Genomic DNA, 72,089 nt, shown 5'->3' with positions numbered 1-72,089 from the left:
GGGAGACTTTATTTGCCTCATGTGGTAAACACCTAACCTGGTTTCTATGCATCACGTTAATTTAATGTGATGGTAGCCTCATCACATATACATTTCGTCTTCGCGACCTACATTTTTTAAGTAAGATTGTTTTACTCTTTCAACTAATTATAGGGTTTTTGCTCCTTCCAGCTGAGCTTATCTTAATTAGCATAATGGGTAGCATGATTATTCATCATGCAGGCAGGCGCAGGAACCCTGGGTTCATCACTGCATGGACTATCATGAGAGTGAGCACGGCCCTGTGGCTGTAATGAGTAAAGTGGAGCTGAGGGTGGTGCAAGCTGGAGTTAAATACTACTGTATCCTTCAGCTAAATCAGGAAAATCAATTAGATCTTTTATAGGGTCATTTATTATGCTGGTTATTGGACGGCCCAGAAACTGAATGCACATAGAGCCACCTGGGAGGGAGACAAGCACCAACAAATACTTAATAAGTAAGCAAGTCACACACCAGGTTTTTATATTATTTTTTTAATAATAGGAGTAAACAAGGAAATTAATAACCTAAATAGGGCTGTTTTTCAAGAATACACATCATAAATCATAAATCTGTGTGCCCCGCTAGCAGTGTTTATACCCATCTATACTTGTGATGAACAAACACCTGTGCAGAAAAGCAGAGCTGTAAAAGGTCTGAAGCTGCACTGTAACTGATTTTGTAATCTGAACAGTTTTTATTGTTATTAAGTTGGCTCTGCCTTAGTTGTAACTTTAGCCAAAAGATAAAAATAGTTCAAATAGTAAAATATTTTTATAGTAATAACAAATGCAGTAATAATACTGTAAATGAAAATACAGTCATAATACTGTAAAATAAAACACCTTACTTATACTGAAATTGCAACGCTGTACCACTGTAATAGAGTAAAAATACTTTGAAGTACTTTTACAATTTTTTATGGTGTGTTGAAGTGTAACGGTATTAGCAGGCCTCAATAGTTGAAAAAATGAGGCTGAAAGTATACAGTATATTATTAAAAGGTTTGCCAAATACATGTGAAGTACCCTTTTGTTAACTGCCATCATTTCACTGCCATTATTTTCTGTATAGTTTGGTTATTGGTTGGTTATAGTTTATTTTAATCTCTTTTTTGTCTTAACCACATAGTTAGCAACGTTTCCAGGATTTGATTTTCATCCAAATGGAGACAGACATTCTCCTCTCAATCAACAACCATAATATCTCAAGTGACGAATCAGTGTGCCATTGCCCTTCCCAAAAATAGACTTAAGTGTTTGGAGAGTTTGAGATATTTACTTGCAGACTGGGTCAAGTTCCTGTTGTCAGTAGAAGTTTATAATGTCCCTCGACTGTCAGAGAAGGAGTCACTATAGAAACTATAGTTTCAAGAGTGGGTTGACACTCAGACTTGGTTGTTCTTTGCACTGTACTGTAGGTTAAGCAGCTGTGAGATAAATATTTTTCCATGCATATATTCTCCATTAGAACAGTTTAATTAGCAGTTTCTCCTTTATCAGTTTCTGATGAATGGGGTTAATTAGAAAGATGTGCTAATATAGCCAATGGCTGGCTCCAGTACAACCTTGAGTCGCTTTTAGCATCTCCAGAATTGCGTGAATTCAGAGGTGCTGGTGGTTGAGTTAGCCATGAAAATGAAAATTCCTTCACTTAATGCTGCAAATAATTACTGTTGGTCTGCTTCCATGTATCAAATTAAGTCATTACAGAGTCAAAATAAATCACAATTGCTAATTGGCAAAAAATAATCTTTGACCCACATCTTTAATTACACTTGGCGATAATATGATTGCAACAGAGCTTGCTCATGTGACACAGCGGTCCTTTTTTATGTTCCATATCATCTACGATGTAATTACTTTAAATCCACGAGGCAGATGGATGAAAAACGATTCAGTAACAGGTGAACAAGGAATCAAATTTACTTCAAATGTTCACTTCTTTGCAAAATTCTTAATTCATCTTATTAAACTTCCTATATAAATTTTAGATACAGAAATTGACCAACATTTTCTCCGTAAATATTATCAAACCATTTGATTAAAAGTCCTATATCTTCCATTTAGTGTCCAAAACTTTAACTTTTCCTGGGTGAATTAAATTACACAAACTCACAAATTGAATCCTCAAATAAAATATGATCAAATGACATCATCCAGATTCAATGACATTGTTGTGAAAACATTAACAATTTTAATAGCTTCATAATTGACAACTTTTATTGCACATATTCCACTAATAGCTAATGACACTGCCAAAGAACAGCAAGTGGCTCACAGGAGGAAAAATACATGTGCATAAAATACATCCAAATAAACAGATTTTTTTAATATAATAAAGCAGCTTTCCCTTGTAAAGTATACAACAGCTGAAAAAGTCACATATTCAAATCTGGCACAAACACAAAACAGTGTGTTTAAAGCACTTTGAAAGCATTTCCTATGCTACATCACATCGTTTCCCCATTTGAGGAAAATCAACTAGACAAAAAGTTGTTCCTGTACAGTGCAAAATATATACCATCATGTAAATATCCATAGAAATATTGTCTTTCAGTCAACTGGCAAAACAAAGCACAGTTGTACAAATGCATTTCAGTTAAAAGTGGGCTATCCCTAGTACATTCAGTTACAAACTCACACTTCAAAGGACAAATCTGGTCATATTATATATTTATTATTATTGTCAACTCAATTCCTATAAAAAGACCCAAACCAATAATGAATTGAATATCAAACTAAGAATTATTGCCTGTTTCCAAGGCTGAATATATTTCACTATAATTTGGGTTCAGGAACAATCATCTCACTTTAGTCTCATTTCTTGTGCTTCCTCCCTTACAACCCCCAAACCCGTTTTCTACTTATTTGGCTCCATCTTTCTCATTTCATGAACCACAGGGGGTGGCCACCAGTTGTGTAATGCGCTTCTTCACTGTTATGGCTTGAATAAGTACTCCAAATTAAGTGATAAAATACGTGAAACTCCTACTTCCTTAAACTTTGGAGACCTTTTGTCGTCAGGGTTACAGTAATTATGTGGTTAGGGTTGGGGGCGATGGTGGACATGTTTTTTTTTTTTAAATAGTGTTGACTCACGGGGGGAAAAAACTGTCTTCTCCATCCAATGTCTGCTGGCCCATCCATCCACAACCATCTCCTTCCTCTGCTGACTTTAGGAATACAATAACATCCGCTGATTTCCCATCATAATTACAATACCCCTAGAGGGCTTCTGTCTCTCAAATGTCAATATATGACATTTTTGGGTACTTGCACAGTCAAATGATTCTTACAGGCTGCAAAGATCTCTCAAGAGTCTCCCAATTATGAAGCCATGGAGCTTGATTGAGACAGGCACCCGCCTATATCTCTTGGTTCCTCACCAAACCTTCTGACAAATAGTATCTTCAATATCAATTCAAATCTGTGTTATCCACAGCTGAAAAACAGTCCCCCATAAAATTAACTATTTACTCCAATTTGAATTGAGTTTGCTAAAAACTACAGTGCCCAGCTGTTTTCGGACATTGTTTAGCCTTTTTTTTAAATGACACTACATAGGTATGTAACTGTTTTTGGTGGGCGGGTTGGTGGTTAAGATGGGTGCCACAAACACAACTTTTCCATTTCAATTCTGGCAGGCGACACCCCTTTCTGATTCATTTACTGTCTGTATCTCCACCATCACTCTGAGATAAAGGGAACAATGCCAAAAAGAACAATATCCAAGATTCACATCTTGTGTATGAATAAATGAGTTTGGGGCTGAGAGTTAAAGAAGTTGGAAAGTATCAAAAGGGGTCGAGTGCACTGTTGGTTTTGGTCTTTTCAAGGGACTTGCTGACAAAAACAAAAACATAAAATATCACCAGCCCTAGCCTTTTAATATTATGGTGTAAATGTTATTTGCCTTTGGCTCCATTAACTAGTAGCTCTGAGAGAATTAGACAAAGTGCATTAATATTCAGTGACTGACATGACACTGCAAAGTAGTCTAACACGGTCAATACAGAACATGGCAATAATGTGCAGCAGTTGAGTCTCCATCCTTTCACCATACAGATATTTCAGATACATTTTCCAGAACCAGGAACAACTTAGTCTTTTGCTGCCTTTCACATCTTCACTCCGCCGCTATCGACCATCCGCCTCTGGCTCTGTCTCTGCGTTTTGTGGCTGAGGAAAGGTCACTGCAAGTGGATTAGTCAAAATCATTATAAAGTGGTTGGTACAGTACAAAAGGCCGCTTTACACATGTGTCTCAAAATGATGAGGGGGGGCCCTACAGTAGGGTCTCCAGCAGGGTGGTCCTTCAGTTTGAGATTAATCTGAACCCATGACTTATTCAATGAAACTGATTCATTTTATCTGTGTGTGTATGTCTGTCTTCCTGTCACCGATGAATCACACATCCCTTGTTTACCAATACTGTCTGAAGCCAGCGTCTCCGCATCGTCCATCATTCCCCATCTGTCTTGCCCTCGCCCTCTTCTTTCTCTTTTTCAACTCTTTTCTCATTCATCCTCCCCCTTGTCCCTGCCTTTTTAATTCTTCTCTGCCAACCATCTTCCTTATTCTTGTTCTCTCTTTGACCCCCCCCCCCCCCCCCAACCACAATCTTACCCAGCTATCTGCTATCTTTTCCCTTCCTATCAATATCCTGTCCACTCTGTCTCTCATTCTCTTCCTCCTCCCACCTTATTCCAAGAGGCAACCTTTATTTTTGGCCCGTTGCGTGTATCTGTCATGTCCGTGCGTTCGCCATTAGCTGATCCTCTGCAGACAGTAGTCGTTCTCCGTGTCTAAAGAGCTGTTATGGCCAGATGAGGGGTACAGGTCACGGCGGAGCAGCCTGTTGACGACGGTAACCAGGACTTTCTTGTACTGCTGACGTAGGAGAGAGTAGGCGAAGGGGTCGGACGCAGCCTTGCTGTATGTCAGGCACTTACTGATGATTCCCCAGTGGCGGTTTATGTCCACGAAGGGTAGAAGCTCGGCCAACCTGAAGGGGCGGCAGCAAAAACATAACTAAACAAAGTATATTATAGTCATTCTCACAGTGGTGATAAAAGTTGAGTAGAGAATATTCACCTTTGAAAAGCTAGAATAAGAGACTTGAGGCATTGCTTTCTTCAAAACAATTAATTGATTATCAAAATAGTTTTAGCTTATTCATTTTCTGCTGACTGAATGATTAATCGACCAATCATTGCATCATACACACTATTTTAGATTCACCTAAAGTTTTTATGATTGCAGGAGTTGCACCAGTTCAACATGGTTATATTATTTTGATATTATACGGCCCTGCAGTCAAGTCAAGTCAATTTTGGGGAGGCATTTGTCTTTTAAAAAAATGAATCATAAGATTCAACCCCCCTCCCCATCCAAAGAAGTTCCCTACAGTCCCTTATGTTCTCCTAATTAAAGGCAGTGTTATGAAAATAGAAAGGCTGTGTCAGGTTTAAGCATATAACAATTTCCACTGCAGCTAAATGATGTGCTTAAGGGGCCCATTTAAAAGCAGAAAAGATAACACATGAACCTGAATTATCATAATTAGCTGTTTGGGTTTCAACAGTCACTCAGGCTACTTCCAGTGGGTAGGTTTGGTCAGGAGGTTACTCCAATTACTACGACACTTTTCCTTGTTAATGTGCTCTCCCTCTTCCCTCCCATATGTTTCACGCACCACAAATGTCCAGCTGATGGATCATCAGCACCACACCTGGCTGACAACAGTTTTGCGAGCCTCTGTAACTTTTTCTCTTTTTTTCTGTGTCAGCAACCGCAACCTGTCTATTGTCCTCAACTGTATTGTGATTATTTCAGTGGAAGCACCATGCAGAGCCACCTGTTTATGGGTCAATGCAGGTGGCTAATGAGCCATCTCACGGTTCTCAGAAATGTAAGAATTCAAATCAGCAGGTGAAAATGAGCAGTGTTGTGTTAACTGAGGACGAACTGTTATGTGATTGTGCACTTTCGGTGTTGATGTTTCACTAATCGTATCCCATGTTGGGACAGATCTGTCTCTTATGAGTCTTTACACTACACAAAACAAACCCAAATGAGTTATTTACCCATTATATTCACACTAAACACAATTATTCACGAGGTAATTACTCAAACTTATCATTGTAATAGGGCTTGTTCTTTCAAGAGTTGCACAAGACTTTTGCAATAAATTAAATAACTGATGGGTTACTTGACTTACCTTGTAATTACATAAGGAGCAAAGCAGATGATGAATGAGCCGATGAAGATGCTTATCTTCTTTGTGGCTCTCTGCTTTCTCCTCTTTTGCTCGGCTAAACATCTCTGTTTCACGCTGAAAACAGCAAAGGACTTTTAATCTTTTTCCACATTTGTGACAAGACTGTGAATCATTAAGTATAACAGCATACATATTAATGAGAAAACGTGCTTATTAATGAGGGAAAGTATGAGGTGAATTACCTTGGGTGAATATCGACCAACAGGAAAAGAGTCTGCATGGTGATAATGTCAATCCTCTTGCAGTGAAACCTGGCGACTTTCAACACCTTCAAGTAGGTGAAACACAGGATGAGCAGGGACAGGATGAAGCTTGTGGCGTGAAAAACGACGGTGAAGATTGAAAACTTAATCCTGTCACTGCCTCCCTTGCTCGGCTGTAAGGTGCAGGACGCATACACGTCGCTGTAGTCGAGCCAAGAGAAGAGCAGCGCAGTCAGGGAGAAGGTGAAGGAGTGGAGCCAGGAGTAGCAAACCATAATCAGCGCGTCCTTGTAGCGCATTTTAGTGGAGTAACTGAGCGGGAAGACCACCGCTATCCACCGGTCTATGCTGAGAGCTGCCATACTCAACATGGTGTTTGCAGTCAGAAAAGTCTCCAGAAAGCTCACCGTGTGGCATATGCAATCCCCAAAAGGCTGCTGATTCCTGATAATCCCCACCAAGGTGGCCGGCATGTTCAAAACAGTGATGAGTATGTTGCAGAAAGACAAGTTCATGGTGAAAACACCAGGCACCTGCCTGCGTATCTCGGTGCTGTGGACGAAACATAGCAGCACCAATAAGTTTGACAACAGCGAGACGACTGCAACCACGACGATGAACAACGCGAAAATAATTTCAGCAAAGTCCATTTCTCACTCCAGAAAGTCCGCTCTCGGGTTACCTGCGCATGTTGTTGATAATAAACACCTGAAATCAACCATGGTCACCCGTCGCTCATGACTCCAGCCGCTCCCAAAATTAATTTCAATTAAATCCTCCTGTGTCCTCGCCCCGCCGTCCTATCCAACTTTCCCCGAGCGCTGTCCAGCGTGCTGAATCGAGTAGACGCCGCCACCATCTCTCTCCTCAAACTTACCGATTATTTCCCATTAACATCCGTTAAGTGCGAGGGAGCAGCTTTGAAAAGGGAAGCAGGATGTGTGTGTGTATGTGTATGTGTGTGTATGTGTGTGTGGCGCGTCTTTCAGCAGCTAAGACCATCTAAACAGCCCACTCATGAAGATCTGGTAGGGGACTGAACGGGACCAGAGTAGAAAGCTGCATGCCTACTAAAATGATCATTTTTACATATCACGTGAATAAACGGCCATCACAGCAGGAAAACATGAGAACAACTTGTCCTAGTCACAAAAACATCCCACTTCAACAATCAACTGTTTCCTACATATGTTGGGATACCCGTATCTCCGTTGTTCAATTTCCTTGCGCAAACTTGTGCGCAAATACAAATCAATCATCCCGCATTAAGTTATTCATGCGCGTGTTTCTCGTGTCGTCAGCATTGATCACGCCTTTGCTCAAAATCAATGTGGATCTGGAGACAAAGGGCGCAGAGAAATCCAAGGATGTGCTTCTGGATAATTGGAGACGCTTCTGCCGTGACCAAATGGCACCAGGTGCACACGCGGCGCAGAGGCACGGGGGCAAATAGATCATTTTCCTGTGATGAATTATTTATATTCCCGTGGCTACTGTAGATTCATCGTGTACTATCATGATGTATGTATTGAATGCAAGGCAGGACTGTCACTCTGACCTAAAATCACTGATGTGTCTTGTGTTTTTGTAATTGGGAATATGTATTCACACATACTAGTGAAGGAAGCTATTTTCAGTTTTTCCACACTGGGGAGAACACTGACCAGTTCTGCTCTGCCAACCAAATCCACTTCCCAGTCCCTGCATGAGACATGGAGTACAAGAAAAAGTTTTAAAAGGTGCAAATGGAAAGAAAAAGCCCTTCACATTCATGAATCAACTTTGGTAAATGTTGCTGGATTTTTGTGGTCACTCATGCTGGTAAGTGAGAGTTAAACAAATAAAGATATATCAGCCAATTTCATTCATTTTTATATAATCACATAACAATCAGGATGTATTCTGTTTGGTTTGTCAAAGAATTGTGAGCGAAAGATGTGCTGAGCAGATTCTGATAAATAAACTTCACATCGTTCTCTAGTGGAAAAATACAAGTATGTCTCTCTTTCTAGTACTTCTTGTTACTTACCAACAATCACACCAATATTACTCCAATAAGTTAATATGGGCTAATATAGCAGTCTGGCTAGTCTAGCAGGAGTAGATGTAGCTGCATTTATCTTGGCTGCTGATGGTTTGGGAAATATGACGTCCAATAGTTGAGTCAGTATTTTAGAGTAGAGAGACCAGCACTGTGTAGTCATCTATTAATAACACAGATACCAGGCATATTTTGGTTGCTTTTTTTCAGAGTTGGTTGCAAAACTCATTATTAGAGATTCATTTTTAAGATGGCAGCCTTTTTTCATGTATTTAGTATTAATTATAATTTACACATGCTTTGTTTTGGATTGCTGACTTGTAAACAATCCCTTTAGCCATTGTGTATCATTTGTATTTGGTAAAAATGCTGTGGTAAATGTTGGTTATTCATTAGTAAATACTCATGAGTCTGTAGCTTCCTAATAAGCCATCATCCTTTCAGTTTTTAATGTAAATCCATCCAATCCATTAAAAAAAAAAAAGGATTATAGTCCAGATATTGTGCAAACCTTTCCCAAAGAAAACTGGTCTAATGATCCATTGGAGCCTCAGTAACTTGGCAATCCCTAAGTAGTTCACCTTAATGGTTTATAATTGATGTTTAAAGCATTAGTAAATTATTTATGAATCATTAACTATAAAGACATTATCATTTGTAAATGTGCCTCATTAGAAAGTGGTACCAAACATCAAACAAAGGAATTCTACACAACATGTCAACCCAAAACGTGGTCTTATGATTGGCTTCAAACCCACGCATTAGTAAATAAATTATTAACCATATACAAAGCCACTAGTCACTACTTATAAAAGCTTTATTCACAATGCCTTATTTATAAGTAGTACCCATACAGTAAAACTCATTAGCTTTGTTAAGTTTTATTGTCTCTTACAAGGAAGCTGCTGTTGAAGAGAACAACTGTCCCTGAAAATGAATGTTCCCCTAAAGGTCTCAGTATTAAAAAGCAGGATGTAATACCAATGCTGTTTAGTTTTTAATTATGTCTCAATTAAAATACTGAGCATTAAAAGGATACCATTTCCAAATTAGAGTAACACATTGTAACCAGCTCCAGAAGTGCACTTCAGCAATGTTAGCGCTCGTCACTGAGTCATGCCCAGCGCTGGAGAAGCTTGTGTAGACAGTGACTCACTGGGGTCAGACACAGCCTGCAGGGATTTTGTATATCTTTTTTCATTTTCATTCGCCTCATACTCCCACTTGTTATGTGGCTTGTTTTGGGCTTGTGCCTGAATCCCCCCCCCCCCCCCCCCACACCACACCCCTCCCTCCCACCACCAATTAGTGGTGTATTTATTTAAGAGTGATACTGTACCAGAGATTTCACTTCATCCAGAGTCTGCTTTGCTCGTAGCAATTATAGCGGAGTGTTTAAAGTGATTAGGTGAGTCATCGTTAAATACAGTTTAGGGAAACCCTGAAGCGAACTTTCTGTGAAAAGCACCACCATCAGAGCAGCTGATCAAAGTCTTTCTCATATACTGTATTTCAGCAGTAATGAAGCTACTTATCATGAGCACATTATCATGTGTTCAGGTGTGTGTTTGTGAGCAGAAAGTCAGAAAGTCAGCGAGACAAAGCAGCAGTGGATGATGTCAGTCCCCCTACAAACAAGTGATCAAATGCCTGGGAGAAAGCTACAGCTGGGCTCCTGGGGGAATAGTGCAAAGCTATTTATAGGCCTGATGGGGTGTCACCTCCAATATAACTCTCAGCACCGCTGTATTACCTAACCAGGTATCAGAGCGAAGCAGAGGACGCAGCTTTTGAACCGCAAATGAGATTGCTTTTACAGGATTCTTTTATGTGAAATGAGTAAATCAGCACTCACAGTTTTTAGGTATCTTCAGAAATGCTTTAGGGACCCATACGAGTTGAAGAAATCTATTCATACTTTGCAATATATCCATTCATTATTGATCGCAGATGTTTGAGTCACAACGACTGGCAAGCTGAATTTTTATGTCTCATTGGTATTTTCACATTTAGTCATCCAGCCACGAACTGAAGTTTATAAGGCAGGAAAAACAGACATGATGTTCTCCTCTAGCTTTGAGTTTATGCAAAACACATCAAGTTGCAATTGATTATGAGTCAGTATAAAGCACAGAAGTGAGGGATATCCTTTAGAGATAAATATGCTGAAAATGCACACTAAAGATATGACTTAAAGAGGGCCCACAATTCAACGTTCAGACTAACGCTCCAAAACACAGATATATAAACATTTGTCCAATTATATAAAAGAGAGAAAATTCTCAAATCCACTAATGGCATTTGATATATAACATAAACAATTGAGTGATAAACAAAATCGTTGGCAATTATCAATTAATCCACTAGTTATTTCAGCACCAATTAACAAAATGAACAGCAGCTCTCAGCTTGTGCATCAGTCACAGTTTTGGTCAATTTCTCATTTATTAAATATGAATTTATCAGCAATGATGTTTGTATGATTCATGTTTTAAGTCATTCATGGAGCAAAAATGGCAAAAGCAGAAATTTAAAGATGTTTTGTATCCAAGGAAGCATTTTTTTCTGGCATTTTCTGCAGATGGTTAAGTGCTGAAATGAATGAAAATTGTTGCTCAAGATAACTCAGACACCTCAGTTTATGATGTCTGGTACATGTGTGTTATTTTCAAACCTAAATTGAAGTATAAGGTGTGTTCAGTGTTCAAATATAGCAACAGAGTGGATGTCGTGCGGCTGTATAGGAGAGCAAGACACATAATCTTTGTGGGCGCCTCACAACCTCCATGTTGTCACAAAGACTACTCTGAAAGCTTTCAACTTCCCATTCAAACCAGTTATCTTACGTAACAGCATCTGACCTTCACACAAACCCACAACCTGATCACTTTTAGGAAGCAGAAGAAGTGCCATAGATGTTCAGAAAAACTGTGCTCTCAGCATGGTAATAAATCCCCCCGTGGCCCTCCAAGGTACCTGGAAAGTCACTTGGAGCTTGTACTAATGCTGTGTCTTTTATATTGACTGCCTTTACAGATTCCCAAGGGCACAGATTACAGCCTGAGACCAGGAAAGAAGAGGGGAGGATCTCAGGTCATGCATTAGGTAACCCGGCAGTTGGTATGTCTTGTCTCATAGTCACAGCACCAGATACAGTCGTGGGTAACATGATGCTGTTGGACAGCTTTGTGGAATAAAGAGACTCAAGCAGTGCACAAACAGTCACTCTTCTTTACTGTGAGCTCTTCAATAGATTAAACTGGTGGCTTTGTGATCTTTTTCTTTCTTTTTTTTTGGGACGATAATGCAGCTAATATTACCATTAAAAAACAGTGATGCACTAAACGAAATGGTCTTTGTGAAAATAAAAAACAAAACTACATATTTTTGGCATGTTTCATTTGGAATCAAGGGGCTTATGGAGCAACAGAGGAGGGTGGGAAAGTGTTGGTTTTGGTCTTTTTAAGGGAGTTAAGGGAGTTTTAAGGGAGTAATATATGAAACAACAGTAGCTTTATACTTGGTTGTTTCAATTTCCCACAAGTACTTGAGTTCAACCACTAACATTTTCCACAGTTGTTTCTGCTTCCAATTACATTACAGTGTGAGGACAAAATAACTCCCTAGATTTGATTGGAAGCGAGTTTCACTTCTCTGCAAGGTAATTTTCATGCCATATTGTAATTAATTTATCCAACAGTTAAAATAAAGTATGAAATCAATCTAAAACCATTGTTATGATTTGGAAACTTGTGGTAATTTTAGGTATATTACATTTGTAGTTAATGAACTGCAGCAAAATATACAACACCCCCCATATGTCACTAATTCAGCAAACTCTTCTATTTGCTCAGTTGCCTCCAGGTGTGCATTTAATAAATAGCTTAGTCAGTCTGAAGGTTTGCAGTGAGCATGAGATCAATACACTGTGGTTATTTGACCTTTGATCTCTCTATATTCACACTCAGTGTAGATGGTTACTTCAAAACTGTTAAATATTGTTCCTTGACTCTAAAGAAAACAGACATACACTGTCTAAACAGTAGTTTATTTAATGGCAAGTGTGTGTTGAAACTGTCTTATAGAGGTGTTGCATATGTTATATTGATAATTCATTATTGGAGTTACTTAAATATGGCATGATATAATTAGTGGTTTCATTTTTTAGGCAGTAACTGTACTCAGCTGATGTGAAGAGGCACTTATTTGAAATTGAGTTCAGCTCATTTTGAGTCGGTGTAAGGATGGAGATTTGAACAGGGTTAGATACAAGGTCAGGAGTCATTAACCTTTAAAGGCTGCTGTTCTCAGACTCATACTCCAATGACCATCATGTAATGATCAATACTTGATCTTAAGGTTAGCTATATCTTGGGAAACAGCCTCCAATCCATCTAATAAACAAACCACCACAATTTTCGAACTCGAGTTTCCTAGGCGGCTGGAAAGTAGCCAGCGAGGATAAAAAAGACGTGGGCCTGTCGTGAATGACAGCTCAGGATTTTGTTTATAGGGTTAGTAGTGCTGTGACAGATGGGCCTCCTCCACACTTCTCACTGTATGACAACATACCTCTAGCACCACACAGAAACAAAACTGAACTCAAACATCTGCCATGCATGTGTTTGTTTTTGAAGGTGTGACTTGTGGTGACTGCTGATAGCATTTACGCTGTGTGGGTTATATGATGTATATATTTATGAAACAAACATACTATATCAGTAGTACTATGCAGTCATATTGTTTATTAATATATGGCTGGTTTTACACAGTTTCCTGTTTTCATAAATGTTACACATATTCTCATATTTGATGACATAAAAGAAAAACATTTATGTCATCAAAAACGTTTTTTAATAAACTTTTGATTCACATCTCCTTCTTCAGTTTTAATGCAACAAAAGTGATTCATATGTCAAATTGTGTATGTTTATATCCCATAGAAATAGAAATCCATTGTATTTCCATCAGAGAAACTGTATACAGTGCAAACACATTTGAAAACTGTTTATAAGCTCATTATGATAATGTTTACAGTTAATGAGTTATTATGACTTGTATAATGTATTAACTATAGAAGCCTGTACAGTCCCATTATACTTATAACATACTCTTAATTCCATTCAAATGTCTAAACGCTCATTATTGCACACTGATCATCTGCACGTAAACTCATTATGCTGACACACTGTATTTAGCTTATAAGTGAAATGCCATAATGCATTAAGGCCATATGCAGAAATGCTTTAAAGCCCCCATTAACTCCCACTGCATCAATAACTCAGCAAATACATTATGGTCAATTAGTTGTCATATTATTATAATACATACAGCAATCAAACTGGCTGATTTTGATTCAATCACAGTGTCACTCTGTTCAAGTTCAAACTCAAGTGCCCATAAATATACTGTACCTCCTGTGGAACAAAAATAAAACTTGCAACAAAAGCCTTTTTAGCACCTGTGCTTCATTGTATTTTCCCAGATATCTGATATGATATGTTATTGAAAATCGAGGCTCAGTGCTGCAGGTTGGCAAACAAAATGAGCATGAAATAGCTTTTCATGAGTACAATGCAGCTGCCACAGGTAAAGCAAGAAGACTTGTGATGAGTCATGTTCCCATAGCAACGCCCCAGCCAGGGAAGTTATCGCACCATCTCTGGCAGCGCACGCACTGCATGTGGATGCAAATATCATTTACATGAGTGTTTTTATTGTCCTCCAAGGAGATTATGAAGCCTCTGTTATCCGCTACTTTTTGAAGAATTACATATCAAAAAACGATGATATTCTTTTTATGGTTTCCAAGCAACTGCAGGAATATTTGACAGCAATTAGAGGTTTAAATGTTGGTCAGCACATGGGTGCACTGTCTTGCAGCTTGCGGTAAAATTCCTCATGGTCTTTCCTCATTTCTATCATAATCAAATGGTCTCTCCCACCCATGGGTAGCCCCCGTTTTTTATCAACCCTGACCAAACAGAATGGTTTGGTCCGCCACAGGTGTTCAAAGCTCTGTCAAACCCTTTGCTTTGTTCACAATGAGCCCTCTTTTATCTGGAGACCTAAAGGGGTGGACGGAGAGATAGCAGGGGTGAGGAAGAAGCATAAATAGATTGCTTTGACCCAATGAGGACAGACCACATAAAGCCACATTTGAAAGGACTCCTTTAGTGTTTTATTAATGACCCAGTAGGCTATACCCTGCCTGTTTATTGATTTCTTCATCAATCCTGTCATACAGTCAAAGGCTTTCTGTATAAAGCTTTGAAAATAAGAAGAGACTTCCTGGATGCCTTTGCAAAAATGGAGAACAATATTTACAACTGTGCAGGAGTTCAGCATTGTCTCAAACTGCTGACTACAGTATTTGCATTGGCTTAAAAGAGCATTCCTTCGATTTGGACGAAAGATTTGCAGATGCATTGTTATTACAGATAGTTCATGACCATGGACTCAGTGTCCAGTGGAAAACATAGCAGGAAAACTGTATTTCTTGGCAGCGGAGAGAGCAGCGCAAGAGCAGACTGTAACCTGAGTCTGAGTGGAACAGATTGACAGTGAGCCACTAAGCACATTGAGCAGACACACTGCATTCATTATCATTAGGCGACAGGAGCGCTTTGAAGCCAGCCGGGGCTCCAGTGGGCAGACACAGCCGTCCAGCAGGCACGTGATGGAGCATTATAGCTTCTGCAGCAAACTATGAAAAGAGCCTCATAAAATGTGCAGGCACACTGATGAAGAAAACACTGCTTAACAAGGCTTTTACAGGGAGGGCGTAATGAACAGCTCAGCCTGCTGAAATCATGTGCAGAGATCACAAAAGCTTTCTGAGATGTTTGTGCCACTGAAGTAAGTAAGCCAATCAACTGTGTTTCTAAGTTGGAGTGCTAGTTGCAGTAGCTGCCAAGAATATTATTCAAGTTAAAGAGTAGCACAGTAAGAAAATAGCAAAACATTTGAATAATTTCAACCAAAAATGTGTTACTGTTTTTAGAGTTAAAAAATGGCCTCTTCCAAAGAAAAAAAAAATCAGTATCATACTGTGATGTCTTGATGGCAGCAATGTTATCACCACAAAAACCGAGCAAACTCCATCCACTAATGAAGACCATGAGATGAATTTCAAAGTGCACAAGAAAGAAATCAAATATTTGGCTTAGTTTGTAAAATAAGGGGACCTTAAGTTAAAATGATCATTAGTTTCAATGTTTTTGTAAAGATACTTTTTAATCATGTTAAAGTTATGTAAATGTAGGTGATTTGGGTGATTTTTTGCCAATCAAGTGATGATTGATGTAATTGCATTCACTATTCTTGATCCTAAGGGGGGCATATTATGCACATTTAAAGATCTATAGCTGTAGTCTAGGGCTCTTGAATATCTTTGCATGATTTACAGTTCAAAAAGCTCCTTATTTAACTCATACTGACCGTTCACACAGCGCCTCAGGTCAATCTGTCTGAAATGGAGCAAGTTGAAGCCTGTAGGGAGCCTTTATACAAACGTTAACTTGAGGTTTTGGAATTTAAACCATGTTTATCATAGATATCCAGCATCATAATGGTGTATAAATAACAAAAAATCATCATATACTCCTTTTGAAAAAGAACTTACTCAATAACCCTGAAAAAATGTACGTAGAATTTCTTGTCAGCAATTCAAGACTTAAAGAGCTTGATGACTGAAATGAGTTTGGTTTTCTTTTAAATATGGGGGCATGCATAACACCTATAGTATGAGTGGTGTTTCATCTTATGTACTATGTAGTATACAGAAATACAGCTTTGTACATTACCCATCACTGTCCAATAATGAGCCGATCACTGTCATCCATAACAAAGCCCCACACTTTAATTGTTCTCTGCAATTACATAAATACCATTATTCCACTGCAGCATGACACAGATGGATTTCATGGTGTCCATTTTACTAAATGGATAAACATTCATTATTATTCATTGCTGCTGCTGCTGGGTTAAAACCGCACATTTTCAAACAAGCACATTTTTGTATGTGAGGAAATGGCTATGGCTTCCTGGTGAATTTCAAAACCTACAAAAGGGGGCTTGAAAGGTTTCATAAGACGCTGTGAAACTGATTTAGCACATAATAGCATTTAAATCAATGTCAGACCAAGTACAAATTAAGATTTTCTTCAGCTACATTTTCACAAAGTGCAAGATTAGAAGTGATCGTTCACAAAACCTCTCCAATTAACAGCAATTGTCCAATCATACCTTAGCAACTGTAACTAGGCACAGTAGGCCTGTCGAGCCTTGGGTTTCTTGCATGTTGAAGCTGTACTGTATGCATGGGATCGACATTATAAAAGAGACTTCTATAAAACCGTTGACAGGACCCCTCGAATTGCAACTAAGGTCAAATATGACTCTTTGAATTATGAATGTTTAATCCATGAAGGTTTTATATTTCTAAAACTTTCTGCAAGCTTTGAAAATCAATTTTTAAATCTGGGACATCATCCCAATGTTAAGTTGAGGGGAGTGGGAACTAGCAGAGGGGCCAGCTGGAGAAACACTACTTTGCAAATTCAGTGGGCCGCACATTGCAGAAGCTAATTCCAGAAGATGGAATTTATTTCGCTTAATGCGCCAGGTGAGTAATTCTCATTCAATTGAATAGGCGCCATCTTCAATTCAAGTATCCAGCTTTTATAATACATCCATGGATTGTACTAAAAGGAGACCAAAACCAACAATACAAATATTTGTTACAAATGTTTGCTTTTTTTTTTGAAGAATCATTCATGAGAAGCAGATCCACTGTGTATTATTTCCCTGCTGTGTGGGTGCTGGTCCTGAAAGCTACTCCATCAAACTGTTGGCTAACGTTAGCAGCTCTGTTTTCTTGGATAAGGGGAAGTTCACACAGTCCAGAAACCCCAGCCAATCCTAAAACATAGATCCCATTCTCTCATTCCGTCTTGCTGTTCCAAGATTGTAAGATAGCAGTCTGAGTTTCATCTCCAACTTTTACCACAATATCAGGTGTGTCATCAAGTTCATATTTAAGACTCATTTAGAGGGTCATTGTTTTAAAATAATTGGTGAAGTGATAGGTGATTAATTTCACCTGCCTGCAGTGCCAGTGAATATATTAAGAGATCTATAATTTCACCAGCTGTCTCCCTTTGCCCTAGCCCTTTGCCACAGTAAATATCCAAAGTCTAAGAATTGACTCACTCCTCTCTCTACCTATTTTCTTCTCTCTCCTTGCACACACGCATGCATACAGGTCCAAAGATAAATCCCCAAGTGGTAGCAGTTTGTCCTGCCTGTGCATCTCACAGCACTTCAACTCTTACTCATCCTCATCTAACCTTTACTGCGGCCCATCCGCCTGAAGGGCAAGACACCCCCAGAATAGGCCGTGTCCAAAAATGTCTGCTTCAACAATCATTCAAGGCCTTTTTCAGGCTGGGATGCTCTGAAAGGTGTGGACTGCAGTGTAGTGACTCATGCTAAATAAGTTGCATGAGTCACGAGGGGCCAGCGAGACAAGTAGTCTCTATACCAACCCCACTCTGGGTCAGGACAGCCATCTTACACTTACTAAAAAAGCAGAGCCACATAGTTATTTGTTATTTATAAGGATTTAAAGGCTGCACAGTTAAGTGTATAACAGGACTGGACAGTGGAAACATGAAGGATATAGAAGTCACTGGTTTGTATTGCACAGAAGAAGTGTGCTCCCCTTCTCAGAAAACCATCGTCAAGGACCGGTGAGTGAGCTTATTGGCTCAGTTGCCAAAAATACAAGACTGAAATGTACTAGGCAGTTCCCAGGTGTGTGTGTGTGTGTGTGTGTGTGTGTGTGTGTATGTGTGTGTGTGCACTGTATGGTTATGTTATCTTCCCTATACTCCCACAGGCTGTGTCCATAAATAAGAATGTGTCTTCAGTAAACTTGACGATTCGGGCCAATAACTTCTTACTATAGCCTTTTATATGTAATTAATTAAAAGAATTATGAGACGTTTGCCCAATTATCTACACCAAAGGCACCTAATGCAAGTTGGGAAGGCCTAAGTGGAAATGTGCAAAAAGGTTTTTTACTGCTTTATCATATATTAAGGATATTAGGGCCTTCACACACCATTAGCATCCTGCTTGTTTGTTACAAAATAACATTCCCATAAATGTCCAACGTGCACCTCTGAAGTCTCTCCATTGTAGAGATTTGGGAAGTGCAAAGTTAGCATGAGTCATGACCAATAGAAAGAATGGATACAAAATGTACGGGAATAAGACCCTGGTTGAAAAATACCAGAAGTTTCCCTTAACGTCTTGTCAACTGCTGTTTTCCAGGTCAAGAATTAACTTTGAACCTCAACTTTTGAGTCAAGTCCTAGAGGTGCTCAGAATAAAAAAGTTTGAACATTTGTAACATGGCAAAACTGAAATCTGCTGCTAACACCTTATTGAAGAATGTTTAAGTACTAAAAACTGGCGTTGTATGTTGGACAAATACTCAGATACAGATAAATTATATACTGTATTTGATATTAGCTACATTCTTGTACAGCTGCTTGTATTACGTAAGAGAAATTTAAAAACCAACGCATTTGTGGGGTTTGGCTCAAAAACAGTTTTATAGAAAAACAATTGTGAGGCATCAAATGTTTCACACTGTTTTCAGATATTTCAAATGACACCAAACCCTACAAATGAAATCATTATTCCTGCCACGAAATTTAGTGCTTGAGGCTAAGTAAAGAAAAAATATCTCTATTGGCCTCTTGCTTTTATGTGAATGTTAAAACTGTGTGATACAAAGATATGTTGGATGATTTATCTTCTTTGACATGTGAACCAGTGGGCTGCCAGGGTCATTCAGTGAAGCAGCGGCAGCATGACATTATCAGTCAAGAAAACCATCTGTCAGTGCTTCAAACAAAAAGATGACGAATGAAGGTCCACCCCTCGGACCTTACCATGGGGCTTCATCATTAATTCAGATACATTTCATACAAATCAGAATGATTTAACTGATTTAGCAGCTGAGAGCAGCCAATTTATCAATGTGTTGGCATCGCACCAGCTTCACATTTTGCAGCTTGTCATGAAAGGATTGATTCTGCCACACTGGCAGATGTCATTACTTTTTTATGCATGGCCCATGCAGTATTAACAAGTGTTACATAACCCTAATCAGAGAAGTAAAGTGAGGTTTTGAGAAACCTCCACACCACCAAGCAATTTCTCGTTAATCTTTAATTAAGCATAAGGTGCAGCGTTGATTCATCCGTTCTCAACTAGAGCTATTTTCAGCCGCCATCGCCCACTCTTACCCTCTCTGGGGAGGCAGAGAGAGTCTTTAAAAGCAAAGAAGAGGTTACCAAACATTCCTGTCAAAGCTCGATTAGATTGAGGAAAGCCATTTCAAAGCGGATGCCGCTTTTGATTGTGTGACATGTAGGGAGGTTGAAGATGAACCTGTGCTATATGTGGCTTTCTGTACTTTATATCATGAGAGAGACTTAGAAAATCTCATGAAAGATGAAGCAGGTGAATTACTAAATCAAACCTATACTGTTCATCTAAAACAGGAGCTCCTCGTGCATTATCCATCTGTGAATATTTTGATGCTGACACTGCCACAAAGCTAATATTGTGCAATAAAACACCCTGCATCTATAGATATATTTAATATAATTACATTAATACATATTACTCACAGTAACACGATGATATGTAACAATAAGTCTCTCAAAGACAGCAGCAGTAACGAATTAAGGCCAATACAATATAAATATATATGGTACATACTTCAGGCTACACTTATACATCTACCAGTACTGTAGGTTGCAAGTCAAGCAACTTCATAAACTGAAAAGTAAAATAATGGTTTGATGTGTTGAGCAATACACCTATATACTCAGTGAGAGTTCAATATCTCTTTCTGCAATTCACAGATACACCAACCTACATCTACGATAAAACACATTTATCTCGTTTGTTCAATCCATAACCAACAGAAATGTTATTGTTAAGTTATGTGTTCTAACTATTTCTCAATGGCAAAATGTTTATCCCAAGTTTTACATTTCCAAGTTTATTTCATTTATATAGCACTTGAAAAAGCAAACAGACTTTGCACCAAAGTGCTTCTCAAAGGCAGACGCATATACAAACATGAAAGGATCAAAATTAAAATAGAACAAAATTTAAGCACAAATTTAGAAAACCCAAAGAAATCAGATAATAAATAAGACAGATTAAACACAATTTAAAGCCAGAGAATAAAAGTTAGTCTTTAGACCAGTGGTCTCCAACCCTGCTCCTGGAGAGCTACTGCCCTGCATGTTTTAGGTATCTCCTCACTCTAACACACCTGATTCTAATAATCAACTCGTTATCAAGCCCTTTGACGAGCCTCAGCTGCTTGATAACGAGTTAGAGTGAGGAGATACCTAAAACATGCAGGGCAGTAGCTCTCCAGGAGCAGGGTTGGAGACCACTGCTTTAGACGCTAGAAGGTCAGGAAAGTCACTGCGCTGTTGTTAGTGAGCCTTTAACTCCTCAAAAAAACCAACACATTTTCATTTTTACATTCACATGTGTACTGTTTTAACAGATGTGATACATTGTGTTAATTAGTGAGATTTTTAGGTGCTGCTGGCCTTTTGACCTTTGGACAGAGATAGGCTAACTTTACGCTAAGCTAAGCTAATTGCCTCCTGGCTCAAGCTCTGTACTGAACACAGAGACATGAAAGTGGCATCAATATTCTCTAATTCTGGGAAAGAAAATTAACAAATGTATTTCCCAAAATATCAAACTATTCTTTTAAAGGCAGCTGTGTTTTTATGCTCTGATTGTAGGACAATAAATAAAGCCCAGAACCTTTGGGTGTATCAAATCTATACCAAACATGTGCTCCAGTGGCCAGCTTTTACTAAACAAACAGCACAGCAGCAGTCATGTCTGTGTTTGACATTGTTTGTCCTCTCCTGTGTGGCCACATGTATCAGTTGAACTGTTTAACTTTTCCTTATTGGCTGCCTACCTTCAAGCAAACACACACACACTTGGCTAACGCAACACACAGGCTGTATTTGGAGAAGCTGTGCTTGATGAAAGGTAAACACTGGTGTTTTTTTTATTTGTCATGCTCAATTTAAACACAGGATTTTAGCCATTCAGTGTGCTATTGTACAGTTGTGTTTAATCAAGAGTGTGACAGTCATTTCACAACAGACTTCTGGGTAATGCAGTATCAGTGTTTTTTTGTGGATGATATCAGACAGTGTAGGTGTACAGTAGTTGTCAAAACACAGTGGTCCAATAGGCTCAGCTGCTTTTGTGCCATCTGGGTCACCTCGGGCCTGTCGCCCATGGTAACGACACCCCCTCCTCGGTCTGCCTCTATAGTAACCCCCATTTTCACTTCACATCAGAGCTGACGAGCTGCTCTTATGTTGGTCAGATGTATTTTTCTTTTTTCACTTTAGCACGTTTGCGAAGGCGAGTCGATTATCTCGTGGGGACCAGAGGTTCAGAGCACCAACATCCTTCACATGAATCACCACCTGATGGTGTGATGATTACTAAAAGCCAAAAGAGCAGCTTTTTGTGTAATATTGCATCATGTTTGCTGGAAACATAAACCAAAATTGAATGTTCCTGTATCCCATGAGGACTATACAATACAGTTAAGCCCTGTGAGCTGTTAATGGTCACAAACATTGTGATAAATTGCTACAGATTAGGAGGATGATTGTGCTACAAGACACTAATATGAATTGACTCAGCCCACTCAAACACACAGTACACCCACTTTTCATTATTGGTTTTTTTCTCAAAGGAAGTTTTGTGAATTGTGCAGTTTTTCTCCAATATTCAGGCACATTGTTGTCAACTGTTGTCAAGGAAAGACTAAAACTGCAGCAACCAAAATGTGCAAATACATTAACTTTTGATGATTTGTGGCTCTCTTCACAAAGTTCTCACACAATTAACACACTGAAAGAACAAGCATATGGGACGTCCTACAGCCTGGGGGTTTAAGACACTGATCATGTAATTGCAGCATCCTTGGTTTGAGTCTCACTATGGACTGTCATTGAATAGCATGTAACTTTCCTCTGACTCTAGCAAAAATGCTCAGCCATGACAGGTGTTCACTAAGGGGTGCTTCAAGGCTCCGTGCTAGGTCCAATACTCTTTTTCTATTTACATGCTCCCTCTAGGCCACCTTATATACGGACATTTTCATTTTTATGCAGACGATAATCAGATTTATCTCAACTGTGGCCCTGAAAACAATTTTCAGAACAATGTCAACCTGCTAAATTGTCTGCAAAGATATTAGTCATAGGCCAAGATAAAAACAGCCTTGGTTCACTATCTCGTTTAATATCTCAGCATTGCAGAAATATAGGTGTCACTTTAGCCTACATAAACATGTTAATTTAATGGTTCAATCCTGCTTTTTATCATCTCAGAAACAGTTTAAGGATAAGATTTCTTTCTGCCAAAAATCTGGAAACTGTAACTCAAGCTGTCATAACCAGTCATCTGGGCTACTGGAATATCCTGCTCTCCAGCCTCCCAGCTCATCCAAAACTCTGCTGCCAGGACTTGACTTGGACTAAGAAACACAGGATCACATTTCACCGACCCTGGCTTCCCTTCACTGGCTACCTGTGGGTTATAGAATTGATTTTAATATTTTATTGATTACTCACAGAGCACAGAGGAGCCTTGCCCTTAGCTATCTATCAGATCTTTTATTGCTGTATGTCCTGTCCCACTCCCCGAGATCATCAGATACTTTGCCTCTTGTTGGTCCGAGGCCCAGACTGATGCGTAAAGGGGACAGAACCTTTGCAGTCAGGACTGCTAGTAAATTAATAATCTCTTTCTGGATCTTTTTGGAAAATAATGTGTCTCTGGGTGTTGCTTTTCTATTAAAATATCTAAATATTGGCCACAAAAATACTTTTTTAACAATTTAATTTAATTTAGCACCAATTGCCCTGAGAATCTGCAGCCTCCACTGTTGCTGTAAATCTATGAACAGTTTCTACTGAATACTTGGAAAAGCAGAAGCTATGGGAGTGAGACAAAATTAGACGAGTGAAAGCAGCTAAACTCGTGCAGCCAGTGTTAGTGTGTTGTCGATGTCGGCAGCCTGGCTCACAAAGTCTTTCTCAACTTATGGAAAGTTGGAAATAATTATCTATGCTATGAATCAGAAATCATTGCTGAAAGTTTTCACCAATTAGTCTTCTTTCGTGTGGAACATTTTACTCAATAGATTAGAATATAAACCGAGTCTTAATTAAAACATATTTTAAATGTAATCTCCTAAAATGGAAAAGAAAATGTTATTCTCTTTTTAAAAATAGGGTTTGAAAGTTTTCACAGGTGAAAAAGAAAAAGGAAAATCCATGTTTTGATCTGAAAAGCAGTGTGGGAAAGATGAGGTCTGGAAGAGTGGGAATTCATACTCAGTAAGGCATCACATTTTATGCAGAACACAGTATTAGATTAGCATCTCATCAATTTCTCATCATTAATTCAGTTGATAAGCTCCCAAGTGAAAAAATATATTCTGATGCAGTGGATCAATCTGTGAGTAAATGTGATGGCTTTGCAAAAGAAATTCAGGTTAAATAAATTAGATAAATATGTGTATATATGATAGAAAAGAGTTTTATGCTCTCAGGCGAACATAAACTGTGTTCTAATTTTAACGGCATGTAAATCTGAGTGAACTGGGTTGATGCCACAGCACAGCCCATGTGTGTATTGTGTATTTCCAGCTCAGTGTCGAGAAGAAGCGCCATCCACGCTTGGCAGCTCTCCACTGGTGATGGCACGATGCTAAACTTTTTGAATTTAAAATGAAGAGTGTGTCGAATGGTGAAATGTCAAATGGAGAGATTTCTAAACAAACCGTCCTCCCTTTAGCTCTCTTTCTGTCTCTCTGAGGGGCGGAGGACAGTTCATGCTATGAAACACTGAGGAAAGCACCACATGACAGCTCGAGAGCCCAACATCCTTATCTTAGAGTGTCACACAGGTCTGAGTAGCTCAGGTGATGAGGGAGGTTGAGGCATGGAGGGGGGGAGGGGTCGCCCGCAGGTACATTATGACACTCTATGATTAGTAAGTATAAAAAAAGAACAGGAGTGTGATATCTGCTCTGGCCATCTGTTTGTCAGCTTTGAAATACAATATTGATCGAGTGTCTGGATGACAATATCATCTTCGACTTATCAAAACTCAAGTGTGAGAGGATTTAAGGGATGTTCCCCTAATAAAAAATGTTTTCTTTTCTGTAAGTGTAAGAAAAAAGTAAAAGTTCATATGAGGTTTTTCAATTCAGGTATTTCAACAAATTTAGCTTTTTAAAAAAATACTTTATATCACTATTGTGTGTAATCCTTCAGATGAAAAGATATATATGCATATACATACAGGAGATTCTTTATACATCATGATTTAACATAATGAACCAATTTATCCACATTTTGCCCTACAAAGATTATAAAGGACAGCAGGAACACTGCAGCAGCAGCAGTAACATAATTCAACACAAAGCATTTAATGTGTACTGTATATTTACACTTACAGTATTTCTAGTGGTATCTAGCCTTGTAAATAGTTCTGGTTTTGAGATATATGTCTTACATCTGACAGGAATTGTGCTTGTGATGGTCACAGCATTAAAAATGACATATTTCTCCAGAAACAATTATTCTGTTTTTTTGGATGAACCACAGACTTCAACGTCAAAACAGTTTTCTTTGGAAAGTCTACCTACCAAAAGAAATAGCCTCTATAAAATATATCTACTGTGTGTTGTGTGTAATATCAAAACACTTTTATGAATTTTAACTTTTAAAGTCTGACTATATAAAGGGTTTAACTGCTAGGGAGTGACAGAGGAACTTTTTTTTCTATGGTCATATTTTTCATCTTCAAATGAAGCTTATTTATCACTTCCGTGGACTTACAGTGTGTAAAATCTGTTTACCTCTTTATTATGGACATCAAAACCTGAGCAATTAAGTAAAAACTATTTGCATGGGTGGATTCCAATAAAACTAAGTGGGGAAAAAAGTGTGGGATGTTGTTTTCGTCATTTGGGTGAAGCTGCCCATTTAAACCAATGAAGTCACTTTTTGAACAACGATAAAATGGGAGAGTCTTCACAGCAAAGAACAAAATAGATGAACTAAAAAAGAAAAGAAAGTCTTCTGGCCCTCGCCTCTTTCATCACATTAGCACACGACATCACAATAACAAATTACCTAGTGACTCACTGATATCTTGTTAATTTATAATCACTGGTCAGAGTCATCCAGGGTGAGTAAGCTGTTCTCCTACAAAGCAACTTATTCACACAAGCCATTCAGGTTAGACGGGGCTGTGATGAATACTAATGGAGCAACAAATAACATCAGAAGGTAGAGACATGCTCAATCTTAATCTCACAACCCCAGAGGTTCAGAAATATGTATATTGACACAAAACAATGCTCTGAAACAACCCCTCACTCCCGGAAAAACTCACAGATAAAATAAAAACCGGGGAGAAAAGGTTTTCTAAGGCAGCAGCAGTCATACAAAAGAATTCATCGCAGTAACAGCTGTCACTGTCTGAGTCCTACATGGCTCGCTCTGCTCAGAGAGACTTCTGTACGTCCAAAATAATGTCTGAGAGATGCTGCATCACATCGAGCCCCGTGGTGCCACAATGAATAAAGCATGAAGGAAACACAGAGAAAGATGTTGGCTTAGTCGAGAGATGCAGCCACTTCTCCCTGACCTAGATTTTAGGCATGAGGAGTCATTTTGTCTGTCTGCTAATGTCTTTCTCTGTCTTTTCTTTTGCTTTCAGGCATCTCAAATTCTGTCTTCTGGACTGAGGCTCAAAGTCCTCAGAGCTGAGGGACATCATTCAAACGCTGTCACGGCTTTATTAGAGGTCTTCACCTTCAGTTCTTGTGCAGAAATGGTGAACATGTGAAGCAGCAGCAGCAGCAGCGGTACAGCACTGAATAACTGGAGCAACTTTTAACAATCAAACACTGAGTAAGACATTTTGTTTACACAGTTCACATAGTTCACATAGTTTTCCACTGGAGCAGCAACAGGATCCTGCTATCTGGAAACTAATTAAACTGGACACACAAGAGGCTTCAGTACCTACTGTAACCACTCACTCTACATTGTATGTGATGTGCTATTGTGTGTATCTTTGTAAGAAAAATAAGCATCAATTTATGCAGCAGAGATGTTTTTCCTTCTGCTTTCCTATCTTATTATTCACCTTACAATCCCTCTGATTTATCTTGATTGATAACCACTATTCTACTGCATTACTAAAGATTTTTAGATGTTACTTTATATTTTTCCACCTTCCCAAGGTAAAGCTTGGTCTTTGAGTTAAGCATTCTTAATAAACTTTTACAAATCCACCTCCAAGTCTCACAATAACAGCTTTACAGGATATGTATTGTATCTATTACAGTTAAAAGTAGCAACATTCACACGATGCTCTAATGCTTCAGCTACTGAAAAGTGCATGTAAGTAATTTGCAGCTCAAAAGACATTTAGATGTTTAGATATTTGGTTGAAACATGACATTTTGTGGGCGTTATGTATTACATATTACACATAATCATTGTTTCAACAGTATTTTTATGACTATACTTAAATGTGTAACAAGGTATTACTAAATGTTGAAATAGTCATTACAATAATGGCTTTTTCTGACAAAATCTTGCTTTTCAACCACATGAAACCTGGACGCCTACGTCTATTGATATCAAATTACCGAAACTGTGCTTACAGCATTGCTTGTTTAACCCATTATTCCAATCTATTGTGCAAGAAAGCTGTTTTCTTGTTTTTGTACGAGTTGTTTTGTTAGGCGAGATGATGCATTCTTGATTGGTGAGCAACGGACCTCCTATGATTTGTTTACATGAAGGGAGAGTGAAGAGAGACTCGCTCAGTGTGGGTGGAGGTGGGTGAGATGGAGGGTTGTGTGGGGTGGGGGGATAATTTTGCTTCTGAGCATCTCCTCAGCGGCCTCCAGGGCAGCAGTGTGAGGCGGACACAAACAGAGCTGTAATGATAGCTTATTGGATGGCGGTCAGAAAGGGCCGGGGTCAAATGGTCAAAACGAGAGTGTGTGCAGTGGGGGGAGCGAGACGAGTGACCCCCCCCCCTTGCTCCCACAGCCACGTCACACTCCTCAGCAGTTAAACGTAGGGCAGCAGGTCGATTGGTTCGGATGATCTTTGCGGACCTGAAGCAGCAGGAGTATTTTCATGAATTGATCTCTTCCTGGAAGCATAATGACACGAGGGGGAGGGGCAAGAGAGGGAGAGAAATGATTTAAACTGGTCATTAAAACCCACACGTAGCTGTGCACATTATGATGGAGTACTGCCTGTCAAAACACAACCGCACTCACTTTCAGCTCCACTGTAGTTTATGTCCATCACTGCCGTAGCATCAATTATGTGTAAATAGCCTTTCATTGTTGGTAAATTAGCTTTTAGCACTCAAGATTATCCAGGAAACTGTTTCTTCAGTGCTGGCCTTTTCTCCTCGTGTTGAGTAAATACGTGTACGTCTTCATCAATATTTGGTGACACAGTCATTGAGCGTCAGGGGAAATTGGGGCATCCAGTCTGCTAATATGTAACTAACCTTAGCATGTCCCTTTCAACAACGGTATGGATTTTTTTCATCCTCTGAACAGGAAAAAACAAGGGAAGAATGCAGCACACAGAACAGGATTTGCTGCTGTTTTGGTCTTTTGATGTGATGTCTGCAATCAGCTTTTAAAGGGCCAGTTCAACCTAAGTACAATAAGTATTAGTAGTATATTATAATTATTTTTAGGATAGATTGATAGAAATTAAAAACATGTAAAATACCATTATCATGCTAAGTCAACACTATGATAATATGGCCAAATTTAAAAAAAAAAATAAGGCAAAATGTTGATTTAAAACAGAAATTTAAAAGCAGTTGACACATTTTTAATCTCAACTTTTAAGCTAATATGAACAGCAGTAGTCTGATAACAGGACTGTATTGTCTTATCTTTATAGTACCAATATGGGTGTAAAATTTAACATATGTGAACTACAATATCATGACAAATCTCATCTGATGTTTGAGGGTGTGAGATACCACTGAACAGCTAGAAAGGGGACCTTGTGGTAATCACAGCTGTTCTCAAAATGAACAGTGAAAAATTTGAAACCTTATCATCTGTATAATTCTTATTTCACAATGTTGACTTAACATAGTTGTCATTCCTTACATTTCTTAGTTCTTTTTTTAGTAGAAAGGGAGTTTCCATGAGATACTGTCAGAGCTGGTAAAATGTAACATCAGCAGCGACAAAAAGGTTTTGAATTTGCTAAATTCAAAAATTCCTGTAATTTATCTTCAGTCAATCTCACTCAGCATTGTTAAGCAAACCGAAAATTGTATACAGGAGGGAAGAGAGAGGTAAAAGTTCAGAGCAAAATGATGTAAATTAGTTTATACTGTCACCTGACCTTTTCTAGCTTGATGTGACTGCAAATTTCCAAGGTATGAAGTTGTCCCTGTTCTTTATTGCATCACTTGTGTGATTATTGTTGGCCACATAAGCAAACAAACCCCCCAAGAGGCTCTTCTCATCGCCCCGCCACAGTCCTTGAGTGAGCCCTACTGTCTTTGACATTTGAGCCACAGGGTGATGGCAAACTGTTAGAGAGACACAGCAGTGAGCACCAGTCCAGAGGGGACGGCATGCAGCTCACCCCTCAACTCATGCCAACAAATAATTCATACTGCTAACATTTACTTTGTTCAAATGCTGTCCGGTCTTTATCCATCACCCTGTCTCTGAACCTCAAAGTACCTCTCTGAGGTGAATGAACTAACTTAATGAATAGGTATAATACTGCATGAGTACAAAAGCTTTGGCTAAGCTCTGGCTTAGAATGATCTTTAATATACAGTATGTAACAATTGTCTTAACAAAGAACTGGGCTTTACAAAAGTCCACTTCTTAAATAAATAAAAAGAAAGACCAAAGTATTGCTTGAAATTAGATTTCAGCAGATAACAAACCCACAGGCGTCAGTGAGCGCCACCAGGGAAACCTAAAGCTGCAGGAATCTTCACATTTTGGCAGCTGCACACAGAATAAAGAGGACACTGTGAATTTTGAAAACCTCAGTTCCCAGAAATGATGTAATGTTGCATCAACTGTTGAACTTCTCCATCTTTTCACAGCAGGTTTATCCATTGACGCAGAGTGAATACTGATCATTATCGACTAGGTGCTGACTGATGTTGAGTCACTTTTTTTTTTAAATCAACCAAATACTGTACATTCAAGTGAGAAGTCCAAATAAAAGGTTCAAGCTGAATGACTAAATCAAATCGCATCGTTCTTGATTTTTTTAAGAGGTCTGGTTGAGAGTCGGAGTTCTTCAGGTCCGTGAGCGAAGGCGCAGTGTTCGGCCTGCAGCGAGCAGCCCTGAGGGTGGTGGTCATGAAACCAGCAGGGTCGGGTTTTTAGCGCACCAGGGGAAACAGGCTTCCTCTTGGCATCTGCTCTGGTGGACTTCCTGTCCCGCCAGTCTCTTATATACACCCTCCCTCCTTCCACTTAGAGACAAGAAACAACAGGGAGACCTCATTAGTCAGAATCAAAGTGTTCCTATAGCGTCGCCAGCTGGCACGAGTTATTTCAGACATCCAGATTTCCAGAGGTAAAAGTTATGGATTAGATTCATACATCAGTGTTTGACTGTATTTTCCAGACAGCACAATCAAACAAGTAAACAAACTGACGGATGGAGCTTTTCTAAAGCTCGGGTGGGTGTGATTTATTCGTGCAACATATGAGAAACCGTTGTAGATAATATGTTTCTTTGATAGAAAGTCAAAGATAAAAAGCATGCATATGTAAACATTTAAAGGAGATATATTGTGTCTTATATACTAGTATGATGCCAGATGTTTATGTTAAAAAAAAGCTCCAAAATTTAAGGTTAATGTATGTAGAAATGCTGCCAGCAAGTAGCATTTGTTGCTAAGGTGTTTCCATGTGTTGTTTGTGTTGTCCGGTCTCATATTTCAGATCTGATTTAGGCTCAAACATATACGGATGTATTTGAAAAAATTGAAATTTCAAATAATCTTTCCAGCAGCTGGTTGACTCATCAAGCAGCTCCAATTAGCTGACCAATCAAAAATGAATGGCATTATTAAAACTGATGGATAATATAAAGCTAATGCATTATTAAAATATCAAGGAGAATTCTGTGTTTTTGTGAACATTGAGGATTTGATTAAATTAGTCCACATATAGTAGAAATAGTTGCATGTGACACTGAAAGAATCAATATCATGTCTACTAGCTGTGAAGATGTAGAGTCATGTGTAGTTCAGCTACCTCTAAACACTTGATGGTTGTTCTTGAGAAGTGTCTGAAGGCCTCCGCACTCCTTCTTCAGGAGCTGCAGGGTCTCCTGCTCCAATAGCACGGCGACTTCGCCCACAGAAAGGCTGCCTGAAGAGGAGGGAGGAGGGGAGAGTAAGCGACAAAAGGAGCAGAAGGAGGTTGATCGATGTGGCATTCATCAATATATTAAATTAAACATTTAGATAAAATCATTTTTATTCAAGACTTCTTCCGAGAAAGAAGCGTCCGATGCAGCTGAGTGGTAAGTTGCTTGGAGAGATTTTACAGAGAGGAACAACACCTCTATCACTGTCTTTCAGTGTTAGTCAGGGCTGTGAAGTGTGTTCAATTAGAGCTGCTCCGACGAGCTGTCAGAGCGACCAGCATGCATTTCACCGTTGCATCTCCCACCGGCCATTTGAGAGCGTGAGTCATTGTTGTCACTCCCCCACTGGGACGGTAATTTTAGATACCAAAGTAAAAAAGGAGAAAGGGGATAGCTGAAATACAGTCCCTTCTATGAGTTCTCAAACAAAACAAGTCCATGAAAAGAAACTGTAAGCAAATAAATGACATGCCCCTTCATGTTCAAAGCACCCCTCCTTTGGGCTCCTTTTTATAAGAATTTCAGTATTTCTGGCTCGCCCTTTTTCTCCCAGAAGAGAATTCAATCAGGGCTGACATTTGGTTTATACAAATGACAATCTTCCTCCTCTTTTCTCTGACATATTGGAAAAGGGTTTCCAAGATCCTCATGCTGTTTCATAACAATATTTGACCCAAATCTGCAAACATCTTAATGTGACATTCCAGACGATAATGTAAAATGACTAAATAATTCATTTCAAGCAGCTTTTTGTCTTCATTTAGATGTTAAAATATGACTGCTCTGCAGCACCTTCGGCATACTTTAACACCATATCTGTGATGGCACTCCAGGCACTCCCTGCAGGAATTATTGCAAATATATTGTCTCTGCCTTTCATCTGAGGTCAGCTGGCCACAGATTTACTATTATGGAGCCAATATTTGAGTTTGTTATAACTCTAAACCAAATACCACAGCATCCTTTTACAGCCATGATGGTTTTCTTTTTCTCTAAATGTTGTTTTTCTGCCACTGAAATCCTTCAGCAACATATTGTCCACCCAAATACTCCCTAAATTTAGACGGTCAATTGCTGAGTTAATCCGTAAAATATGCAACACACTCCCACATTCACAGACACTCACACAGCCAAACACAGTCCTGCACAGCAGAGTGTGAAACTGGGCAGACTGCCGTCCTAAAGCCCAGACGCCAGGGAGCTCCAGGCCTTAATATAATATCAATACACCGTTTAAAGCTGCCCTTTACTGCCTACAATGTTAATGAGGATTAATGGAAGAAAGTCAGTATTGACGGAGTTGCCAGATTCTGCTTGGACTAAGACCAGGGTGTAGACTGTTATTAATGGCTCAGCTTGACGTACAGTTGAACTTGTTTAAGGTTGGATGTCCCCCTGTGCAAAAGACGGCCAGCAATTGATTGCTTGTTGCAGTGGATTGTTTTTGTAGCTCAAGCCAATTCAGAATCAGGTGGAGAGGAGAATAATTAGCTCTGAAGCTGATGAGTGGACGATAAAGCTTTTTTTTTTTAAAGACAAGAGAGGGGCTGTATTACAGGATTATTCATGTTCCTATTTTATTGTCCAATACAACTTGTAACAAGTACAAACTGGAGCTCAGAACCTCCCGAGGGGTCACAGGATGATTAATGAGATGATTGTAAAGTTTGGTCTTTTCAGGCCTATTCAAATGAAACTAATCTGAGCTCTTTGATTAAACTGCTCAGACGTATGCAACCTATGATCAGAATGCTTTGCTTGGCTATGATGACGAAAATCAGTGCAGTATTCAACTGAATAACAATAATGATAAAAAATAATGAAGTAGATATTCTACTTGAACCAGCTTTTCAAATGTTAATATTTGCAGAAAATATTCGAGGTTGGTTAGATGACACAAACAGTTTGAATATGTCAACATGGAGAAATTGTGATGCACATATTTCACCTTTTTTCTAACATGTTATAGACTCAACAATGAATCTATTAATCAGTAATACAATAATAATAATAATAATAATAATAATAAGAATACTCAGACGGCACTTGGATACTTGACTAACTGCTGCAGCTCTGTATTAGAGAGCAAGGTACAGTGAGCAGTGCTGGTGTGGATAATGATGAAGATGATGAAGGTGATTCTGGGAAGCACAACTAACTGCTGGACCTTCTGGAGGATTGTGAGCCTATTAAATTGAGGAAAGGTGCAATGTGGGCACCAAGCAGTTAATAACATGCTGAATCTCACCTACAGTACTGCCTGTTTCTACAGCACATGGCTGCACACCGAAAACAGTACAAGGAACATTTTATAGAAATACTGTGTGGATTTTAGACCTACTTTACCTCTATCTTTCTCAAAAACACTGATAACTGATTAAAGACAGCGATTTGAGGTTTAGTCTTACAGAAGATGAAGCATGTGTGATGTACAGATGCATCCAGACTTTCTCTTTCAGCATGATTATGTAAGAGCGTGAGCCCAGTCAGCAGTACAGCCAGCATGAATTAATAAACTCGACTCAAACCGACAGAAGCCAGCTTCACTTGTTCACACCTTACTTTTTTCAAAACGTCAGTGAGATAAAGTATATTTTAACTTCAGCGCTCAGGTATCAAACAATGTGGCAGCTCAGTAAAAATACGCCAAACTGCTATAAATATACTCAGCTAGAGACAAGATGAGTTCACACACACCAAAAGAAATCAACCTTTTTGAGATAGGCAGTTGGTGTTTTCTTAAAGCTTCAATTTGTCACTTGAACATCAAATAATTGGGTAAATAGTAGAAAAAACTATTACATTTCAGAAGCTTGTTTGTTCCTGTTCATGAGAAATTTTTTTAAATGCAATTACAGATCAAAAATGAGGACTATGAGCTCAGGAATTTGGATTTACCCCCTAATCAGGAAGCAGAGTATCACTAAATCTAAAAAAAAAAATGAACAGATTAAAACATCAATAATCTTCTCACTCTTTGAAAATGTGTTTAAAATGAAAAGAAAACCCTTTTGATGACTCTGAGGCCTCCTGGATATATTCAGTATATGCTGTCTCACCCTGACTTTACGCTTTGTTCTTACACAGCAGATAACTGGTAGGAATACCTCAATACAAACGCATACTCATGCATAAATCATAGCTGGTAGTGCATTATTCATCCAGTCATCTCTATACTGAGGTACAGTCTCCTTTTATTGCCTCTCCCTCATATTTTCTACTTCTAATTTCAGCGCTGACATCCTGACAGAGGATTTTCTGTTTTAATCACAATAGTACTCGTCTCCTTATCTTATTGATATCGTGTGTGTGTGTGTCTGTGTGGCAGCGGGGGTGCAGAGGAGTCGACAAAGGTGACGCGTGGGCGGTGTGCGAGGGAAACAGTGTGTGTTTGTGCGTGACGCTGGAGCAGTGAGGGGACAGGGTGGTGACGGGAGAGGTGGGGGGTTGAATGCTGTGATGGAAGCAAGGTTGGGAGGGACGGGGATCAGATGAGAGGTTGAGGCTGCAGAAGTTGCCAACGCGCCACAAAGCGTGGCGAAATGTATTTTAAGGTGACGAGAAAATGTGAGAAATGTGATTCATCCGTGTTGTTTTAGAGATGTTCGGGCTACGTTTATACTAGCCTACAAAGTCAGACTACATATTCGTCAAACTGACTTAATGGGATAGTTTGACATTTTGAGGAATACACTTATTTGCTTTCTGGCAGAGAAAAAGATGAGAACATGATCATATCTGGCTCTGTCTGAAAGTAACAAAATCCAACTATGAGAAACTCTAAAGCTCACTAATCAACATGTTACTGTATCATTTGTTCAAGCTGCAGAGAAACTGAAATGTAAAAACAACATCAAAGCCAGGCTAGTTGTGTCCCACTGTTTCCAGTCTTTTTTTAAGCTAAACTAACTTCTGCTCTGCAGCATTATATTTAACTAACACACAGGCGTGAGAGTGGTATCCCTAGAGCGAATAAACCTTTTACCCCAAATATGTCAAACTATGCCATAGAGAGCTGTATGACATATGTATAAAAAGAAATTAATTATGCCACAGGAATAACCTAGAGCCCGATCCATATACTGATACTGATACTGTCAGTCAATATTGGCCTTCCACAGATTTACCAGTATTGGTGTATATGTTGTCCGATATGTGCATTTTTTTAGGTAATATATAAGAAGTATTTTATTCATATTTGTTTTGTTTTTTTCTTAATTCACGTTTAATAAATGATTTTTTTTCGTTCTATGTATTTTTTTAATTATTAAATTTATTCACGGTTAGGTTTACTGTTTCACGGCACTGGTGTCATTTTATACAATAAAGCTTATTGTTAAACTGAAAAACATCATGCCTCCACTATATATCTTTGTCACACGTTTTTGATTGACATTTGAGAGATAACTGGTATATATATATATAAGATTATCAGTTGATATATTGATATCGGAATTTCTTTACGCCATAATATTGGGTCAGCCCCAGAAATCAAGTATCAGTTGTGCCCTATCCCTTACTGTAATTGATATATTAGTTGAGTTAGTTATCTACATAAATAAGTGAGACAGGTGATGGAGAAAAAAGAAATAGCTAAGCCTTTGTATGTATTCTTATTTGTATGTATATATACATTTCTATATTAATATTGATAAGGGAAAGACAGACACCCTGCAATCCAGAGAAACATTTAATTCCTATCTGCTATGGCCTGTAAATAATCAGAATAACGTTTATTTTCTCAAAAAAATCTGTTTTAGTTCAAATGAAAGTTGAAAGAATGTAATTTTAGGTAGACATTACGAGAATTAAAACATTTCTATCTGTTTCCAGTTTGCCAAACGGCCTGAAAGCTTTAAACCATTGTGGCTGCACTGCAACAGATAATATTAAAAAGTAATGAATTCAGAAACCCGTAGTGAGCACGATAATAAGAATGGGTCACTAAAAATCACAGATGATGTGTCCTACCCTGGATTTAATTTGAACCTGTTCGTCACTTCAGAAGCAGCTCATGTCCTGGGAGACTTGTGTGATTTGTTTGTTTATCTCGGGTGTTATGTGGCTGTTACCTCCTTGGTTCCAGACGGTGGAGTCCCTGCTGTCATCCACAGTCATTCCCAGGAGGACATTAGCAACCTGTAGGACGACGCCGTCAACAAAGTCCCGGGGGAGAGAAGCGCAGTTTCGAACCACTTCAACCCTGTCTCGGGGCTGGAACCCGGCTCCCCAGCAGGTACCGGGGGTCCTGTCAGCTTCTGCAGTCCCATGACAACAGTCATTTCTGATGTCTGACCTTTGAACTGTCACCCCTGAGGCGGTCTGGCGGCTCTGAATGTAACAACCTCTTCTGTGCTCTGCCTGGGCCTCGTCAGACACCTGGTAGCTTCTCGACTTTCCTACCAGACACACCTGCAGAGGGAAGAGATGAATGTCAAGATATCTCTCGAAAAAACCAGGAACACTTATGACAACTGTTTGGATATATTTCTGGATATATCTACTGATTATCAGGGAAAGAGACTTTGTTCAGTTTTTTAAAAAGCATTCAGTGACCTGATGACCCATTTCTTTTTTATAAATAACATCGACATATCTCTGTTTATCTTCCAATGCTGTTCCCAAGAGTGGAACCAAAAGAAGAAATGTCTTTTCCAGCAGCTTTTGCTTTTATATATTAACTGATTATGGCTGATCCCCGTACATTAAAGCCCAGTAAATATTTGCTTGTTCTTTATATGTGCACATGTGTATTGAAGCCATTAATGGCTACCAGCCATTGTGTTCCTTTGGGGACAATAAAGACCTGATTTACTTCTATCCGTCTGTTCCTTAACAAGGCTCATGTGGAGAGAAGACAGGGATAAACAGCTGTGCTTGTTTGATGAACAAGAATCCAATTTATGATCATTTTGCAGAATAATATTGCAAGTCTTTCTTATTTTAAAAAGGTGCAATATATGACATTCTGCCCTACTAGATGTCACAGTATAATATCATCATCTCAGTCCAAGTGTATATGTTCTTTACTCAATAAAGTTGGAAAAATAAAAGCTGCCCCTGAACTGACAGCTCACACAACTCACATCAAACTGTAAAACTAAGCAGTGTTGATCAAATATGGATCAAGATTTTGTTTCTGTATCGCCTATTTGTGGCTTCAAATGTTTTCAGAAACATATTTGAATGTAATGTTTATCTGTAATCTGAGAAACTTTGTGACCCCGCCACCATGTTCAACTGACTATCAAAACAAAGACATACAGAGGGAGTCTGACTTCATTGACGACACGTGGTTAAAAGAGACTTCTCAGTATTTTCCTATTTTTATGGATAAAGTAAGTAGCTGGAAATAACTAGCACTCAGTTACATGTTTCAGAGTATAGATTAAAATGAGCTCCACTCAGTCTCTGTAAAAGCGCATTGTGCCACATAATATGACAAATAGTTAAGGTTGAGACAAACTTGAAATCAAGTACATACATTATCGAGCTGACATGTTGCTCTGAATTTTATAAGCCTACCCGTTTGGTGGACGGTATTCTCAGGCAGTCCTCTTCTGTGTTGAAGCCGCTGACTTGGCTGACCTCAGCAATGAAGTCGATGTATTCCTTATACTGAGACTTCTTACACTGCCGTCTCTGGTATTTTCCATAGAAGTCGAAGAAACAGCAGGGTAGGACGAAGTATCGACAGGAGTAAGATGACCTGCAGTGAGAGCAAAAGACTAATTCTTTCCAGGGAAAATAATCATTATAATATGTTCATGCACTTCCTCTGGTTTTAATAACTTGACATTTTAGGTTGGCAGAAGTTTTCTGTTTCAACAGTCTTGTTGTTGCTGCTGTTTTGCCTTTTTTTCCCCTTCTCTTTTTGTCTCATTTTGTTTGTGTGTAGTTTTCCCTGTTGTTTTGTGCTCTGTCAAATGTTGCTTGTTTTAATATTGGTCACTTGTATTGCTCTTTAAATAGTTTGGTGAAGTTTGAGAATTGTTTATGTCAGCAGAGAAGAGGAAGAAACAAACCATTACACCAGTTACTAATCTGAGGTAACATAACAGGAAAAGACAGAGGCTCCACATCGCCATCCGGTGGTCGCTTCAGAAAATACACACTTCTGCACTGACGTCCACAGAGACAAACACACACACATCCATTCACACATCTCACCCCCTCCCCTGCCCATAATGTTATTCTAAATTGGAGAGATCAGCTGGCACTTGAGCTGCTGAGTGAGATTGTGTCTGCTGATGACTCGCCTGGCTGCTATAACGGGGATCCACGGTGTGAGCTCGTCCGAGTGGTTCCCAATCAGCCAGTCCGTACCCGGGAATAAGAAGCTCTCACTGGGAGTAATTGCCTTTTCCTAAAATAGAAAAGACCCGAAAAGCACAAGAGCTCCTTAGAGCAAGAAGGATGCACAGCAGCGTGATTTGATTCTGAATCACTTATTGGAAGTTGTCTGACACACCACAGACGTGCTTAAAAGAAAAAATATACCTCTTTTAATAGTTTTAATATGTCGCAGAACACCTGGCAATGTCATATCGTTTTTTGGGCTTGGTGATCATTAGTTTTTGTTATCAGGACAGCTTCATGATGACTTTTAAATGATCAAGACAACACAATCCTTACTCATCATTTCATATAGTCCTCATTTCAAAAGAGAGGCTACCACCAACATCGCAAATGATGTAGGTTAAGAGTATTAAAGCTTGTGAGGCTCAGACATTAAGGATTAGGACGAAGTTCTGCACCCCAGAAACATCAATCTGCCTCGTCCGCTCCGCCAAAATCAGTCAATAATAGATGAGCTGAGATGGAGGCTGTCAGCAGCTTGTCAAATGAAGGACTGAGGCCCGGAGGAAGACAGGAAAGTGAAGCTTTCTTTGCAATGTGTGTGTGTGTTAACATGAATTCAGCTTAAGCCCCTTGTGTGGTAGTGCTCTGTATGTTTTTGGGGGGTGTTTTCTTTATTCCCTTTAGTATCATAATGCCTGTTTCATGTACTAACAGGGTAATAATGTCAGTGCTTTATTCCTGTTAAATAACTATCAATAACTGACATTATTTTTTAATTTAAGTGTTTAAATGATTGATTTTTAATATGCAAGCAACAGGAAAATAAGCATGTATACTGATTGCTGCAACTTTTATTTAATCTTCAGTGTTTCAAACCTATTTTCAGTTTGTGCTTTAATACAAAAAAGTGTATCTCTCTTATACTAACAGAAGAATACTTATAATGGGAGCTGAAACTACACCTACAGCTTTTCATATGAATTCCTAGTTTCACGTGAAGAGATAATAACAATAATTAAACACCTAAATGTGGCTATAACAGAGACGCCTTCGTCACGCTCACCTCCAGCAGAGTCTGGGGGCCGTACATGTCCCAGATCTTCCTTTTCCGAACGTCGATGCCCTTTCCATGGTGCTGCAACACAAGATGGCGTGACGGGTCAGCAGGCTAATCGCCCTCAGCCACATTCACACTCTGACACACTCTCTCCGTGTGTGTAATTTCAGTTTACATCTGACCCAGTTTGTGATTGGTTAACAAGGTGACACAGTGCCGTAGGTTTAATATATTAAGAGACATGAATCACCTTCATCTGAGCTCCGATCAGCTCCGTGGCATTGATTAAGCTGCATGAGAGGATTTGGCTCATTGAAAGACTTCTGGCTTTAACAGAGTCCGTTTATCTGGGTGTAAATGTGGGCAATTTAGTGGACTATTTCTACTTCATTCTTTAAAAATCTGGTGATTGCAGGTTTATATAACTTTCTCAGTTTTATAAAATATCAAAGTTTAACTTTTTTTTGGCCAGTTGGGGCAGATTTTACACTAGTAATAGAGCTGCAAATCCAAAACAATGAGCTGAAAAACTCTAAAATGCTCACTAGAGCTGCGGGTGATTCATCTTTTTACACTCATTAAGTCACTTGATTCATTGTTCATGTAAAAAATATTGATAAGTGTAGCTTTATGTGACTCTTTTGTCAAACTGTTCCAATCTAAAACTCTGTTAATTGTAACATCTGAAGTGAACACCTCTGGAAGAGAGGGGACAACATTGAACTCACCCCTTCATTGGTCAGAATGTGAACCAGGAGGCCGTTTCCACAGCCCAGGTCCACAAAGGACTGTCTGTCTGTCAGACCTTTCTCTGCTCGCTCCTCGGACCACAGCACCTGCACCACACAGTGACAGAGAGTAAACAGTGTTGTAAATACTGCTGTAGAGCTTTCATTCATTTTAATAAAATTCGGGTCACTGAAACACTGTGACACCTGCTGTTGCTGCTGAAACCCTTTCACCCACCTTTGGTATTCATTAAAGTCATTTTTCACACTGAAATTGATTGACCCAGCTTTGGTTGTATGAACTGATAACATGACAGATAAAAAATGAGCTCCACATGCACCTATAGATATGTGTATATTTGGCAAATGCACAAAAACTATTCTTCAATGCAAACGTCAATCATAACACAACTTTATTTCCTGTTAAGATAAATGTGAACCCACCAGGAGATATGTGGCAATGGCAACATCCTCATAGACAAACTTCTCAGGATCCGTCACCTCAGGCCAAACCTAGAGAGCAGGAAAGAGATTCTTTTTTTAAAAACAACATAAATACACCCAGAATATAAAAGCACAAGCTTCAAAGTGTCCTCTCTCTCCACCTTGACCATCGCCTTGTACTTCTCCTTCAGCTGCTGGTATACGAGGCTGTACTTCTCCACCGGCAGCAGAGACAAAGTGCTCTTGAACTCGCTGGTCTTGCAATCGGTGGACCAGCGCACCAGTTTAGGCAGCAGATCTGTGGACAGCCATGGCAGCTTCGGGTAAGCTACGCCATCAGAGAACCACACATCTGGAGTCAGGATGTGTAGCTCCAAGGACCTGCAGAGAAGAATGGAAGAGTCATCTTGAATGATTTTTAGTACTTGGATGTTTATTTTTAGGTGTAGCCTACAGACTACTATTTAAAGTCACTAAGAAAATGTGTTTTTTTCATCCGTCCATCCATTTGCTATATTAGCTTGTCCTTTAGGGGCTGTGTGGGAGGATCCCAGTGGGTACTGGACAAGACTCATGTATTTGGCAGAGTAGGGAAACACATTAATCGTGTATGATCAGACTAGACATCATATTGTATTTTCGTCACTGCAGTATAATAATATAGTAGAAATCTTGTTTTTTCCTCAATGCCACTTTACAATCTTTTTTTTTTTTTTGTGAGAATACAGATTCTGATTTTCAAGGAAATAACAATGGATCCAACAATGGAAATAAGTCCAGGTCTTTATCATTTTGTCCCTGAAAAAGCCTGATATGCTGTATTTTATAATATTGTTTAAAAAAGACAAGTTCATGATATTCCAAGTGTCTTAAAACAATATATAGGCACCCATTTGAACATTTTCTTGCTGTAATCATCCCTACTGTTCATACTAATAATCAGAAGATCCCTTCATAATGCACTTACAAAGTTAAGTGGTGGAGGCCGAAATCCACCAACCTCTATCCATGCAAAAATGTATTTAAAAGTTGATCTGAGTCAAATCAAGTAAATAAATATTTTAATGTTAGTCTTTTTAGTCCCTCTTTTTGTTACTATACTTCCACAGCAGCTCAACAGGCAAGCACAAAAGAAGATTTTTATGCTAAAAAAAACCTGTAAATGTGGCAGATATCAGCTTGATATGACTAACTCAGACTGCTGAAGCCTCATATAAACTTCAGATAACCTTTTGAATGCATTTTTTTGATCCCCATCACTTACATTGAAAGCACATTTAAAGGGGATGTTTTAATAGCCAGTATGAACAGGAGGAATGATTACAGTGAGGAAAACCTCTTTCAGTGTTCATTCGGACACCTGACTGTTGTTTTAAGACAGACTTGAAAAACTATGAAACTGTCCTTTTAATACAACAAACCAAGAAAGCTGATAATCCTACGTCAAATGTGTGTCTGTTTGAAATGTCTGAAAGCATTTTAACCATAGCATATTAACCTCCAGACACTTAATATTCAGGCTTTGCTGGACAAAATATGGACATGAAGTGACTCACCATTCCTCACAGTCATGATGGAGCAGCTGGATCTGATAAATGTTGCCCTTCTTAAGAGACACCTGGCCTACTCCATCCTCTTCAAACGGAAGAAAGGTCACTTGTTGTCTGCCAAAGTCTGGAGAAGACAAATACATTTAAAAAACAGCTCTTAAAAGACTGCATAACCTTTCATTCATGTCAATTTCTCACCTTTAAGTACAAACTCTTTATGCATGATAGTCCCATAGCAGTTTACTTTGGGAATAAACGTCCTGACACTAGAGGACCAAGGTTTTTCCCTGCTGTGTGTCTGCTCAGGTGAAACCCTGCAGGTGAGGAAGGTCAGCACATCATGTGAGAGTTCAGAAGCAGGATCATCCAGCAGGAACCGCAGAGCCTCTGAGTCCACATCTTCACTCTCTGTCTCTTTCACTCCGCACAGACGCTTGTTCACAACGTGAGGTTTCTTTACCCACACGTCCACAGCTGACCAGAAGCCTTCGGGAAGAGTCGTACATCCTCCCGGACACTTTATATCGAAGACTTTTGGCATCATTCAACTTCAGAGACGAACAGGAGCCATGTGTTTACAGTCTGTCAACTGACTTCCGGGCTTATTTTTTTAGCGTAAATGTCAGAAATCAGGTACTTTATAGGAAACTTGTTTGTAAAAATTAGTTTGAATCATTTAATCCATTCATAACCTAGCAATAACAAATAAGTGTTTAGCTTTGCAGTCAAATATTACTGTATAAAAGAGTAAAAACATGTCGTCTTTATCTGATGACGTAGTTGAAGCTTGACGACGTTGTTGAAGCGTGATGACGTTTCATGTGACGTTCACGCAGAAGAGGGCGCTGTTGCTCTTTGTGTAAATTGGATTAAATTGAGTGAAACTATTACTACTCTTCACTATTACACATTAACCTGATTCTCTGTTACTTCATTCAGTTGTTTTTTTAGGATTTATGAGGATTCACATAAAATTAATTCGTTTTTAGTTAAATTTAAGCAGTTCAGGACCAGTGAATAACCTTAAATGCTACAACCAGAGGTTAAACAAAAGTTATAAAAAGACATTTTCTAGATAGTAATAGGCATCAATCACAACTTTTCCTGCAGCTATGGAATTAATGAAGCCTTGCAAATTGTTGTAAACAGGTGTCCCAACTTTAGATGATTACTTCCAAACCTTCTGTGTAAAAGCACAGAGGAGGAGGGTCACAGTCTGGAGATCTTTTGCTGGATCCACAGTTGGTGACTTCAGTTGCAGCCTGAACTAAAAGGGTGACCACAGCATCCTGCAGAGCCAAGCTGCAGCCTCTGGTGTAGTTGATGAGGGGTTCATCCTGTGGCAAGTTAATGATCCAAAACATACCTACAGTTAATACGGACAAGACAGTAGGATTCAAATCGTGGAACGACCAACACGACACAATAGGTGTTGGTTTTGAATAAACTGTAGGAGTTCTGCAACATGTTTGGGAAGATATTTTACAGCAATATTTGATTTTCATTGTAGAAAGATTGTCATAAATGTGTTCAGCTGTTATATTTGATATTAACAAATAGATAAAATAAAAAGATTAAAATATTTATTTTCATCTTCAATTGTTTATTGGTTATGTGCTTTAATTTCAGAGTACATTGATATGTTAAACTATCTATGTTTCAGTAAAAACTGGAATATTTGATGCGTAGTGAACAACAAAAACCTCTATAAGAAAACAGGTCTTTTGAATCATTATGAGACCAGAGACAACTCATTCATTCGATGATATTGTGCAACAACAACAAAATGATGTTAATGTCACTCTGGGGGATGTAAGTCCTTTCTTTCTGTCCCACAAGTCTAAAAAAGGTCCCCAGATTGCCAGATTGTGGTAAATTATTCACTATAAGTATTTAACATATTCTTTCCAGCTGCATGAAAGAAATCATTTAATTTCACTATTTTCTCAAAATTGAGAACTCCTTCACTGTCTGGTCTTTCAAAAGGAGTCTAGCTGTGATCATAATGAACACAAAAACCTTCTGAACAGCATGAGAGAGCAAAAAGAAGAAAACCAATGAATAATCTAATCCATTGTGACTGTAACTCTTTCGCATTACACAGCAGACCTTTTTCATAGAAGGCATTTTAACATGTCATAGCAAGAAAATCAGGCGTGTAATCAGTAGCAACTAACTAACTATTCATCAGAACTGAGTCATAGCACAGTCATTGTTAACTTTGTTGGTTACACCTGCGCTTTTCCCATTATGACAAATCAAAATGATGTGAACCATTTATATCACACGTGTTTGATTAAATACTGTTGTTATTGTGCTTTTAACAATTAAAACTTGGAAAATGCAACTGTCTACACGGCAGTCCACAAAAGAGGTGGACATCTACATACTTTGTCTTTTTATAACACACTTTTGACATTTTCCTACTTGTGTACTTGATGAAGCTCATATATAAAGGTGTATAGGTGTTTGTGTATGTAACAAATTTCTCCTAAGGGAGACAATTAAGAATCTATGGGCATGTGACCTTTTTCAGGCAAATGATGTAAACTGTTGAGTGAATGCCACATATGCCTCGTCCCCTCACCTCAAGTTGGGCCTGTGTCTCACACAGCTAAAAGCCTCCCACACTGTAAGACGACACTCAGAAAGTTCAGCCTCAGAGTCACAAGGTAGAGCTGAGATGAGATTTAAGGTAGCAGAGGGAGTGTGTAAACATCCTCATTAGCCCCGGAGACTCAACTACTCGTCAAACCCAGGAAATGACAGGTTGTTGTCTAAATGCCTGTCCAGTGGGTGGAGGATGATTTACTCAACTTATGAAATAGTCAGTTTCTCTGGAGCTCTAATTTAGTCATCACTTGTGCTCGTCACTGTTGTTTTGTTTTTGGGTGGAGCATAGTCAAAAAAATAGGACAAAAATTGGCCTCATTAGGAGCTGAAATGTCCCTGTTAATCTCTTAGAACTTTGTCAGAGGTGCATGAAAGTAGTGAAATCATATATGCACGGCCACTCCTGTTTTCAGGGTCCTTTGACTCCTCTGGAATCTATTGTGTGTGTTGAGTAATTCAGGTAGGCAGGGAGGAGCGACTGGGAGAGAGATACTGTACCAGGAAGTGCAAAGTGCATACCCCACTGTGCTGCTGGGTTTGCATTCATATTAGCAGCCACATGAGAGAGAGGCAACAAATATCCTGTTAAACCTGCTCTGCAGCAACAGGTATGAGGAGCAGAGACACAGACGCAGAAAACCATTTGAGTTTCTTTATTTGACTCATAGCTCATGGAAAGTTTCGCCTTAGTCCAAACAAAAATAGAATTAATGAAGGCCTTTTGTCAAATATGACCTATATAAAATTTAACTAAAAAACACATGAGTCATGGTGTAAACGGGAATTGTCGTACTTCAGGTGAACAACACAGGATAATAAAGTTACCAGATTAATGAGCACACTAAAACAAATGCAGCATAACTCAATAACTGCTTCCTTCCTGAACATTATAGAGTTAGAAAGGTGTGGATTCACATTTATTGATTTGGATTGATAGCTTATTAAAGTTTCTAGTGCCCAGTCCATATGGGTTTACAAAGCACTGAATATGGATATTTTTCTGGGGTTATAGTTGGTGCTTTTAAACTGTTTTACATTATACATAGATGTGTCTCTAATATTTAACCAACCATAATGAGGTAGACTAAATATTAAACTAAAGATAACGCTTAGTCTAGTCTAGTAAACTGTTACAGATCCACACACCCAGTTACACCACATTGCTGTTTAATTACTGCTGACTTTAGTCCAACATTACTGTCTTGTGCCAGTAAATTTAGGCTATATCCTTAGCCATACCTGTGCAGGTACACATAGGCTACTACCTAAAGCAGTGGTTCTAAAATTGTCACATCAAGGACCCCTAAAGTGACACAGAGTATACCACAGACCATTTCATACGGTGTTTGCTTTTAGATGCTTTATTACAGAAAGCTTATGAAATCCAGGACCAAAATCCTAATAGAGGGTCATTTGCTTATGGAAGAAATTATAGTGACAATAGATCATTCCCATTTTTGCTGGGGACAGCCTAGGACCTTCTCAGAGACCCTTCAATGGTCCCCGGACCCCACTGTGTAAACTCAGGTGTGAAAAGCCAGGAAGGGGTGTGGTTAGTGGAGGAACTGAAAATGGGAGGAGAAACTAGCCGAAAACACACAGGTATATCACTAAAATACACTTGTTGAGGGCTCGACGAGATGTGTAAATATATTAACTAAAAACCGAGAAATAACCTGCGTTGTTTATATTTAGAAGGAATTTAGGACTCAGAGCAGAGTTGTGATTTGTGGGAAAGCTCTCCGTCGACGTCGCTGGAGGTTTCAGTTCCAACATGGATCATTTGAGCCGGGGTGTGTGTGGTTGAGAAAGAGCTGTCAGCCACCGGAGACTCTTTCTGATTAACGGTAGGTGAGACCGGTTTAATGGGACGTTTCAGTCACTGTGCGCCAAACTTCACTCTCCAAAAAGATCTATTGAGATGTTTATAAGATCTCAGAAAGTTCTTAATAGTATATTGCATATGTTTATATTGTAAGTCATATCTTGAACTTTACCAAAACGCAACTGAAACAGTTTTTGACGCAACTAAAATATATACCATCTAACAGCTTAGTGGTAAATATCCATAGTTTCCATAGTTACCAGATCATGTCTCTGGACTCATTTCTACAGTGTCTACACCTCAAAAACTGCACAGCATCTTGGTTACATAAGGGTCTTATGCATATGTGTATACAGTGGTTTCCAACATGGAGGTCGGGACCCCACCAAGGGTCGCAAGATCAACCAGAGGGGTCATGAGACAATAAACAAGATTCCAGCTCTCTAAATTTGAGAAGTGAATATTATGAATTATTATCGTTAAATTAATATTAATACTATTATTAGTGAATATTATGAATGTGCATGTTTTCTGGTTTATTTGGTTGTATTTTTGGACATTTTATAGACCCAATGGAAAAAATACACACAAAAACACATTAATCAATAATAAAAAAATAAGTTTGTTCCAGCCCTAGTATGATGGAAGACTTGTGTATATTACTGTAGACTTTATCACTCAGTTGGGTCGTAGGATCAGCCAATCAGTGCCCTTGTTATGGTCAAACACTCCCAACCTGCTACACTTACAGTCCAGGCTATCACTCCTAAAGTTGACCTAGAAATTAACTTCACACACACTTCTATTTTTAGTCGTTCCTCTAATCTTTGCAATTTCTTTTTTATTTGTGGATCATTTGACCTCTTAAAACCTTGTAAATTATTTTAAAAACTTGTTTGAATGACCTTATAGACATAAACATCCTGTGATTGGTCATTAATGGACATTGCTTCTGTCTAAGGGGTCATCAGGCAAGGAGGATTATAAGTTTCGGTGTGTGATTGTATCTTTATCTTACACGTGAGGAGAACTGCTCTGTTAGTGATGAATATCCCACGGTTGAGTTGATCTTGATTTGTTCTTGTACTTAGTCAAAGGAAGCAGGGATCACGAGTGCAAACAAAGGCTCTCAAACAGAAATGCTGTTGAGTTGGGTAAACAGTGCTGTTGGTCATTTGAAGGTACAGATAATGGCCTGTATGATAAAAGTCAGGCTAAGTCAGTCACTATACTGTTAAGTGAATAGTTGCACATTTGGTCACACATGACATCAGACTGAGAGGATTTTCTCAGTAGCTGGGCAGGTTAACGATTCATCACTCTGTACATAAACTGAATGATCACAGAGCTCATTGTGTTTACCCTCCCTTAATTTGCAGAGAGCAGATGCCTCTTGCTCCCCAAAGTAAGGTGCAAATTAATTGGGAGTTGTCCCTGCAAATGAATGCAAGCCCAGGCGAGTACCCTCCTGCACTCCCTCTATTTTAAAAGGTTGTTAAATTGAGCGGGCTGATTGTTGAGGACAATATAGCTGCGCTGGTTGTTGAGTGTGGATGTTAATGTTTTCCCAGAGTAGCTGACACAGGAATGTTGCCTCTGCCTCACAGCTGCTGGACTGTTTGTTGATAAGAAGGTGATTTATGGCTGCACAAAGCTTCAAGCCAGAAATGATATCCATCAGAAGAAGAATTTGATGCATTTTAATGTTTTATATATTTAAATATGTAGCAAAGTGGTAATTTAATTAAATCATGCTTGTTGTTACTCTTATGACTCTGGACAGTGTAATCGAGTGTTAACAATGAACTTATCACAGAAATGCAGATTCAATTGAAAGTGAAAATGACGGCACAATCAACTATATCAGATTACGCACACTTATTCTGCTGATTGACAATAATTTAGATACTTTCAGTTGTTACATAAGCACTGTGTGAAAACAAGAGCTGGTTGAACCGGTGCCCCTTAAAGCTGCATGTTGCAATGTAATGTATCCAACTCTTGGATTTCCACATTGCTCCAGGATATCCCACAGTATTGTCATCCCTGAGGTTCAAAGTGAGTGTCATCACCCTCTGCAGCCCTGATACTGGACTTACTTGTTTCTGCTCACGAGGAAAAAAATGTTTTACATGTCTGGCTTTGCTTCCTGTCCCCTCATCCACCTGTTCCTCTCTCTATGATCTGCCTCTTTCTCTATTTTCCTAGTCTGATGTCCAGACTCATTGCCAGTTTGGAGGTGTGAGCATATGCAAAACATTTTTTTAAAGCTGTATCAATCTGTCACTGGTGATACTTCGATAGAATAAACATCATCGGCAGATGGTAATTAGCTACCGGTTTAAGATTCCTCCTTACTGGAAGCCAACAAACAACTTGTTAAAAGTTGGCACCCAGCTTAAAGCTTAACAATCTCCCTCTGGCATCAACACCAAGGGCTCTTTGTTGGGTCTCCATGGTAACCTAACAAGGCCCAAGTGGGAGCAAAGTAACCGTTACACAAGCTCTTTAATGAGTTCAGATAGAGCACTGTTTGGTAATTGTGCCTTGAGTTTTCATTTTGCATCCCAAGACTGGAAAACATGGTTGAGAGCAAAATTTCTGCTTTTATCAGAAAGTTGTAAAAATTAAAAAAAGATTAGAGATCTTAGTAAGAGATTTTTGCATTTTCAGACAAATAGATAAAATTTGTCATATAACCTTATGACCTTTTTTCCCTGAAAGGCAGGTCCGTCATCGGGTCATGGTGATGGACCAGGACACTCAGTGGCTGTACCAACTCCTGGCTGAGGTCCAGTTGGAGAAGTTCTACCTGCGCATCAGAGATGGCCTCAATATCACCCGCATCGAGCACTTCGCCTACGTCAAGGAGGCCGACCTGGAGCAGATAGGAATCAGTAAACCCGGTGAGCCTGATCATCTCTTTTTAACTACACTGAGTAAACATCAAAACATCCTTCTCCTGCAGACTGGAAGGATGTCCCACGTCGCTCAATAATGGATGTTTTGTTTAAATAGCATCTGGTGAAAAGAGTGCTTCTCTGTTTACTCTCAGTAGTGTGTTTATCTTTAATTTGTCAGTAATTAACCTACACGAACAATACACCCATAGGCTGGAATTAGATATATTCATTTTGTTGGTTGTTTACATCATCCAGGTGATGTTATCTTGAGGAAATACAGTGTTGATTCTGCAAGTCTGAAAAACTAAGACATTACCACACATTCAGTCAGGTGGTCTTGAGCTGCATGATTAGTGATCTCTCTAATAGATTTAATTAGTTCACTTTAATTTATTGGAGAGCGATCAGTACAGTGTGTTGATCTTCTGCCTTCTGTTTGTTTTTTGATCCAACAACTGTACATTTTTTGGATGTCTGCACTCTTTCATATTAAAATCTCACAAATTTCTTGCAAGGCATTAAAGAATTTTTCTTTGACACTCTAATTTCAACTTTATTGATGAATCTGTTGATTACTTTTACAGTATTATTACTCACTTAGTCTGGCAAAAAGTGATATTTTACTATCACAGTCCAAGGTAGAGTCTGAAGTGGTTGGTTTGTCCAACCAACAGTCCAAAATGGAGAAATGTTTAATTTACAAAGCTATGAAACAGAAAAGCAGTCTCACATTTGATCAGATTAATTCACTGATTAATTAAATCAATTGATCAGTTACAAAATATTGTTTTCAACTATATTTCTTTTGATCAACTGATTGATGAATTGGGTCATCATTTCATTTCAGTTCTTTTTTATTAAGTTACTTCTGCTGCAGCATCTAGTTTGATGCAGAAATAGCACAAACTATGAAGACATCTTTTGCCCAGGTCTTTTTAATACAATTTGGTGAAATTGCGACAGTAGTCATTTTGTGCAGAATGATACACACATTGTTTTATATATTTTTTTAAGTTAATGTTACTGTATTTCTTACCGTAAATATGTGTAAAAAATAATTTGACGTTTTAAAACAGGGATTTTAAATTCAAACATATATGTCATGTTGTGTATATTAACATCCATCTTTATCTTCAAGCACAAAGAAGATTATGGGACGCTCTGAAACGCTACAAGACAACTGCACGATCCCGCTCATGGATTCCCAAGGTCTGAAACATCTCGTTACATCAATTTTGTTGTAGCCGTCATATCCTATATGTGTGAACCACATGTAATCAGACTTGCAGGAAGTTTTTTATTAATTTATGGATGCATGCAGGTGTTAAGTGGAAGAGTTCCAGATGGGGGTGAGCAGTGGAGCGGAAGCAATCCACCTCAGAGCAAGGATGGCAACGGCCGGGCTCTCCCTAGTCTAATTCAGGATAATGAACTGGCTCTGGGAGAGAAACTTGGCTCTGGTTCCTTTGGGGTGGTGAGGAGGGGAGAATGGCACACGCCCACCGGAAGAGTGGTAAGAGACAGTTTACAATATCTGATCAGAAGTTACTTTTAAGTTTTATAAGTGTTTAAGTACTAAAATTGTGTGGCAGCATTTATTTCACTCAACTTCATCTTCTCTCATTTAAAACCCACAATGGACAGGTTGTGCTTAAAAAGTGTAGCTGTAGTTGTATGTGCAGGATCAATAATGGTAGCACGATGGACCTTAAAGGTGCAGTGTGTTGTATTTAGTGATATCTAGTGGTGAGTTTTCAGATTGCAGCCCACTGAATACCCCTCCACCTCCCTTTCTGTTTTCAGAATGATTTTATTGTCCAGTTATGCTACACACTAACTGGTTTGAGATGAACTTTAACATGGCAAACCTTACATGTGAACATTCAAATGGTAGACAGAGTTTTTAGGGGTTGAATTGGGATTGAAACTGTTCATATGTTCACTCCTCTCAGCTTCCTGTAGCAATTAAATCACTAAGAAACAGCATGTCCAGGCAGACGGACACACTGACAGACTTTCTCCAAGAAGTGACCACCATGCAGTCTTTAGACCACACAAACATCATACGCCTTTATGGTGTCGTGCTCACACAGCCCCTCAAGATGGTAAGATGTTTTATTGCCCTTTGATGTTTGAACATGGATTAATTAAGGATTTATATTTATCGATTTAATCTTCTTCATAGCCTAAATACACATCTTTTTCCTTCCTCTAGGTAACAGAGCTGGCCCCCTTGGGCTCACTATATGACACCCTGCGCTCACGTCAATATGAGTACCCTCTGGTGCGCCTCTGGCTCTTTGCCACTCAGATCATAGCAGGTATGGAGTACCTGGAAACCAGGCGATACATCCACAGGGACCTGGCTGCGAGAAACGTACTACTGGCTTCTAGAGAGATGGTCAAGATCGGGGACTTTGGCCTCATGAGGGGCCTGAGCCAAGAGGCCGATCACTACGTCATGTCGGCACACAGAAGGATCCCGTTTGCATGGTGAGGCCAGTTAGGACAAGGATGAAATTCAAGAGGTAGAGGAAGAAACCAAATAATCCCTTAAAGTCTCTTTTTCCATCTGGTCCATCTACCAGGTGTGCTCCAGAGAGTCTACGTGTCGGGTCTTTCTCCCATTCCTCAGACGTGTGGATGTTTGGTGTCACCCTGTGGGAGATGTTCACCTACTGCGAGGAGCCCTGGTTCGGTCTGTCAGGCAGACAGGTACACGCTTATCAGCTATATGTAATCATTCACGCTGTGTTGTTGGTGTTTGTATCCATGCCAAATTCGTGTTCATGTTTGGAATGTGCGTCCACACCCTATTGCTGTTTACTCTAATGATACGATCCGTGACTCATCGTTTCAGTGTCTCTGACATTTACTCTCTCCTGTTCAGATTCTGTGGCGTGTGGAAAGGGAGGGTGAGCGCTTAGAAAAGCCGCCAGATTGCCCGCAAGAGCTGTACATCGTCATGAGGAAATGCTGGGCCTGCAACCCCAGTGACAGACCCAGCTTTGCCCAACTCACCGCAATGGTGGCAGAGGTCTGAAACATACATAACATTTCTCATTAGCAAAATGAGCAAAAATCTGCAAAAATGCATGTTTTCTAAGTGCATTTCTTTATCCTTTGTGTTCACTTCTCCGTCTGCCTCCACAGGCTAAACCAATGGAGGTGCAAGCAACAAGAGACTTTGCTGAACCCAGAAAACTTGCACTGGTGGCCAACGACCTTGTGACTGTCATCGACCACGGGTGGGTGAGAGAAAGATGGGTGGAAGAAAAAGCATAAAGGAAAAACTTTGACTCACACAATAGGCCTTTGTTGAGATGAAACAGGGATTTAAATCAGCGCATTCTCCAAAGTGCATTCCAGGCTTGGTCTCATGCAGTCCTTGATCATATTTTCCTTTTGTTTGTTTGACAAGTTGAGCAGCTGTGACACTGTCCTCTCAGTGTTTTTTCACACCACAGATATGTGATCAAAGTTATGATTATTTTGTCACTCATTTGCAGTTTGTTTTTATTGCCCATGATATGTTTGTAATCTAGTTATGCAAATCCAAAATTTGCATTAAGCAACAGAAAACATTTCATCACCTAAATCCATAAAAATCAGTATAAAATACATACTGTGTTTCCTTTAAATTATTTAAAGGCCTCCTCCAGCTTTACTTTGTCTGGTATGACCAGTATCTTACTGGTAGTTATTGTTAGTTACTTAAAAGGTAGTTATTACTATGAAACAGACATCAGAGTCAATACGCTGACTTTATGACTCATCTCTCCCTGTTTTATTGTTATGTTTAGCACAGTTGTCCAAGTTCAGCAAATGTTACTTAGTCTCAGTTTCCAAGTGACTGAAGTGTTCTGCATCTCTATGTATAGCCTGGAGCTGTGTGAGTGGAGGGGCCAGAACCAGCGGACGCTGTCAGTCGGCTTGTTTCCTGCGAGCCTCACGGCACCAGCAATCCCTGCTGCTGCTGCTGTTGCCACTTCCAGCAACTCTGGGCCAAACCCCGCTCACATCTCCACACCTGTGAAAGGCAGTCTGCAACACACCGGGCATGGAGACATCCACCCTGATCGCAGTTGGGGAACACCTGAGAACCTGGAAGAGTCAGTGATACTTCTCATTCATGTTTTGTGCAGTAGTTTTTTATTATATACTGTAAGTGTAGGTTAATGATAGAAAGTTTAGGCAGATGCAGACATTGGTATATTTGCTTTAATATTTCAAAAAATGATAAATCTGAAAAGAAGCTTTTGCTCTTTGCTTTTGAAGTAAAACAAAGCCTCATATTGTTGTTTATGAGCACAAAAATTGTCTACTGTCAGACAGCATTGCAACTAATGATTATTTTCATTACCGATTCATCATTTGGTTATAAAATGTCAGATATAATTGTGAAGAATGCGTATTTCTAATTTCTCACAATCCAAGGTGACATATTCAATATGTCTTGTTTTCTGGCAATTGAGAAGCTGCAAACAGAAAATATTTGGCATATTTGCTTAAAAAAAGACTAAAATGATAAATTAATTGTCAAAATACATGCTGACTCATTTATTTGTAGCTCTAAACTTTAGCTGAACTAAAAATATCCTGACACAAAGTTGTTTACTGTGTGACCGGATATGTAAAGAGATAAAAATAAACCTACAATAACTTTCGAGCTAAAACCTGCATGTCAGTAAAATGACTCAAGAATTATAGTTTACCATCCGAGATAAACTGGTTATTATACAGGAGCCAGGCTGCGTCTCACAACAGATTGCTTTCATTTGAGCATACAATGACTTCAATTACAATTACTTATGTGTAAAACATGTTATTTCGTATCCTTGCAGCTACCATCCCTGTTGTTTACACTGTAAACACTTGCAGAAAGCTAATTGCAGTGTAGTGTTGAACTTTGACCTGCTGTAATGTGTTGTTTACTGTGTTGACCTGTGCAGCAGTGGCAGCTGGAAGACAGGCCCCGCCAGGGAGAAGGATGTCTCCAATCTGCAGAAAATGGCAGGTAGGAGCTAAATATAAAAGCAGTTGTAGAACATAGTTCTGTTTTAATGTCTATTCATTTTAATTCTGTTTAAATGTCTTAAAATCTGCTTGTTTGTTGCCCTGTTTTTAAATGTGAGGCACGTTATCCATCCAATTTAACTCCTGTATTTATTCATCCACTCAGTGTATCACTGATTTACTCACAGTTGGCCAGTCTGCCCCCTAGTGGCTTTATTAGTGTATCCCAGCAGTGCACATACACTCTTTAATAAGATTATTCATTTGCCACTATCTGTGCAAAACTACTAAACTGTGCAGTCAAGTTTATAAAGATGTGTTCTCTAATCTAATCTAATCTTTTTCTAACATTTAATCGTACTTTTTGCATCCCCCTTTGTCTTCAGGTATGTCTCGAAGCCTGGAGTCGGTCTTGAGTGGACAGCGGCCCCAGTCTCAGACAGTTGGGGTGGTCAGAGTGGATCAGCAGGGCAGACTCATGCCGCCAGGGATGGTATCTCGCAGTGTGGTGATGCAGCAGGATCCACGTCGCTTCAGTGAGGCTAGCATCAACCCTCCTCCCAGACCGCCTCCCCCCAACTTTAAACGATTGAAACCTCAGAGGAAGCCCACGAACTGCTCAGTCCCAGTTCCAGTCCCAGTCCCATTCCCAGGCTCCTCCCGACCTCCTCAGGTGGTCCTCTCCCCTCCTCAGTTTCAACCTCAACCTCCACACCAGCCTCCACAGGGTGTGGGAGGCTCTAACCTGACTAAAATGGCCCACGTGGCTCGGTCGACCCCACAGCTGGACGACTACACAGACGACAGAGAGAGGGAACGAATCAGAGATCGTGACCGGGAAAAGTCACCTCATCTGCAGCACATGAGAGGCAATCTCATCTCACAGGTATGATGCACATTCTTGACTGCTTCACATGCTTTTCTTTCTGAACAAAACATCGTCCAGTGGATTGAAACACAAGCTTTGATGCTCTGCTCTGCTCAGGTAATGGAGGCGGTACATGGAGTGACTATTGAAGAGGTTCAAATTGCGCTTCAACGTAATGACTGGAACCCACTGCGAGCGGAGCAACAACTTAAGGTCAGACCATAAAACTACAACACAAAGGGCAAAAAACACCATCAATACCTGTATCTGTTGAATGAAGTCATTTTAGATTTGTAAAACTGGACAAAATGTCACTTAAAAGATGCAATAAAGCAGAGGTAAGATATGTATAGTAGCTGTCAACCAGTAGGCAATTCAAAGAGACTTCATTATTTTATTTGAGATAAAACAAGAATATGACAAGGTATTAAAGAAATGCAGGGCAAGGAATATGATTTTAAAGTAAATTAAAATGGAATTAGTGCAGTTGGAGAAAGATTGATTACTTGCAGGTTTGTTTGTGTGTTTTCACCATTTACACAGTAAATGATCATTTATGGTGGGTCCTGCGTTATTATTTTTGTTTATTAGTTTTCATATAATATATAAAAAAGGTGTGTCTAATGAAATGTCCACTAAATAGATGACATATTGAAAACCTGGGGCCAGTTAAAATGAATCTAGTTTAGCGGATGTCTGGGTGTATAATAAAACTGATGTATATAATAGGAACCTGAAAGCCACAGAGCACGTACACAATGAACAATGTTTTAACCACAGGGCCCCCTGACAGATACATCCGCCTGTGCTATAAAGGCAGTTTTTCTTGTGCATTAAGTTTAAGCAACACCCGGTAGTTTTTCACACTCAAATATGAGCACGTTTTTAATTTGAAGGTCTTAATTTACCCAGAAATAAAAGTCAAGTTTGAATTTAGAGTCACGTGTGATTGTTTAATACCAAAGAATACAAGATAAACTGAGACTATTTTCATATAGGCAAAAATAAGAAATGTACAATGTGTCAAGATATTTTTATATAACGCTGAGTTATCAGCTACCATAAAATGTTATAACTCTCCTTTAAAAGGTAATACAACTGTGAATTTTATTATTATAAAATAAACTGTAGTATATGATTCTGCAATAAACATTGAAGCATGTTGTAGTCCAGGGCATACTCCAGTCTATTGTATGATGTAACAGCAGGTGTTTTTCATTTGAGTGCTGCTGGAAAACAACATGCTTTGTTTTGTGGCCAGAGGTGCAACTTAATCGAAATTTCAACCCACAGAAAGAAAATAAGTAGCAGTTTTCTGACCTCAAGTTTTGTTTGCATTGTCTTCCATGGCTGCTTCTGAGCTCTGTCCCTCTTGTTGTGTCTTAGTTGGAGCAGCTGTACTCGCTAAGCCTCTGCTCCAGAGACGACTGCATGAGAGTCCTCTCTAGGTACCAGTGGAACCTGCAGTTGGCCAGCCGCTACCTGCTCCGATGGTCTCGGGACGACAGAACCGGACCTGAGAGGGATCGACCTCAGATCGTCAACGAGAGACGAGTGTGAAAAGGACTGCATGAAACTTGCTTCACATTGACACACTCTGATACTGAAATCTGCCCACTGCGTCCTTCATGTGGAATATAAAAACAGGAAAATGAAGATGGAAGAATGTAAAAACAAAAGTCACATATTTCGAAACGAAGGAATGTGGAAAAAGACTGACTTCTGACTACTGTTTTTATATTTTTTTATGATACATTACTCTGCACATATGTGGGTTTTTTTGCAAATACTTTTTTGTATCTTAATGACTTTGTACATATAAGTAATGATTGTTATATTGAATAAATTGATGATCTGGTCATACGTTGAGTTGTGATAATATTCCAGTGTACTAACTAATCAATTAATATTTATTGTGAATTTTAAATATTATTCTATACAGAGTTACTGCACTAGCATAAAGGGGTAATACACAGTCTTGTTGTGGTAGTTTTAAATGCTTTTATGCAGGAGATTAAAAACTTCATACTAGGGATGCACTCATACTGACCTTTATCATCTGGGCATCAACCATGAGGTGACTCATCCACATTAAATTGAGTTTCTTTGTCAGTATTATTATTATTATTATATAATTCAGTGTTTCCACAGTAATCCCTGGCCTCCTGTTATCTTAAATAAACACCATCCAACTGAGGACAACTGATATTTTAAATGCTCAGTGTTGGCCTGAGTTGAGGTATCAGATGAAGTATCAGGGGAGAAAAAGTTGAATAGGTGAAATCATTACACAACCTCATTTAGATTTCACAACAATGAGCTTGTTCATGACTGAATAAAAGACCCCGAAATTTAATTTAAAACAAACTTAACCGCTCTTCAGAAAGATAAATCTCAGTGTTTTATAGTAATTTGATTGAAAGACTTAAATTCCTTAAACGTCAAAGCCGTTGATGCTGATATGTTGATGTATTCTGATGGCTTATTGGCAAGTTTACTTCACATGAAATTTATCTTGTGGTTGAAACTAAAGACAGACAAGCACTGTGTACATATACTATATATACAGCAGTAACAGGTTCAAATTCAGGTGAATTACGAGCAGTTGTTGAGTCACTGAATTGTTGATTCCTGTATAATAAGGACAAGAGGATTAAATATTATGGAAAGATAATCCAATTCAGTTATTTTCCAGAAACTCTGAGGCATGGATGGACATGTGCGGACATGCTCCCATAAATACTTTGCTTGTATTTCTCACATGCTCCCAGTAGGTGGAGCAGTAAGTGGTTTAGTATCTGATCTGGGAAGAGAACTTTGTCTCCCTTTGTTGCACCTGAACTAGGACATGAATATAATATTTCTTTTAACCTGCAGACAGATAAGAGAGCTGATATTGCATCAATAAAGCGCATATTGCAGGGTAAAGTTATCTAATCATTGAAGTGGAGCAGTGTTTTAGTGGAGCTGGACTTTGACAATGCAATGATCATTTTTTTCCAGTGTGACCAGATGTTCCACTGTTAGACTGGTTTCCGAGGGCAATTACCCAAAATTTCCTGGACACCGACTGAAGCAGAGCAACACACAAGGACACCACTTTAATAATTGCTTAATATTTTATTTATGAACTACAGGGTGTTTTTTGTGTCTGTAAAAAAAAAAAAAAGTAATTTATAGTCACAAGTTATGAGAGTCACAGAAAAGTGGTACAAAATTGTTTTTTGATAGAAATACAGCAAACAAACACTGCAGATAAAATTGTTTGATTAAAAAAAGAAGCTGCAGATTAACTCAGTAAATGTATAATTGCACAAAGTGTTCATTCTTTGGCTATTTTGCATACAGGCTGGTGGTGGCATGTACATACAGGCAACAACACACATTTTAACAGTGTATAATAGAAAGCTGTGGGCCTGAGCTATGAGGATGAGTGGTAACAAGCCACATGGGAGACACACCCATGTGATCTTATGAACAGACATGTGAATACAGAGCAAAAGAGTCATGTTCAAGAGTAATAAGCAACATTTGCAAACATTTACCAGCTTTTTAGTTAATTTATTCTAAAGCACAGTGGTCAAATGACCTGAAAACAAAACTATAGTCAAAACAAGTTCACATTTAGGTATCAATCTGTTACAAGAAATTATGAAAAGTTTCTGTATTTCCTTTAACGCCCCTCACTAAAGGGGCTTTCCAACACTGAGGTCAATTTTAACTCTTATCACCTCAACTTCTGCTTTTTACTTGCTTTCTATCCACATTCTCTCTCTCATATCATCTCTCATTAGTTTGACAGTGGTATTTGGAGAAACGGGAGGGCGAGGTTCAGCATGCATCGTTGATCTCCATGGCAACCGATAAAGCACAGTGGGACCATAAGAGCGTTTACACAGTGGCCTGGTAGATTAAGACAGATGGCTTTGAGAAAGAAGAAGGCAGCTGAGAGGTGAATATTGTCACAGTGTGCATCTACACTTGTGTTCATGACTTCTACGAAATTACACTAAACCTCCCATTCCTCTTACTAAAATAATCACCACTCCCCTACATAACGGTAGCATGTTCTTTTTTTAACTACAGATATTCTGTACAGCGCTTGTGTTCCTTTATAAAAAAAACAAGGCAACAAATACAGCCTTTATGCCCACAGAAGTATTGCACTTAGACAAAATCGATTGTGATTTCCTTATAAAGCGCAAGTAAGAGTGTAGACTAATTATAATATATCAACATGCGACATAAATATAATATGAAATGTCAATGCCAGTGTAGCATAAAGCATATTCAAAACCTGGACACAAACTTCTAAGATGATGTCCATTTTACTTCAATTTGAAAAAGACACTGAGAGCAAGGCTATCTTTCTTTGGTAGGTAGTATATGTCAGCTAGTCTATAAACTGTATAGGGCATCCATGGCAAGACATCTGCAATCAGGATCCTTTGATTAGCTCCATATTGGCTGGAATTTGATGACGAAAGATTAAAAAAAAAAAAGGACCAGAAAAACAAAGTACTTGAACAGACAATGCATAACTAGAGAAAGTCCTTGCTCTCATGCTGTTGTTTTCTCCTGCTTTTCCTCTGTTATGTAAACATAGTGCTGCGCTGGTTTGCCTCCCCGACCTTCTCGAAGAACATGAAATCCTGCAAAGAAGAACAAAGATGGAAATGTTGACCAATATCTCCACTTTTCACAGCAAGATCCGCAAAATCCAAACCGGTGTTATTAAAAAAAGAAGAATCTGGACTTACAATGAGGAAGCAGGCTCCCATGAGCACAGCTTTCATCTTCACGTCCAAGTCCATGGGGAACTGGATGCCGAAGTTGTCCGTGTCTGTGAAGACCTCCTTCAAAAGGCCACTCCACTGTTTGCTGATGCGACCAATGGTTTGGTCAGCTTTTGACTTCAGCTGCAGAGCAAAAAGAGTAACTACACTGTCATAATGTCAACATAATAGAGAGGCGAGCGAGAGGGACTATAGTTATTTTTTCTGGTGAGCCGATTGATTACGTCTAATGAATTTTCAATGTAAACTTTTAGGCCAACATGGACACGCAGTCCTTAAAAAAGAAAAAGGTACCTTGCAAAGTGTTTCTCACCAAAACCCATCGAGTGAATCCTTGAGGCCTAACAAACATTTAACCGACGCCATCTTGGATTTTTGGAGCCAGAAGTGAGCATACTTCGACGAGAGGGTGGAGCTAACCCTAACCAGCTGCTAGGTGCTTAACACAGTACATTTACAGTCTATGGTTAACTGTGATCATGCTAATGCTAATGCTAATTTTGGCCAGTGAAAAACAGGCTTAAAACTAAATGGAAATACTGGACAAACTGAACAGCAGACTACTTAGAGGGTCTTTTAATACATCTGAACGCTGAAGACTTTTTTTAGGGAGCCACAACGTTCCAGTTAACTTTAATGAACTGAAAACACACAGTCCTTTTCTAATCTGGCCACTGGCCATTAGGAAGAATGCAGGTTTAAGTCTCTTCCGCATTGCTTTCACTTTTCAGACTCAGAGTTACACGCTTGTACTGAACTATAACTTTAAGCCAGTTATCATGTTATCAGTTTCTAATAACTTCCTATTTTGTTTTCAGTTCTGGTCAAAAAGTCAAATTTCACACTTTGTAAACTGGATTGTTGGAACTGAAACAGGAACTGAAGAAATGAGTTTCACCAGCAAACACAACAATCCTGTGAGCTCACCTCAAAGTTCACGTCACCGCAGCAGTTGCAGGCGAAGCAGGGACCCTCCAGTTTCATCAGGGTCTCTTTGTTGGCTCCCTGGATGGAGAATTTTGGCAGGCAAGGGTGCCAGTCCTGTTTGACATAACCAACGGTGGTGCCTGGCGGTGCCTGGACCTCCATCTGTGGGTGACACACATACATCATTACACATACTACACATACACATATTAACATGACGTAAAAATAGAAAGGTGTCCTACAGGGGTTTAAAAATCTGGACTCTTCCTATGACACAGCTATAAATAAACATCATTGGGTTACACAGCGTGCCATACAGGACAGCAGGAATGATAAGTGAGCCTCTGACTCCTCCGCTGTAGCACCACATAATAAAGCTAATACATCTCACATGGCTCCTGTCTAGCCAGAAAACAGAGGAGTGCAGTATGTGAGGGTGTAGCCAGCAATGTGATTAGATGGAGACGGAGAGAGAAAGGTCCCATAGGTGGAGGGATGGCAGGGGATTGGAGGAGTCCAGGAGATAGTTTGTATAGACAAAGGACTATTCATAGTCCTAACAAACCCCTGCCTGAGCGGAGTGGCGCGCAAAGACATTGAAACGCTGCTCAGCAACTCAACAGTAACAAAAGGCCTCTGAATATGAGCCACTGAGAGCTGTGAGGCTGCAGATTTTATGCTAATAAGAGACAATATGTTTCTTCTCTTTGGATGAAAGAGGGTTAATGAGTGAAATAATCTGTTTTAATGGTTTTGTTGGAGAGAAAACCTGCACAAAAAACAGACATTTCAAAATCCAGGCAAGGTACTTTTACTGATATCTATCTTTTAGTGACATCTAAATATGCAAATATTTTTTGTTTATTTAGAAAAATCTAGATTAAGAGATATCTATCTGAGCGTCAACATTACTCAGCAGTTTTCATAGAGACTTCTTGTTTTTGTAGAAAGTATTATGTATATTTGTATTATCCACAGTAATCAGGACACTGTTTCAGAAAAGACCAAAGTTCCTCTTGAGTTTTTCTAATTTCTCTGTGAGCACCACAAACAAACTTGACCTCATCACTATTTTATCGACGGAGCGACAGATATCTTACAGAAATATCTCAAAAACAGGCAAAATAAAAACAAAATTATTTGCATTGCTCAATAACATCAGCGGTGACTAAGAAAACATCTCCCTCGTTTGTTAGAACAGTTTGTCAACTCTGTTCCGTAAAAGGATGAATTAGCAGAATATTCTTTGCTTTTAAAAAACACATCAACAATAACATTTCTTGCTCTACAGCATTTGTTCATTTGATTTCATTCGTCAAACTGCATTTTATATGAATCATAGTTCTTTTAACTTTTGGACACGATGCATTTCTTTGTCCTTGTGAAGCTATTTGTAATTCATTTTTTAAAAAGAGTGTCCAATTCACTCCAGGAAAAACAAGTACCTCTTAAACATGATTATTGTTACTGAGTCTTCACCTGTAAAGTAACAGTAATAGTTCTTTACTAGGAGCTCTTCAGAGGATCAATACGGTTGAATATTAACAGGATTATTAACGGCACAATATCGTGACACACTTAAGTCAAATATTATAAGACAGATATCGGAGTGTTTATTCATAACTAGCATGGGTACTCAGGGTGATATGGGACTGAATGAACTATTGACTTTGGCATAAGATTGGTCTTGGTGTGTTGATATGATATGAGGTAATTAAGAACTGCTTCTTGACACTTGGACACAGACCTCTTGCAGGCAGCAGGGACACCAGCAGGAGACGCAGCGGAAAGGCCGTATGAGGCGGATGACCTCTCTGTCCGTGTTGTCCTTGATCTTCATGTCGAAACTGCGCAGGGAGCCGCAACAGTTCCTGGTGCAGCAGTCGTTCTTCTCTTTGGCCTTGTAGATCTTCTGGCCAAGGCTGTTCTTTATCTCGTACTGGTTGTTGGTCTCGAACCCGATGAATGCTGGGTGGGGTTGAAAAGAGAGGGGAAAAGGAAAAGAGGTTCAAAGGGCGATTAGGGACATAAAGATACATATGGAATTTCAAGGGCAGGACTTGAAATCTATCATTATGATTTATTACTGAGAGGTTTAAAACGCAGCAGTGTAACAAAAACTTCTGCTCGTCGTTTGTCAAAAGAAAAACGACTGTGCAAACAAATGACAAACTTTACCTTCTAGGAGTTCAACTTTTTGGTGGATCAGAATTTGGTCAATCTAAAACACAAATAGAAAGAGGCATACATTTGTTATCCTTTTAAAACACAGTAAGTACTATGAAGTAATTGCAAAATGTATCTATCTTCAAGCTGTAAGTAAGAGATTATTTTTCTTTAAACAAGTGAAAAACTGTAATCATAAGGGGACAAGTTCACGTGTTTGCAATGCAAAGTAACCTGATTAATGAATTTTCATAAAATTGTTCCCTGATCCCGATGAAACCAGCTGCAGTGAAGGAGGGTCGACCACAGTCACGTCTGTGGGCGTGAAGCTTTGTTACCAGTAGACTTCACTCTGTTTACAGGTATCTACATGAAATGTTCATTGCTAGAGAGCCAAGCCTTTGTTTAAACTCTTTTGTTGAAAGTTGCTCTTTTCATATGTACACAAGGGAGTTCTTGTTTTTAAAAAGAATATTGCACATGATCTGAACATGTTCAAAAGGCTGAGAGGACTGAAGTCACGTTTCAATGTTTTAAACAGAAAAAAACGGCAAATTAAAAGAAATTAGTCCTTTTTTTCTTCACTGACTATTCACTTTAACCTGACCACTTGTGTACTGTGTACAGGATTTAAAGTGCATCCACAGTGTGTTACTTAATTTGATGAGGAACTAACTGTGAAAGAGCAAATCAGACATCTATTTCGTCGACTGGTTCGCACCTGCTCACAGCGCTTTCTTTGGGCGTTGCACGCGCTCAAGCAAACTCAAGTGTAGTTTTTTATGATTGGATCCATGTGCCAAGAAGTCAAGCATGAACAAGTGGCACATGATCTTAGTTCAAGATTTTCTTAGATAAACATTAAAACAGGTGGAACTGCATTTGTAATGAATCACCCAGAAATCACTCAGGAATTTTAATTATGTTTTTCAGATATGGTATCTCTCCTCTTAGTCTGTCTCTGGCCTACCTGTGTGAGGTACTCAAGCCCTGGTGGGACCCCAACAGCAGCCATGGCTGGGGCCATCGTTGGTGCAGCCCCACCATACTCCTGGCCTGGAGCTTGGGCTGGAGGCGCACCATACTCCTGCCCTGGAACCGGACCAGGCCCCACCGGCCCTGGCTGATACATGACAGGAGGCACGTTTTGATTATAGCCCATGTTGAAGCCTGGTGGAGGGGCTTGACTGGGGTCTCCGTACCCCCCAGGACCTGGATAAGGGGCCATAGGATAGGGTGGCTGGTAACCTGGCAAAAAGACAACGATATGACTTCAAACATTGTCCTCAGCAGGTTTATTATTATATTGACCGAATTTGAATAAACTGATAAGAGTCCACACTCAGTACAATGCATGTACTGTTTCTCATAAAGCTGAAGCTCTACACACAGTGTTAAATGAGATGAAACTAAAAAAGGAAGCAATAGTTGTTCATTTAAACCATGAAACATAAATAATTTTAAAAATACATAATAATAATATAAAATTAGATTTTTTAAAAACAAACTAAGGGAGAAACATAAATAAAAACATGATATTAAAAAAAATTACACACAAAAATGCAATCAAATGTCTCGGCTCTAATGTCTTACCTTCCAATAAAATAATGCAGGAACAAGCTTTTAGTCAGCCCTCACTCCAGCGACGGAGGAAGTCATGACATGTGTGTGTGTGTGGCTGATAGCAGCTGCGGTGTTTGTTCGTGAGTGTTTACTGTGGATCATCCTACTTTTCCCTGCAGAGCCAATAAGCTTCTTATTAGGCGAGTACGTAACGGCGGACTCACCTGACTGTTTCAACCTGTTTCGTCACATCTTCCTGGTTAAATATTAGCTTGAGAAACTGGCTTTGTTAAAAAAGGCTTTAGAATCAAATTACCTGACAATAGTCTTTATATGAATGAATGAATTCAACTATAATAATCAGTAAGGTTTTCAGCTGGTGGTTAAAAGCAGTGGTGCTGGATTTTTTCAGCATGGACACCAAATTATTGTCTCAGTATGCAATTCTGATCTCAAAAAATGGGTCTGCACAAGATTATTCATTCACTCAACACATAGTTATTCAAAAACAGCCTTAAAAGAGCCACAAATACTATCTGGTAAAGATAGATACATGGTGACCGAGTAGTGCATGTAGACGTCCGTTTTTAATTAACTGGAATGCTGACTGTCATGTGTCATTAAATGTTGACACCGCACATTGAGTTGTTCTCAGAAACACTGATTTAGATGTTCTTGCTGCCTAAAGTTACCATGAAGTTCATTTTAACAAAAAAAAATTTCTCTTAGAGGTATTGATGATGTTTTACCCTAGGTCAACAACCCCCCCCCCCCCCCAAATCAGAACACATGTTTTCCCAATGAAAGTGTTCCTGCAGAGGTATCAATAAACAGCTCGTTTACTGTGTGTACTTTGGATCTTTAATGGATGCTTAAATTGCTTATGAGAGGAAACACCTGTGCTTCCCTTGCACTTAAATCTTAGTTATAAAAAAAAAGTGCTCTCATGTTTGTTTTTCTCCAGACAAATTCAGGAAAGAGGCGACACACCAGCTTTGATTTCTGTTCTCCAGATTTTGATCAGAAGACAGAAAATTAATCAGCAACAACTCAACAATTTTTTACTACATTCAAGATCAAGCTGAAAACATTATTTAAAAACTTATTTTCTCTGACTTGTGATTCGCTGAGTTATGCTTGAGTCTGCACATATCTGTGAGATAAATATGGGCTTATGTGGGTGTTTTCTTTTTATTGTAATTTGATCATTATATTAATTGTTGCTATATGTGTATTTTAATGTAATGCTCATAGACGTCACTTTTCATGAACCGCATAAACCAGCATTTCCTGACCTCGCCTGTAAGCGTCATTAATCACAATGTTATCAGTGGTGCTGTTGAGGAATTGGGTGCTGTGTGTGGGCATCAAACTTGGCTAACGACTGACCAAACTGGTTTCTGCTGTCATTGCATCACATGAGTAAAACTGTCTGAAAGGTCACGTGATTGTTTAACTGCAAAACACTCCCATGGAAAAGTTTCCAATTGATGTAATGAAGTCTCTAAACAACTGTGGATCAAAGCCAGAAAGCAAACAATCCGTCAGGCTTCTACCTTTAAAACAAAAAGCCTGAAATCAAAAAGAGGACGTAAGTTTGACCAAAGCTTGTTGTTGCTCCACATCGCACATTCCTCTCTCTACTTTACAGGAAATCATCTCAAAAATTTGAACCAGCACGTATAAAGGAAGGCCACCCTCACTAGCAGAGCAAGACATGCATACACAACATATGCAGGCAGATGAATCACACAAAGGCACCTTTCACCTCCACCAACGGGTAAAATCAGACCCCTCAGTTTACGTGCAATTACATACACCCAAGGAATGTCTTTCACCACCTTGGAGGGAGGATGAAATTACTCAAAGGGCACGAAGAGAATCTGATTCACTGCACCATGACGCTAAGTTTGTGACAGAACTGGAAACATTCAGATTTCACAATAGCAGCACATCATGACATAAAACAAGACACAAATGAGGAAGGCAACGCTGTTATATTACACCCACAAAAACTCACATCACAGTTAGTGTTTTCCTGGTTTCTTACTGCTGCAACTTACCAGGGGCAGACATGGTTTAATGAGGAGTTGGCCACAACTTGGGCAGTGAAAAGGAGGTCAGACTTCCTGGTCCACTCCCCGGGATCTCTATGGGAAACTGGAGGAATGAGAAGCAAAGAGGGAGGGGTGGGGGTGGAAGTCAGGGAAAAAAAGAATGAGTGGGGGGGGCTGCACAGAAACAGAAAGTGACAATAACGAAAGACCAACAGCCTCATTTAATCCCACAATCATGCTGCTGCGACTTGCAATAATCAAAAACCTTGTTGGTCTTAACCTACTTTACAACCATCAGAACCAGGAATCCAAATTTTGTCAGTCATATCACAGAAAAAGAAAATCCTGTGGCATGAAAGTGGAAACTAAAAGATGCATGAAAAAAAAGTGGGTGTAGCATGTAAAAGGAAGAAGAGGAAAGAGGAGGAGGGTGGAGGTCTGCAGGTCATTAAGCGACATTTTTTTTTATTAGAAATGATTTGAAACTACATGAAACTGAATTCCCGGTTTAGGCAAGGTTTGAAACGTAACCAAATCATCCAGAGGTCATTAGCGCTTTTATCTTTCCTTGCACTCATATCTGTCTTGCGCTATCTCTCCGGCACATAAACAGTCCCTGCGTCTGGTTGAAGCCTGATTATAAAAAAGAGAGAGGCTCTCATCATCGGTATTATTTAAACAAGAACAGAAAACAGAGAAATCCAGAGCAATCTCACCTTCTCTGTCAGCTGATTTCTTCTCTTTTGTTTAAGAAAACAGTGAAGGAAAAAAGGCTGATTTCACGAATCCAGAGCCAGTTGGATGCGTCTTTCCTCACTCGTAAACCTGTTTCTCTTTTGCTGCTGTCCCGCCTCCCCTTTAATCTCCTCCCCCTGTTGCAGACTGGCGCTGTTTCCATGAGCATGAGTCAAACCGAAACATGAGGATTATTCATGTCAATAAAACAACAATTTCACCTTTTTTAATCCGGAAACAAAAAGTTACAGGATGTGCATTAAAATCAACAGGCTGCAGATATATTTTTGACCTGTTCAGCCCACACCAGCTGATACAGACATTACAGCGATTTATTATGTTAATTTATAGTTTCTACTCGCTCTTTTTACAAAGGCTACACACGAGGATTTGCATTAAGGAAATTGCAACATGAATTATCAGTGTACTTACCAGCAAGGAGGGGCAGTTTGTCTTGATTGTTATAATAGCGACGACCACCAGATGGCGCCAATACCCCAGAGATGAAAACCACATACAGTCAGTGCTGAATAAAACTATAATATAATATAATATGGGGTCCCTGTAAGACCCCTGAGGTATTCTTTATTATCATATCTCATATCATTTATATAATTCAATCGATTTCCTCATCATTTTCCTAATGACACATCACACCACATCTCCCAGTACCTCCCACTCCACTGACTGGGACCACCACTCACTCACAGTTAAAAGAGACTGATGCTGCACATGTTTTTACTATTACTATGTATATCCCAGGAACATTGCATATGTATATATATATATATATATATATATATATATATATATATATATATATATATATATAAGATTTTCTGCTTTTTTGGGGGTTTTATTCAGAGTCACTTTTGACTCTCCCGCATTAAAAACAATCAACCTCTATGAACTTTAACCATCAGAGTCTGTAATACATATAACCAGCTACACACAATTGCATAGGCCTATAGTCTTTTAGGTTTTATGTCCTACCTCATACATCATATGATATTTAAAAATGAGATTGAACCATAATCTCAGAGGTGTCTAGTTTAACCCACTGAGGGCTGCAGTGGATGCTGATTTGTTTTCCAAACCAGGCAGTGACACACGACTGCACGGCTAATTAGCACACTGGACTCAGGTGTGTCTCTGCCTGGTTGAAATGTTCCCACACCTGCACTTAATTTTCACTAATGTATGGAAAAAAAATGTGCAAGCCTTGACATACAAAAATATGTATTAGCACTTTTAAAGGGGATGAACATGATATTGTAAAAAAAAAAGAAAAAGGAAAAAAAAGACATGTTGATGTTTATTTTAACTTAATATGTGCAATATAATAAATAACTCACTTGTAGCCCCTTTTTGTCTCTGCCTGACACCTAAAGCTGCTGCAGTAAACACATTTTAGTAATGTTGCAGATAAATGGCAGCTAGCAAGGTATGCTATGTTAGCTTTGACGCTTAGCATCTAATATACATGAATTCAACACTAATATTAATTTATTTTTAAAATGTTGTTCAAAATACACAATTACTAAACTGTATGTTAAGGACACATAATAAACACTTAGGAAGAAAAGCTTAGCTTTACCTTGTTTTTCTTGAGTTTAACTTTCATCCAGGCTCACCTTCTGTTTCAATGGAAATTGGACTTTGGCTTTGGAGAGAAACTTTGCCCTTACTTAAGTAAAAGTATAAATACAGCAATATAAAAATACTCAATTACAAGTAAAACATGAAAAAACCTACTTAAGTAAAAGTGATTTAGTCCCTCTGACTGATATATATGACGCCATTAGATTATTAATACTGAAGCATCACAGTGTTAGAGCAGCCTGTTACTGTTGTAGATGCTGGAAGTTAACTTTATACACAGTTAGCTAGTTTAGTCTAGTGGTTCCCAACGTAGGGGTCGGGCTCCTCCAGAGGGTCACCAGGTGAATCTGAGGGATCTCGAGATGATTAATGGGAGAGGACAAGAAGAAAAAACAAAGTTCTGATACAAAAACTGTCTTCAGTTTTTTGACTTTTTCTCTCATCTTTGATTTTTGCTTAAATATTGGATCATTTGAACATTAATTAAAATGAAATCATGTGAGAAGTTTAGAGAGAAAAATCTTTATTTGGTGGAGCTGTTAACAACTCATAGACATCTGAAATGTGACCCTGACTACACACTGCGTTTTGTAAGACGTCAAAACTGGTTTCATCTTCAACAATGTGTTATTTTAAAAGCGTGTTATATTATCCATTGTGTCAAACCTTCATCTAAAAGTAACTTAAGCTGTCAAATGAATGTAGTGGAGTAGAAATACAATATTCCCTCTGAAGTGTAGTGGACTTGAAGAATAAAGAAATACTAAAGAACAAATACGTCAAAATTGTACTAAAGCACAGTACTTGAGTATATGTACTTACTTTCCACCATTGTGAAGAAGCAGCAAACTGTATTTAAGTATCAACGGTAAAGGTATTCATTAGGCCCCTGTCAGTGCTGCATTATGTTTGTGAATAATTGTTACTCATATATTATGCATATTTCTTTCTAATGTTGTACATTACTCTTTGCATGTCTCATCTCTTTTTTAAACTATATATACATATACATACACACACACACACACATATATATGTATATATACATATATACATATATATGTATAATTTTACTTTATTTTTTATTAAGCACAACCATTTATCACTTGGCAGCTCATCAGAATTTACATGTAGATTAAACAAAATATATTGGACCTTGCATATGTGGTAGAAAATGAATACTGGGAAAGTATGAAAAAATAATAACAATTAAATAAAAGGCATAATGATAATATTGGAACAGCTTTAGTTTTCCTCTCAGTCAGAAAAATACATTGTTAAGGGCAGCCATCTCTGTTGAAAAAGGTCTGTCTTCAACTGTACTTGGGCAGTCATAGCCTCCATCCCATATATTTCCCTTAATTTCTGTTTCCGTTGTTCTAATGTGGGCAGCTGTGGTTTCATCCAATTTAGTGTCACCATCTTCCTAGCAGTCATCAGGAGTACATGCAGCAGATACATGTGGTTTCTAGTACATACCTCCTCTGCAACCAGATCTAGTATAAAGTGTCTCGGGTTGAGCGGTAGGTCAATTCCCAAAAATGTATCTATCTCCCCCTTTACCCCCCACAAGAAGGGAACCGATTTAGGATAATCCCAGAATATATGAGAGTGATCACCAAATAGGATAGGATATTAAAGAGCAATTCCAAAAAGAGAACCATTCCTCTACTTTTTAACATTTTTTCCCCAACTGAAGAAGACCACTTCTGCCCTTGGACCACTTTCAGACAAAACATAAAACTGGCACCACCATTCTGAATCCATCTGAATTGATCTAAATATCAATATCCCAAATACAAATGGACAAACATGATTTTTTTTTTTTAAACAACCAAAACAAAGATTTATAACATCAGTAACCTGTCAAGGTGGTAAACCATAGTCAGATCTTGAATGTAAAAAAGTTTTCCTCTGAAATTGAAAAATAAAGTATTAAAATAAAGGAAAGTTAGGTAGTATGATGTAAATAGTTAAGTATTGTACAAGATACTCTATCTAGTCTCTATCTAGACCTAGTGAACATGAAGCTACTGGTTTAAAAAACAGGATCCAAGATTGGGACATAATTAATGATTTCCTTTCTACTCCGTCAACATTAAATATCAGATTGACCTCTAAATCAGTCACCAAATGGAGTATGCAAATAATTAACTGATTAAATGACTGATTGAAGACTGATTAACTGCAGGATTGGATGTTTTGATTAAGAGAGATGATTGCTAATAACAAACCTACCTTCTTCCTTTTTTATAAAGTCATATGTGCTCAAAGTAAACGTTAAATCTTACCTTTCTATGAGTCCTTTGGTGTTGGCATAAAAACTCTGATTCTCTCAATAACAAAAAAGTAATAATGAATGACAATAATGGTGGTCACGTTGCATTATGCTGCCTCTGTGTGAAGCTTTACTAAAACAGCTAAATACAACACACTTTGTTAGTTACACCTGTGCTTTTCCTACTACGTCAAAATGTCTGCCATCTTTTTAAACCCCACTGACAAAGACCGGTCAGGGTGTCTGTGAGCAACAGAAACGCAAATGGCTGAGTTGAGATTCAATTTCTGGACTGATTCAATCTGGTGAATGTCTTGTCGTTTATACATTTTGTCCTGTTAATCTTTTCTAAGTCTGCTAACTTTTCTTGGGGGGAAGGGTCTCTGCTGAGTCTATATTTGGCACATGCTGCAATGCCTGATACTTATAGGGCACTGGACCTGGGCGGGGTGTGAGGGAAGTCAGTCCCCACACACACACAAACACACACACACACACACACACTCACACACGCACACACACACACACGCACACA

The 72,089-nt window shown here is 38.9% G+C and overlaps 4 protein-coding genes across 5 annotated transcripts; 1 reads left to right on the top strand and 3 right to left on the bottom strand.

The window, feature by feature from the left end:
* Window positions 1–4,790: 4,790 nt before the first annotated feature.
* gpr78b (G protein-coupled receptor 78b) lies at window positions 4,791–7,156 on the bottom strand. Its single transcript, XM_062445058.1, has 3 exons — window positions 6,486–7,156; window positions 6,244–6,357; window positions 4,791–5,028 (listed from the first exon to the last, which is right to left on the bottom strand). Exons 1-3 carry the CDS (start codon window positions 7,154–7,156, stop codon window positions 4,791–4,793), a joined length of 1,023 nt encoding a protein of 340 aa, XP_062301042.1.
* A 22,385-nt stretch (window positions 7,157–29,541) lies between these two features.
* On the bottom strand, window positions 29,542–42,976 carry trmt44 (tRNA methyltransferase 44 homolog). Its single transcript, XM_062444824.1, has 11 exons — window positions 42,404–42,976; window positions 42,212–42,329; window positions 40,817–41,036; window positions 40,656–40,724; window positions 40,212–40,319; window positions 39,490–39,561; window positions 38,384–38,490; window positions 37,650–37,833; window positions 36,197–36,536; window positions 31,010–31,126; window positions 29,542–30,219 (listed from the first exon to the last, which is right to left on the bottom strand). Exons 1-11 carry the CDS (start codon window positions 42,747–42,749, stop codon window positions 29,987–29,989), a joined length of 1,914 nt encoding a protein of 637 aa, XP_062300808.1. The 5' UTR covers window positions 42,750–42,976; the 3' UTR covers window positions 29,542–29,986.
* A 3,436-nt stretch (window positions 42,977–46,412) lies between these two features.
* Window positions 46,413–57,270, top strand: tnk1 (tyrosine kinase, non-receptor, 1). Of its 2 annotated transcripts, none has more exons than XM_062445199.1 (14): window positions 46,413–46,665; window positions 49,372–49,549; window positions 50,685–50,755; window positions 50,868–51,059; window positions 51,499–51,651; window positions 51,762–52,039; window positions 52,135–52,261; window positions 52,437–52,583; window positions 52,700–52,794; window positions 53,428–53,658; window positions 54,499–54,563; window positions 54,949–55,448; window positions 55,548–55,643; window positions 56,817–57,270. In XM_062445199.1, exons 2-14 carry the CDS (start codon window positions 49,387–49,389, stop codon window positions 56,988–56,990), a joined length of 2,292 nt encoding a protein of 763 aa, XP_062301183.1. In that variant the 5' UTR covers window positions 46,413–46,665; window positions 49,372–49,386; the 3' UTR covers window positions 56,991–57,270. The 2 variants fall into 2 exon arrangements, with proteins under 2 accessions (XP_062301183.1, XP_062301184.1); XM_062445200.1 differs by having other exon boundaries at window positions 49,368–49,549.
* A 1,272-nt stretch (window positions 57,271–58,542) lies between these two features.
* Window positions 58,543–67,799, bottom strand: LOC134005867 (phospholipid scramblase 2-like). Its single transcript, XM_062444890.1, has 8 exons — window positions 67,656–67,799; window positions 66,946–67,042; window positions 64,290–64,567; window positions 63,332–63,374; window positions 62,901–63,121; window positions 61,154–61,315; window positions 60,191–60,349; window positions 58,543–60,082 (listed from the first exon to the last, which is right to left on the bottom strand). The coding sequence occupies exons 2-8, from the start codon at window positions 66,956–66,958 to the stop codon at window positions 60,023–60,025; spliced, it is 936 nt and encodes a 311-aa protein (XP_062300874.1). The 5' UTR covers window positions 66,959–67,042; window positions 67,656–67,799; the 3' UTR covers window positions 58,543–60,022.
* Window positions 67,800–72,089: the final 4,290 nt, after the last annotated feature.

This window comes from Scomber scombrus, chromosome 23 (assembly GCF_963691925.1).
Source record: "Scomber scombrus chromosome 23, fScoSco1.1, whole genome shotgun sequence".
Taxonomy (NCBI): Eukaryota; Metazoa; Chordata; class Actinopteri; order Scombriformes; family Scombridae; genus Scomber; species Scomber scombrus.
Note: the sequence above shows the minus strand (reverse complement) of the source record. Positions and strands in the feature narration are given on the sequence as shown.

Bases quoted from the DNA above. Each gene is read 5' to 3' on its own strand.
- LOC134005867 (XM_062444890.1), bottom strand. The intron at 63,375-64,289 runs GTAGGCCAGAGA...TTTGTGTTTTAG, and splicing joins GGCTTGAGTACCTCACACAG to ATTGACCAAATTCTGATCCA. The intron at 61,316-62,900 runs GTCTGTGTCCAA...TGTCACCCACAG, and splicing joins GTCCCTGCTGCCTGCAAGAG to ATGGAGGTCCAGGCACCGCC.
- trmt44 (XM_062444824.1), bottom strand. From the start codon at position 42,749: ATGATGCCAAAAGTCTTCGATATAAAGTGTCCGGGAGGATGTACGACT. The intron at 37,834-38,383 runs GCGAGTCATCAG...CTCTCACTGCAG, and splicing joins ATCCCCGTTATAGCAGCCAG to GTCATCTTACTCCTGTCGAT. The intron at 31,127-36,196 runs GTAACAGCCACA...CCTCCTCTTCAG, and splicing joins CACCGTCTGGAACCAAGGAG to GCAGCCTTTCTGTGGGCGAA.
- tnk1 (XM_062445199.1), top strand. From the start codon at position 49,387: ATGGTGATGGACCAGGACACTCAGTGGCTGTACCAACTCCTGGCTGAG. The intron at 50,756-50,867 runs GTCTGAAACATC...GGATGCATGCAG, and splicing joins CCCGCTCATGGATTCCCAAG to GTGTTAAGTGGAAGAGTTCC. The intron at 51,652-51,761 runs GTAAGATGTTTT...TCCTTCCTCTAG, and splicing joins TCACACAGCCCCTCAAGATG to GTAACAGAGCTGGCCCCCTT.
- gpr78b (XM_062445058.1), bottom strand. From the start codon at position 7,156: ATGGACTTTGCTGAAATTATTTTCGCGTTGTTCATCGTCGTGGTTGCA. The intron at 6,358-6,485 runs GTAATTCACCTC...TGCTGTTTTCAG, and splicing joins TTGGTCGATATTCACCCAAG to CGTGAAACAGAGATGTTTAG. The intron at 5,029-6,243 runs GTAAGTCAAGTA...CCGCCCCTTCAG, and splicing joins GCTCCTTATGTAATTACAAG to GTTGGCCGAGCTTCTACCCT.